Here is a 71,249-nt window from a genome sequence, read left to right as displayed (position 1 = left end):
GTGGAGAGGACATCGAGTTTGGTTGCGCTTGGGTGTTGCGCTCTGAAAATATTTGTGAGTTTGTAGATCGAATAGTTTAAATGATGTATTATAATGCCATCCAGGCCTGCCAAAATACTTTTTTGTCAAATAAAATCTTGATATTTAGTCGACTTGAACAACTTGTTTACTAGGATTCATGCCATGTTGCTCTGGATAAGAGCATCTTCTAAATGGCTAAATTGTATATTGACTCCAGTTTTCCTATTTAGTGCAGCAGATTCCTGACGAAGTTCACTTTGTGATACGAGCATGAAATTTAGCACAAATACTCTGTAAGGGCCACTCAAAAATCCAACATAAAAGTAGATCAACCTAACTGTACTATCACATTTACTGTAGTTGTCAAATGGTCAGATATGATAAATTGTGAAATGGGACGTTCTGCATAACGACTACTTTTACTTTTGGTATTTTGATGCCAATACTTTTGTACTTTTACTCAAGTAATTTTGTATTACTTGTAACAGAGTCTTTTTTTGCATTGCAGCATTGATACCTTTACCTAAGTAAAAACATTTCAGTACTTTTTACACCACTGTTTTCAGGCACGGGGAAGACCACCACCCTGGTGCAGTACGCCGAACAAAGGCCACACCTGAAGTTCCTCTACGTGGCCTTCAACGTGTCGGTGGCCAAAGAGGCACAGCGTCGTTTCCCCAGCAACGTGACCTGCAGGACCGTCCACTCCATGGCCTTCGCTGCTGTGGGCCACATGTCAGTCCCCACTTCCATCCCTTTGCTCATTGTATCTTTAGCTAAAGTCAGTGTTTTCATATCAATGTGTGCAGGTGGTGTTGTTCATGCGTTTATTAATCCTCAGAATTCGCGTGCAGATTTTATTGTATTTGTGTAGTACTTAGAACAATAATATTGAGTGCCTATATTATTTAGGTTTCTCATTTAATAGTCTGCTGTAAACCAGGCCTGCTTTTTCACAGTTAATGCTTTTGCAAAGCAGTTAGTGTGGAATTTTCAGTACCAACCATTGACATACATATTACATACATAACCCATTTCAGTATCAGGCTAATTGCACATTAATGTAATCCAGCTGGCAGCTGAGAAAATGAGACACACAGGGGTATTTTCCATTCAAAAAAATCACACATCATGTGAAGTGAGTGGTGCTATTTGTGAGTTAATTTCACCAAGCGTCCCGCTAGCCAATCACCATGGGACCCTGGGTGTAAACAAACTCTGAGCCGTATCTATGCCAGATGTAGGCCATGCTTCAGTTTACTTAAGTGCCCAGAAATCTTTGGGGACATGGACAAAGGCAGATGTTAGCGCTTAGCTCGTTCCAAGTCCAGCGGATGAAATGTTGTTCAGAATCTTTATTGTCACATCACAGGTAGAAGTAAAAAAGTGTGTGAAATTGTTTTTTGTGCATAGTTCCATATCGCATATAGTTTCCATAGAAAAAAGAAAGGGAAGAGGGGGGTTTAATCAACAAAACAGTATCTAGGTAGACACACCGCTTTTTGGACTGTTCCTGGAGTGCGGGCAGCTCGCCTCCCATTATGCGCTCTGCCCATCGCACCACTCGCTGTAGGTTTATCTTTTCTAACGCAGTATATTTTCCACACCAGGCCTTAAACCAACCTTCAACTTGTTTTCCTGCACCTAGTCATGTTGTCTCTGCTTCCCTACAACAGATACAAGAAGAAGTTGGGCTGGAACCTGAAGCCATTGACTATAAACTATGTCCTGCCTAAAGGCCGTGGTGGATTCATAAATGCCAAGGTTGTTACGGAGACTCTGAACGCTTACATGGCCTCAACAGACAGGCGTATCAACACCAGCCATGTCCCTGCCACCTGCAAAAACAACAAGGGAGTCACAGTACACCTGGACAACGAGGCGATGAGGGTGATTACACAGATGCACACATTGCAAGAACATCCACAAATATATACATTACTCCCACACAGTGATGCACATCACAGGACAATGAGGACATATTTCGTCTGTTTGTTTGTGAACTAAAATGTAGACAGATTTTAGCCCAGTCTTTATTTTGTAGTTCTACATTTCCGTCTCCTCTTTATTCCTCAATGAAATTGTCAACGGCTGTGGGCGCTGGTCGGGGCACTGGGGCACCACGGCCACTGTGGCTGTTTGAGCGTGTCATTTTTCGAGGGGCACACGGGCATGGCCGTCGTTGCCGCCGTGAAATTCCTGCCCTGCTCCCACAAACACACCACTACATAGCAGCACATTCCAAAACACTTGCAGAGTCAAAAGTGTGACATACCAGTGGTAAACAACACTGGTGTCCTGCTTGTGCACTTGTGAGCACACCCAGGTAATTGTGAATTTCTGTGAAATTGCAGGGCTATGTGAATGATGCTCAGATGATCTGGGACAAAATGCAAGATCCTAAAGAAATGCGTGAACAGGCATATAAAATGCCTCATGACGGTAAGTCAGCAATACAGGCAGTGTTAATCGCTAGCGGGGGAAAATGAAAGAAAGGTTTGAAGGTTTCAACGGGACTGTCTTTTTTTTTATCAGGTTATCTGAAGTTGTGGCAGCTGCGAAATCCGTGTGTCTCGGATTATATGTCCGTTGATGTCATTTTCATAGACGAGGCACAGGACTGCACTCCAGGTATGCTGTAGTATCACATATCCTTGGTACATTACATCGCTATTACGCTTTCTTCTCTCTTTTCTGCCTCCCATGTTTGTTGCCTCCCTCGCTTCCTACACCCCCCTCTTTTCATCCCTTCCATCTTTCTTGTTTAATTTCCTTCCCAGCCACCATGGACATCTTGCTGCCTTCGCGGTGTGGGAAGATTCTGGTTGGAGATCCCCACCAGCAGATCTACAGCTTCAGGGGGGCGGTCAACGCACTGCACATGGTGGAACACACTCACCTCTTCTACCTGACACAGGTGAACACACACACACACACACACACACACACACACACACACACACACACACACACACACACACACACACACACACACCACAAAACATTCTCATACCTCATGTTGAACAAAAAGTGCAGCTGCAATGGCCCTTTCACCCAGACTTGCATAAACCGTTGTTGAATTAAGGTGAAAACTAAAGTGAAACTGCCCTATATTTACTCTTATTTCTTTTGCTAATTCCTCTTTCCAGAGTTTTAGGTTTGGTGCTGAAATCGCCTACGTAAGCGCCACCATTCTCAGAGTGTGCAAGGGAATCAAAAAGAAGATTCTAGTGGGAGGAAACCAGCCAGGTATATTTTTAGTTTTTGTGTTAATCAACAAATTAATGTTATTGAAAACAACAAAGCATTTGATCTATTTTCTGTGCGTGTGTGTTCCTCTCTGTGTGTTACCCGTCCACCCACAGGTCGGTTTTGTGACGAGAGCACGTATCCATTTGCTGCGATGAATGGATCAGGAGGCGTGTCTGTGCGGGGGAAGACGGCAATCTTGTCCCGTACTAACATCAGCGTGTTCAGTGAAGCCGTGAAGCTCACCGACGCCAACCTCAGCTGCAAGATTCACTTTGTTGGAGTAAGAATCGTGATCCATCCACATGAACACACACTGACTTAATGTTGATATCCCATATCAGTAGTATAACATTTAGTCCACACATATTTAAATTGTACATACCGTACATTATCAGCATTCCAAGTCAAACACATGTTTGGGTCACAAACAAAGCTAGAAACTATTGAAAACTACTTGCTGGACTGACAGGGAATTTGCTGTGCACTTTCAGTTCACTCTTCAGAGGATGAACCATACAGATTTTGGTGATCTCATTGCCCATTTTCCTCTATTTCCACTTGCACACAAGACCGTTTCAAAATCTAATCATGGCGGGTCGTCATGGAACTTGCATTCATGCTCTGGAAGATGAACCTGACTTGTACATTAATTTATTGGAAAAAGCAATACATAATACTATTTCTATACACAAGATACTACTAATGTGAATCCGGGTACAGAGAAGAGATACTGGTACAGACAATGAGAAGTATCTCAGATAACACTGAGTTTGTGACTTTAAGGAGCATGTTTTTGACCTGGGTGAAATGTAAAACTTGACGTTTTTACTTTGATCTCTGGATATGGATAAGAGTGTCTGTCAGCTAATGTGCTAATTGTAATTTCTTATCTTCCAGGGAAGCAAGAGTTGGAGTACCAGCCTGGAAAAGATTCTGGACATATGGAAGCTAATGTCAGGCTGTGAAAACCCTAGATGTGAGGCACACTCACTTGCATTATTCTTTGCTCTATCTTTATCACCAAATGATGTTTTGTGCATTTTTGTGGAATTAATGTTAGCCTTTTCTTTATTCCCTTCCTTCTTCTAAAGCCATAAAAGACCCCTTCATCAAAAACTTCCTCAAACCAAAATTGGGGGGGTTCCACGGCCTGAAGAAATATGCTGAACAGACAGAAGACCGCGAGTTGGAGGCCAAAGTGACCGTGGTGGAAAAGTACGGCAAACGCATCCCGGAACTGGTGGAACGCTTCAATAGGTGTTCCGTGAGTGAAATGGACAACGCAGGTATGCATGCGTGTGTGCCCATTAAGCATACACATAATCACACATTGTGTACACAGCACACTCTTCTTAACCCATTAACTCTTATTGTGCCGATCCCGAACAAGTTCGGCTTTATTTCAATCCAATACAATTTTTTTATTATTATTTTACTTACCCTGAGCTGCTTGTAGAGCCGTGGGTGGTCCTGGCTCGTCCTACGCTTTCCAGCGAGCCATTTTACATGGTCCGACGATATATTCCATTAAAAATGGTTTAAAATACATTTTTGAGCCCCCCAATGTTCACCGAATGTTCGGCGCCGCCGGCGGTACGACGTCCAGTGTGCCGATCCCGAATTAATGCGGCTTTTTTAATGAAATGAATAAAATGATCCGAGGCCTACTGAAGCCCCAGCCTAAATTTTCCATCCAGTGACCGAGATCCGGCCGCCCCCCCGGCCGGCCGTAAACGAGTAACGCTGCCGCGAATCGCTGCCGAATCCAATGCAAACCCACATCTTTGAAGGTCATTTTCTCTGGATTGTGTTTTTAGGGAGGCGGCGCGAGGTTTATTTACGGCGAAATCGCCGAAAAATGATCTTTTAAATGAGAAAAAGCTAATAGCTATTTTGTAGCCATTTTCATCCGGGACCTTTTCATGACGTGCACGAACGTGAGCACGCGCGTCACTGCAACGTGAGTCCCCGGATGCTAATGCGCTCGCCTATGGGAGATACCCTGGCATTCTTTGGCGCCCTCTAGGGGCTGGCACTGGAAGGGTTAAGACCTGAAAAGTACCTAAAAATGTCTTCTAAATCCTAATGGTTTTCTGAAAAACACATGTGTCTTTATCTGTGGTGCTTTTAATGTCACGGAACCCTAGACCCCTAGAATGATATGTCACGGACCCCTAGAATTATATGTACTAGCCCTTACCCGTTCAAAGATATGAGCTCCAAAATGATGTGCAGTGTGTGGGTTATGGGATGTGCACTGTGCACACAGTATATGAGGGATGGAAAGTAACTTTAACTGGTGCTTGCATGATGTAGGAGCATCAATGTAAGAAACCCGTTTCGTTTAATGGCTACAGAGATACTGTTCAGTTAATATGAATGACAGCGCTCACGCTCTGAGCTGCAATGGACTTGGGATGGATTTATGAAAATAGTTACCTGTACCACTTTTGGGATATAATGACATCAGATTAAGGTAAGGAAAAAGCTATTCCGGAATTCTCCTAATTTTTTTTCCCCATTATTATTATAATTTTTGTTGTTGTTGTAGACTTCATCCTGGGAACAGTCCACAAGTCCAAAGGTCTGGAGTTTGACACTGTGATCGTCACTGATGACTTCGCCAAGGTTCCCTGTGCCCGACACAACCTTCCACAATTCCGCGGCCTCTCATGGAGTGTGTATTATAATGTCCATTTGTGTGTGTGTGTGTGTGTGTGTCGTGTGTGTGTGTGTGTGTGTGTGTGTGTGTGTGTGTGTGTGTGTGTGTGTGTGTGTGTGTGTGTGTGTGTGTGTGTGTGTGTGTGTGTGTGTGTGTGTGTGTGTGTGTGTGTGTGTGTGTGTGTGTGTGTACTTTTTGTCTGTGTTTTTTGTCAGTTTCTATGTGTGCATAATTCAGAAACCTCATCATAAGACATGTAATGCAGAAGTCATACATAAATTAATTGAGAGATATGAATCAAGTACTGTGCAACCAGGATCTGATCTTAGCAGTTTGTTTCAGATTAGCTAATGACTATTATGCATTTGGTCATCTCCTTCCTTGTCATGGTGTCCAGATTTGTTCCATAGCAATATGAGTTGCATTTGTGCCTGCTGTCATGATTTGTCCTTTAATTTGTGGGATTTTAATAAATATCCATTTGTGATTTTTTTCCTACTCTTTCCTCACCCACACAGTTTGTTTCCCATCTTTATATTTTATCCTGTGATACTAAGCTTCAGTTCACACAGTGTTTTGTCTTCTTAACACTTCAAATGACGTTTGTACAATCTAGTAAAAACTATGCATTTTCCTGTCCCTCAACTCCGTCAAATTTAACCTGTTTGTTCTGTTTGATCCTCCATAGGTATGTTTCCAGTAGATGAGTGGAACCTACTGTATGTGGCAGTGACCCGTGCCAAGACTAACCTGATTGTCAGCAAGAGTGTCAGTCATATCCTCACTCAGGCTGGGGTAAGCGTCCAACTCAGACCCCAACCACATCCTATCTTTAAAGGTTTTTCATGGCTTCAACTCTACTCTTGTTGTCTGTTAAATGTCAAGGTCTCCACTTAACTTTGACAGTGTACAAATGGAACCAAATGGACCCGTATAGGTCAATTTAGACCCCCCTAAAGGAACCCACAGAATCCCTGGAATCCACTTTGAGAATCATTGAATCAAACCATTCCAATCACACCTACAACAGAAATGAGCACAAGCTCTTTCCCCACTTTCAAATCGATACTGTGCCATCTACCTGACCTGCCATTGCCTTCCTTGTTTTCTCCAGGACTACTGCCTCAAGTCAGAAATGATCAACTCCGTGATGCAAGAGGGCCAGCCTCCACACTGCTCTGTCCGAGAATGTCAAAACTTCATCATGGCCGATTCTGCTTTTGCCATGTGCAGACGGCCGATGAGATATGTAAGCACGCATACACATGCACACAGACTCACGCCTTCAGTTTCTCATATAGGTAGGGTGGGAGGTATTGTTTGTTTTTGTATCTGATGCAGGTCTTATGAAAAACAAACTACAAAATCAGCCCAAGGTTTCAAGCCCCTTGTAAAATGATAGTTTAAAACTGGTGCCGGTGCCTGAACCGATAATTGAATACCAACTAGTCCATACCTGGGAACGTGGACAGACTGCTCACCCAAACTATAGGCAGACTTTGAAAGCACAACACTGACTAAAACCTTCTACAATGTTGAAGAGGAGCGCTGCTCGTTTGATCCTGGCTTTGTCTGACAATCCAGTCATTTACTATGAGAAGTCCTCCTGTTTATGCTGTTATAGCTAGGCTATTTGTGCTAACAAGGCAGATGACGCAACAACAGTACAACATAATATCCAAAGCTCTCCAACGCTCATAAAGCTGTCTGTGCTGCTGTTCTGTCTGGCGTTGTGTCCCCAAAGCTAGGTCCACCTAGCGGGTAATCGGACCACGGCCGTAGCTAAAGATTCGTGACAGCAGAGCCCATAGCCTGTGGCAAAAATTCAATTAAACTGCTTAAATTTGGGGAATGTGAAAAATTGGCTTTGCTTCAACATTATGTTCGTATGTGCAAATTCAGACCATTAACCCATGCATTGAGGAGGAAGTTGGATGCAGACAGACAGGATGACTGACGGACAGATGTTTCCTCTTCTTTTTTCTTTCTCTTTAGGTTAGGATAGTAGGATTATAGTAGGTTAAAAGTGACAAAACCACAGCATAATGCATTTCCCAAGATTGTAAGATTTGCAATCAACGTTACATTACACAACTGATTACATTACATTGACAACTGATTTTGTTTTAATAAAGTAGTTTGTTTTTTGTAAAGTGAATTTTAGTACCTTTTTTAAAAGGTCTATTGTTAGAGAAGGCTTTGCTTGTTACCTCCCAAATGGGTACAACACATGGATCCCCATATATGGAGATCACAACACCGACCTCAGTAAGCCCTGGATGGCCATATATGGAGACTACTGATCTCCCCACGTCTGACATCACAGACTCAAGATTGGATATGGCTGACTTTTCATCATGACATCACCAAGACTCACTCAACCAATGCAGGTATAAAAGAAGTACCCCATGGGTAGCTTCAGATTCAACCATCGTAACCCAGAATCTCAACCGCAGAGTCAACATGGACCCACGGAAAGTGTACGAGTTGAAGGCCTTCGTACAACTGTGTGATTCCAATCCTGCTATATTGCACCTGCCCGAGCTGGGATTCGTCAGGATATGGTTGGAGGGAATGGGTGCCAGAATTCCACCAGGACCTTCCAAAACTGGCGGTTCATGCAAGGGTGGATGCCCATGTGGTCCTTCTCCCACCTTTACTCGAGGAGCTCCTGAGCCTCTTGTTCTCTCTGAGAGTGAAGAGAGTGATATAGAGATCGACGACGAGGGGGTGATTGAACCAGATACAGATGAACCGCAGGAGATGGGAGACTTTGAAAATCTGGAGGCGACAGAGGAGATGATGGACCAGGCCAATGAGAAGAAGATGGAGGCCATTAACGCTTTAGGAGAGGGTGATCTTCAGAAAGCCCTAGACCTTTTCACTGATGCTATCAAGCTGAACCCTTGTGTAGCCATTCTCTATGCCAAGAGGGCAAGTGTCTACATCCGGATGCAGAAACCTAATGCAGCTAAGAGGGACTGTGATAGAGCAATCGTCATTAACCCAGACTCTGCACAGCCTTACAAATGGCGGGGGAAAGCTCACAAGCTCCTCGGTAACTGGGAGGAGGCAGCCAAGGACTTGGCTACAGCATGTAAGCTGGACTATGACAATGATGCCAGCGCTTTGTTGAAGGAAGTCCAACCTAAGGCTAACAAAATCATCGAGCACAGACGCAAGTATGAGCGCAAGAAGGACAAGAAGGAGAGGATAAAGAAAGCCACGGAAGAACATGTGCGGGCACAGAGGGAGGAAGAGGCTAGACAAGCTGCTGGTGTAGGAGCTGGATCAGCTGGTGGAGCTGGCGGCTTCCCAGGGTTCCCAGGTGGTGCTGCCTTCCCAGGTGGCTTGTCAGGTGGCATGCCTGGTGGCATGCCTGGAATTGGGGATTTCCTGAAGGACCCTGAAATTGTTAATGCTATAAAGGACCCAGAAGTGAATGCCGCTTTCCAGGATATGGCCCGGAACCCAGCCAACATTGCCAAGTACCAGGGCAACCCCAAGATCATGGCCCTCATCGCCAAGCTGGAGAGTGCCAGGTTTAGAGGAGCCCCACCAAAACCCTAGAGTGGACGATGAGTAGGAGGAGGAAGAAAGGGTACAGGGGAATGGATAAATGTGGGGAGAAGAAGGACACAGGAAAGGATTCATGTGGAGAGAAGGAGAAGAGTATGGAGTTCAAGTTTGTTAAGTTTAGCGTAAAGGATAACTGTGAGAAGAGGGTGATGTATGAGGTTAATGGATGTTTGTTTAGTGATGCTATTTGGCAAGCCACATTGCTTTTTAACAGTTATTCCACCGTAGCGTGTATGGGTGAAATGGGGAGAGGGTGGATGGCTTAATGGGCATGAATAATAATAATATAATAATGGAGCTAAAGAAAGGTATGCTGTAAGCTTTTATACTATTCAAGGGAGGAAAGGTGGGGCAGGAGCAACGTTTAAATGATCTGTTTGTGACCTGAATTTGCTAACAGAGAACACTTGTGTTGAGCCACCAGCTCAAACATTTTATAGCCATTTCTAAACTGGCAATATGTCATCCATCTATATCTGGATCTGAGAATTTACTATGTACAGTGGCTAGCACTTGTTTTTTTCCTTAGGCTGATTTTGTTTTTTGTATTTTTTTCCCCTCTCACCTTCGCTGCAAGATAACATGTTCCTTTGTCTATCTTCCAAATGCAAGAAAATGTTACTGTTCTTTTGAAAAATGACAATTCACATCAATAAAAAAAAAATAAAAAAGAGAAACACTACATTAAAGGTAAAAAAAAAGTATGAACGTCACACTCATGATTCAGATCTGCCTGAGTTAGACGACAATGTTAAAGTCTTGTTTTTTCCCTCCAGTCGGACAATGTGGACACCGGGGGCCCACTGTGTGAGAGGTGCGTGTGGCAACGCATCGGTCCAACTGCATTCTTGCAGACAGAGAAGATATTCGAGCTTCAAGAGACACAAGAGATTGCGGTGCTGCCGCAATGCTATGTCAGGATCTATTGAGATGCACACATGTGTCCCTGGCGTCCCAGTTTGTACCTAAACATTACGTGTATATCATTGTTGTCGGGTGGAAACCTTGTATGTCCAAAACCATTATTTTGTATTTGTCATTCTAAGAATGATCTAAAATTGTGAAAATAGCTGATCTACAAGAGTTGCTATTTTCACTAATTGTGTTCGACAGTCTTGTGTGATGAAGCAGGGCTTTACTTTATGGAAAAACGTACACATTTGGAACTTGGAGATACAAGGTTTCTGCCCGACAGTGACGATATGTCTTTTAAAGGTATAATGTGTAACATTTCTACTGTTGCTAGCATAAAATAACCTGGAATTATGTGCAGGAAAATATTGAATGAATGTTTATCGTTTTGTTTCTATTCACGTCATGGCTTTTGAATGAATGTTTATCATTGTTTTGTTTCTATTCTCGTCATGGCTTTTTCTATTATGTTTTTTAAGATAATTTCTTTTAAAAGATTTCATTTTGGTATTTTTATGCTTTTATTTCATTGTATGTAGAGAGATGGTAAATAGCAGAGACTTGCAAGACCAGACTTGGGATTTTCGAACCCAGGTCATTTTTGGGGTGGGAGGGCTTGGTGAGTGTCTCTTAACATGATTGAATTTAGTTTTCATGTAAACAGTCACAGACTGAATTGTGCCTTTTATGGTAAACTTACATTGAGTAAATTGATATTCAAATACATTTTCAACATATCCTGCAGATCTTTCCAGGTTTCTCTATGGTAATGACACAGTAGATATTTTACCTTTTACTGCTTTTGCTAAATGTCATCGTTGGTTGTCAGTAATTTCTTAAGACTCGATCAGCACACGAGTACTAACTGGAGTGAAGTGACAACCTTCCTTTTGGAAGAAAGGCTTTTTTTATGTGAAAAATATTCTGAATGACGACAACTGCTGTATGCAATACATCCGTGTTTATAAGTGAACATTCTTCCACTCAATTTGTACAATTATTACCTGTGGTGAACCCACAGGTGGTGTCTTTGTTCACAGCAATGCCAATTGCTCCAATGGAGTATGTCAGTCCTTTGTTTTTTGTTGTTTTTTAACTAAAACAGAGTGAAAGCAGTCTTGTTTCATTTCATTTTTTCTCCTGTTAAAAAGAGATCCAGGCAATCAAATATATCTTAACATACATTTCAATCCACTGACCGGTGTGCATTTATCCACTTAAACCCTATATTCCTAGCTGGCCAGGGATTAAGGACTCATACAAGTAGCCAAATGGCTTTTGATCGAATGATTGCTTTATTAGTCAAAAACGTAAACGGCACAGAAAGACTAATGGGGGACTTGTTTCCTTTGTGGGCTACTAGGAAAATATGCAGCTTGGACACGCAAGTAGACAAAATGCATCCCATATGGCCAGATCCCCAGCAGGTTTCACTTATGGCTGTTGGTGTACAACAGCCCACATAAGCTGCTGCTACATGCATCTTTTACATTATGAAACCAACTTTTATGGAGATCTGTACATAATGAGTGGCTAGAGTAGAAATTTACTCCAAATACCTTGTAGAACATGAGCCAAGTTCTAAGAAAAGCATGTTCAGACGTAGGTTAGCCACCTAACCATTTTCTTAAAGAGGTGGTGCCATAGTTTTGTACCTATTCTTATTTTTCGAAGATAATTCTTTGAAGTAAAACTGGAATAATAGATGGGTGGGGAAACAAATGGTTACACCCCGCCACTCCGACATGTCTCCTTTCCGACATGTCTCCATTCCGACACTAACCCTATCTCTAACCCTTACCCTAAACTTAACCCCTATGGAAGTGTCGCCACTCCGACAATAAGAAGTCAATTTCGGAATGGAGAGCGACACCAGAAATGAATACATGCTTCTTTAGGTGTACTGCTTGATGCACTTAATGGCCTATTGTGCACAGGCATGTATGTACAGTTTAAATGCTTGCTTGTATGACCAAAATGTGGATCAATGGCAAGAGAAGTGACTCAGAGAGAGAGAGTTTGTTTTTGCATCGCACACTGCTCAACTGGCTAGTAGGTAGGTAGGTACTTTATTGATCCCCGAGGGGAAGTGTTTTAATAGGAACAGTGACTAAGTGAAATCTGCATTTCAATCTATGGGAAAGACATCATTGTAACGAGTTGACTGAGTTTATTTAGCAGTAGTAGTTAATAAGTTAAAATACAACAACAGATATATACAGTAAGCATATTAAATCAGGTTATTGCAAGAAAGTAACATGACATATTTCCAATGGCTGTAGTGTTGTCTGGCAGGGATATAAATTGAACACAGACTACACATAAAATATAGAATTACATTATAAAAATACTTGCATTGCATTCTGATACTTTACACAGGGGCCAATTTTTCCTCATGTTTCTGACAACTACTCACAGTATAAACACATTTAATTTCCTTTAGGATTTTATACCATTATTCCCTATCTGAGTAAAGAAATGTACAGGTACCTTGTTCTTAAATTGGACGGTTACATGCACCACAATCAGTCTACTAAAAACACTCAGCATTATTGACAGCTTTACTCAGCTGTTTACAATACCGACCAACACTGATTTGATTGATTACATGGACTTCGTTCTCACTTGTGAGAGACTCACATTCATATTAGGGTGGCAGTGGTGCAGGAGGTAGAAAGGCAGTGTGGCACTGGTTCCACCCTCGGCTCCTCTAGGCTGGATTTCTCTTGATTTAGTTTGCCACATAACTAACTCATGACCCTAAATCAATGCCTGTGTGCACCTTTTAAACTAATGTATGGATTAAATATGGAAAGCGTGGTCTACTCTAGTCTAGACCTACCCACCTCACTGTGGTAAAAGCCAGTAGCCTAATTTTATGGAACACCTTTTTAAATTCACATATGAAGCTGTCTCTTACTTCTCACTTGACAAGTAGCTCTATGAATTCATGACTTGCCCTTGGTGTCGGCGCCGGCTACACGGAGCTGGATATTTCTGAAGCTAGAATTTTTTATGTGGATATATGAAAAACATATTTCATATATCCCGGTTTTTCAGATATCCACATAGAAAAATATCTAGGTCCACACGACAAAGATATCTAGCTCTAACAAGCACACACACACAGTAAAGTCTTCAGAGATATCCGGGTTCCCTGTCTACATGGATCCAGTGAATCGGATATTTTTCAATCTCTCCACTTATTTATCCGGTTTCAAAAATATCCAGCTTCGCAGCCGAAATATCCAGCTTCATGTGGCTGCAAGCCCCAAACGCATAAAAAATGTCTAGCTTCAGAAATATCCAGCTCTGTGTAGCCGGCGCCTTAGGTTCTGAGTATGAAACCTGAAAACAAATTGTAAGTTAATACGTTTGAGATGTCTGTCTCTTTCCTCTCTCACACTTGCAGGTGATTTGAACTGCTATTTTCCCATGTTGAGATTCTTGACATGCTCCATTTCCTCCTCAAGTTGCCTGTTCCCAACCATTGCTGTGTAGCAGCTGTAATTGATCATCCTTCATGTCTAAGAACAGTTCCCATGGTAATGACTCGTGTATGCTGGGGTCAGATGGTGTCGCTGGGGTCAGATGGTGCATTCTGCGGAATGGGATTCATGGGCAGCTGTTCATCTGCTGTCTGTGGGTCATTATTATGTGACCTCCTTCGGAAGGAATGGAGACATACAGGCATATTTCAACATTTTAACCAGAATACAGTATGCCCCACTCTATACAAGTAGTGATTGATCACTTTTTGGTTAACCATCTTTCAACTGTGCAAGCTTACCTTTTATACAAGAAGATTACCAGGCCAGTCCCCAAGGCAAATATCAGTATTCCTACAACACTCACACCTGGCATTCACAAGAACACGTTCACGCACAGGCACACATGCACGCACACATGCACGCGCGCACACACACACACACACACACACACACACACACACACACACACACACACACACACACACACACACACACACACACACAGAGTAACAGAGAGTCAGACAAAAGCTCTCAGTTAAAAAAGGACAACAAGACTTCAGTGGGAGTCTCTGTATGCAGACCTGCAAACTAATGAGAGGTGGAAAAGGTGACAAGTTCTGAAATCAAACCCCTGTTGGGGGATCCGGGGCATGGCTTGACCATCTTACACTGGCAAATGTATAGCAACCTATCAGAGTAAAATAGTTAACATTTTAGTGACATCGCTATACTGCAATTCAATCTATAAACACCGCCCGCTATGGACAATCATTCTTGGGTAACTTTAGCCTGAGCAAATACAGTGTCAGGTTCCAGGGTACAGATTCAGATAACAGGTAATAAAAGGGTACAATCCGCAATTGGCTCATAGAATTGCCACAGAAATTAACAAAGATATATTATAGATTGGACAATCCAATGCCAGGATCACGGTAAGGACAATCTCAAAGTAAAGCTAGATAAAAGTGCAGGTTGCAGTCATTCTCTCCTCACTCGCACCCTTTAAGAACTCTTTGGTGTACATGTGAGAGACCTGATTGAAGCTAAGGTCTTGAGTTTGCAGATATGTTACTTGGCTGTTGAAATATGCAAGCATGTGTTTGGAAAGGGGAAAAGCAGTTGATGGGGATCCTTGGAATGTAATACAATCAGCAAACAGAGCACACAGTATTATGCTTTTGCAATTCAAAACAATACGCCGGAATACAGTTACAGTGAAGATCAGTGCAAGAGATCAGAATACAGCAGTGAAATGTATATAGATGTCTATTTGAGCAGCTTGTCAGACATAAATCAATTACATTGTCTGACAATCTTTGCATCCTGAGAAAGCAGAAGAGTGAAGTAGAACTTTGGGCAATAGACAGGGAAAACCTCACCTGTGATTACAGTGGCTGTGCTTTGTGGATCTGAGATGCTATCAACAGAGGACTCTTTCTCTGCTGCTGATGTTGAGGTGCTGATGCTGCTGGTAGTTCTACATGTTGGATCTGCACTTTTGGTCTCTCTTGTGGGCTCTACTTTTACAATATCAAAAAGAAAGACAATTGTTTTCCCCCTTGTCCTTTGCGATTAGCAAATTCATCATTGGTAAACATTTTCACCGATGATGGGATGTTGTGTACCATACCCCAATCAGCCTGATTGGGGCTCTATAATCAAACATATTAATTTAGATATTTTAAATTACCAATTTACACAAATCTGAAGCGAAATCCATCTATCCCCTCAGATTCAGATTCAGATTCAGATTCCTTTATTTACCATTGTGTATCACACATAGGAATTTGCTTTGGTAACATACCAGTGTGCATTCAATATTTTTTCACAGATAACATGAAAAACAACAAACACAAAACAACACCGTGCAGAAATAAATAATAAATAATATAAATAAAGTGCAGTAGTGTTCAATAGTGCAACATATTGCTGATGTCCCTAAGGGGCAAGGGAAAAAGGGAAACCAGCGTCATCCAGCAGCCTGGCAGCTGAGGGGAAAAAACTGTTTTTGTGGCGCTCTGTCTTGGCCCCTAGGTGCCGCATCCTTCTCCCAGAGGGGAGCAGGGTGAGGAGGCCTACTACCAAATTAAAACTGACTGGATTTTCCGCCAATTACATTTAAACATGTCTCCTCTAAAACCCTAGGTCCAATTGCTGTGAGATTTTCTGTAGATCATTATTGGAGTAAGCAAAAACTATTTTTAAGATATTGATCAACAGACTTCAAAAGGGGCGAGGCTCAGGACATCAACAGATGTTTCATAAACACTGTTGAACCATGTGTGAAATTATCTTAAAATATTATTTTCAAGATAATTGCCTTTTTTAAGTTTGATAGAGGAGATTGACAGGAAACAGGGGAGAGAGATGTTGAGAGACATTCAGTAAAGATCGTCGGAGTGGGACTCGAACCCGCAACACACTGTCAGGCACAGGCTAATTGTCCAATAGAGAGCTCCATCATTTCCCAACACGAGGCATGGGCCTGGTGCAAATTTGGCCATAAATCAATCAAAGTCTTCCAAAAATCAACAAACTAGGTTGCGATGTTTAATTAAACGGAATTGAGTTGAATCATGTCATGTCCCCAAACTATTTTCGAAATTATAACGAAAAAAAGGCACAGCACGGGCACCGTTTTGAGTCATAAATGATGCCAAAAACAGCAAAAAAAACGTTATGGTAGGGTGCTGTATTTATGGGACATACCCTGTGTCTGAACTTGCACTGTGGAAAGGGGTGTAGAAGTGGTGGATATTATTCTGTCTTCTTCTGCAGACTGTGGCACTGACAAATGTGGATTCTGAGTTGTCTGGTAGGTGGGAGGGACTGCCAGGGGCAAGAGAAGAAGAGGCTAGATTATGTGAATGGCTGCTCACTGCTCCTTGTTATAGGATGGGTAAATGCAGAGGAAACATTTCATGTATGTGCATATGCATACATGTACTGTATATTATACAGGTATATACTGTATACATATCCAGTGACAAAAAAAACACCCCAAGACTGACATATGTCTTCAAAATGTACTTCTGTGTTTTACACTAGTTTTTTACACTCTCTTGCTAGCCTGTCAAACTGAATAATTTGAGAGCTAACAAGCTGCTGGGTTTCTGACTTCCTGACACAAAGGCAGGACTTGTGGGGATTGATTATGGAGCAGCTGTAGCTGATTGTGTTGCTACAGTAGATGAACAAAATTATTGAAAGAAGTATAAGTATAAATGATCATTTTGGATCTCAATACCTCAATTTACTGTAAGTTAACACAGTGAGTGTGTGTGTGAGTGTGTGTGTGTGTGTGTGTGTGTGTGTGTGTGTGTGTGTGTGTGTGTGTGTGTGTGTGTGTGTGTGTGTGCGTGCGTGCGTGCGTGCGTGCGTGCGTGCGTGCGTGTGACCCCTGTTACTGAGCAAACACTCCATTGGTCATTATGAAGCGAGGTTTCTCCAATGTGGTGCAGCAACATGTTACCATTATGTTTACCAATAATAGAATATAACCTTCTCACATGATTTGAAAAGAAAAGGTGAACTGACCTACTGAGGTCAATTCACCTAGAGCAGTGATTCACAAACTTCTCAGGTCAAGACCTAAAAGAGAGATTAGACAATTGCCCGGGACCCAAACTAGTGAAAATAGCAGTGCTTCACGCCACGTTGCGAGCTTGTAGAGTGGCTAGTTTCACTATCTTAATTATTATACATTTTGTTTATGGAATTTCTTACTTTTGTTTGTTTGTTTGTTTGTTTTATGTATAAAACTCATTGCGCTAGAGGCACACTCACCTCAAGGCTATTTTCTCATTTAACAATGAGCTGTAAAACAGAACGAACAACCAGAAAAGAAGCAGTTACCAATCACATTTGTGTGAACTACTGGGAATGTTTGCCAAATGGTACTGTACTTCTACATTGCATGTAGTTAAAGTATGTTTCCTTTCAGTGCTGTAGTTGCATAATTATGTTTAACATTATTGATTAAATGGTAAAGACTATGGAGTTGGGTGCAGAAGCTTTGACTTTTTTGACTTGCAGTAGTTTGAATATGTGGTAAAAACCAAAACGATTTAAATTTACAGTTGGAATTCTTTCTTTCTTTCTTTCTGTATCATTAGCTAATAGTTTAGCCTGCTGTAATTTCAACATAACTGTTGCTGAAGCGATTTTACTTTCACTGTATGAAATCACCTTATCCAGTAATAGATGATAATACATAATTGTAAGGTTAATTGCGATAATCATTTGCAAGTAAATACAGTTACAACTCACTGTAAGTGGTGTTCATGAAGACTTCTTGTGAAGTTTCAGTTGATTCCTCTGCACACACAGAATCAAAACATAATGATTTTTATGTACATTCCTACATCAACCCCTTTCTCATGAACATGTTATCTCAGGAAGGCCTTGAAGATTTCACCTTGGCTCAAGGATGAAATGATTAGATTTATATAGAAGCATGAAATATGTGCTTTTGGAACATAAGCATGTTAAGACTTGCGGAACATAAGCATGTTCCACAAGGACTTTAGTTTGCTGGGTAGGAAAGGCAGTACTCAAGCTGCTGGGTGGCTTTAGTAGAGGCCATTGTTTCAGAATAACCTGATGACACACAGGAGTAAAGAATAGAACAACCATGAAGACATTATTATGAATCATGCCCACACACACACACACACACACACACACACACACACACACACACACACACACACACACACACACACACACATACGTGTACGTACCCTGCGTTGTTGTTACAGGTGCTGGTAGTTTTGGGTCACCTGGAATGAAATAATTATGAGAATGTTAAAGTTTATTTGTCATCTATCTGGTAGTTACTCATGGTCAATGAATGGGGCTGAATCTTACCATTTTTAAACAACTACAAAATACAGACTTGTAGTGTATGTGCTTAGGCCAGTGGTTCTCAAACTTTTTTGTCTCAGGTCACTCCTGTAAATATTATAATAACTTTATACTTGACGTTTCCTCACTTGAACCCCAGCATCCCAATTCTGTGGGGAACATTCACAAAACATATGCGATCTAGAAGCTCACAACGCATTTCGGTGTAGATCGAAAGCGATCTACACCAAAGTACAGGGTCTAACTGAAGTGATATTGATCAGTTCCAAATTGAATCTAAGTATTCTGTAGTACCCCTGGACTTGCGTTACGGCACCCCACCGGCACCACTTTGAGAACTCCTGGCCTAGACAACTGTTCCATCGGCAAAACTATCAGTTTCCTAAATTAATACATGTTGTACAAGGATTCATTTTCTCCTTCACATCTCTACAGAAATGTTGCTTCAGGGCTGTAGAGTTGACTATACAGTATACTGTACAGTAGGCCTACAGTAAGTCACATCTCTCATTCTGGTGGTCAAAGGCCATTAAGTCATCCTTTAATGCAACTGCACACAAAAATGTGGGTCTTACGTATACATTCGAGGCTGGCGCTGGTCCACTCATATTGATCGTTCTCCATCTTTTCACACTTGATGAGGTTGGAGGTGCCTGCCTTCCTTGTGTAACCATCGATGCACTTGTATCTGTACTTGCTATGTTCACAACAATATGATGCTCCCGGAGTTTCAGTGAATTCCATGCTTGGAGGGTGTGAGCAGAGACATGTGCAGCTGTCTGCAAACAAAGGATACAACAGATTTATTTTGCTTATATACTGTACCTGCCAACTCTCCTGCATTTTGCAATCCTGTAAACTTTGGAAGCCAATGTTGTCAAATAGGATGGAATATGAAATATCTGACAGATCTATCTTGGTCAGTGATCACATGACTATAGAGATACTGTGTACCAATTTGGGTGATTTTTGGATCAAATCTGAAGGAGTAATAGGGTATCAAAAATATAGTTTTACATAAGTCGGCCTCCTGGTGGCGCTATAAAAGGCAGATGTGAAAAATCTGGGCAAAGGTTTTTCCTTGGCCTCTAGGGAGTGCACATACGTTTCTCGTGGAGTTATAGATAAAAACACGAATCAGCCTATTATAACTCCACCAGCTAACTCTGCCTATTGGGAATCTGCGTGCATAACTCGTGGAGTTATAGATAAAAACACGAATCAGCCTATTATAACTCCACCAGCTAACTCTGCCTATTGGGAATCTGCGTGCAAAATTTCACGGAAATCGCACATGTTTATGATTTGGGGCATTTTGTTCAAAGCGGAGCACTCCTGCAAACTTTGAAAGCCAATCAGGATGGAATATGAAAAATATGAAAAACCTGTTTCGTTTAATGACTATTAGAGATACTGTGTACCGATTTTCGTGAGTTGTGGACAAAATCTGTACGAGTACGGTCCAAAAATGTGCTTTGTACAAATCCGCCTCTTGGTGTACAGGCCCAAGAATTGGGAGGAGAGGTTCTGCTCTGACTGGTACCCATGGATTGTGCATGCACAGTTTCGCAGCCACGGTGCCAGAGATTATCTGTTCACAGACGGAAGGACAGCCTTTTGGCCTGGTGGAGACAAGGACTGGGTGCAAAACATACTCTCCCCATGCCTTTTGGTCTGGCAGAGACAATCAGACACAAATAAGATACACGTGTGAGTCTTCAGATTTTTAAATTGATGTAAAAGAAGAAAAAAAGGGGAGTAGATAGATAGGCCTAATGATGTGATGACAGGCAGAGCAGAGAAATACCATAAGTCGCCAGAAAGAAACTCGCCTGGGCTGATGGTTTATGCCTTTTGATTGATTGATTGGGGTTGGTTGATTAAGGTATTTATTGGAGGTTTTGAATTGGAAAAGGTATAGTTTCATGACAGTACACAGTTCACTGGTAGGCCTACAATGTCAACTAAAAGGAAACTCGGGTAAGGCAAGGCTTATTTGTTAATTTCCATTGAGATCCTAATATCCGTATAGGCTATCTCTGTAAACTATGCCTAAACAGTTAGGCTAAACCTAACCTTATTCCTAACCTTAACCTCAGTAAAACGGTGCCAAAACCTAACCCCATTCCTAATCTTAACCTCAGAAAGATATGCTTGAACCCTAACCTTATTCTCAGTAAAACAAATACAAGAATACAAATCTCGGCGAGTTTCTTTCTGGCGACTTTACCGGTTACCGAACAGAGCTCTCTGGGTTTAGGTTTAGGCACTTTAGGGTGTAATGTACACCGTAGCCTATAGTCGTGTAGCCGATACGTGACACAGTGGTACGCTGACGCAAAAACTTTTAGACATTCTGACAGATCAGAACATTAATTTCCTACGATGATCACGATTTACCAATGAAGAATATTTGAGCCCACTAACCTGCTCCATTCGACTTAATTGCAGCTCCAAATAGAAGAATCACATTTATAGTACACCAATACATTCGGCCCAGATCCATCTGAGAACTCTTTTCCAATTGTTTCCATTTGTGTACTCCATTTAAACCGAGGTTTAGTTTAATATGTGTGGTGTGACTGTGATATATCTACTCTACGACGTTTCTGTAGGCTACTTTCACTTTCACTGTAGCTGATCCTACTGCAAAAATATGTGGGGGAGGAGACATGTCTGGAGCGGCATTGTTGCTTAATTAAACAAATAAAAGTTTCTGCATGCAGAATAGGCCTACCAATATCTCAGAAAATATGTAGGCCTAGGTCTGCAATCTAATAACTACATTTACTACATCAATAGCATTCGTAAAGAGATTGCAGTTACATCAACAGTTTTAATTTGGGATTATAGAAAAAACGTATAGGCCTACTGGAATTATTTATTTTGTATTTACCTCGTGCCACGCAAAGCGTTAAAGGCATTATTATGTAAATCTCCTCCACTCTCCAAATTTAACTTGTGACATAATACCTTAACACTTCACAAGAGGGCGCCATATGGCTGATCTTGTGAGTTCTTTTACCTTTTAGATTGCTTGCTTTCACCTTTAGTAGGGGGAATTAAGTGAAAAATCGTTATGCGGCGGATAAAAGCATGACATTTGATACAGATGTCCCTTGGGTCATCCAAAAACATCCTAGAAGGGGTGCCCAAAAAAAATCTCAAACAGGAAGTGAGTTATGGACAAAAGTCAAAATGGCCGCTTAAACTGTGTCCCGTTGACCAAGCCCCCAGAACCACGGTAGAGCATTGAAGCAGCCATTAGCCTAGTGGTTAAACCTGGAACTGCAGTTAAACCGAGTTAAACGCTACTGCGCGTGCGTATGCTAACTGCTAAGGCTAATGTTTACCCTACTGCGCCTGCTCAGTGCTAAGTCTGGCCAACCAATCAGCGTGCAATATATAGATGCTTCCGGCAGTCTTCCGGGTGCTTCAAATGCCACTGAGCAACTTACATTGAAATGATAGCTGGGGGCGGGGCTGGTCCGCTCTCTATTATTGCGACCGAAGGTCGCATTTACCCTGAAAAACCCTGTCGCTTGAGTGACCTTCCTTCCTTCCTTCCTTCCGTAACCTCTGTGATGTCAGTGTGATGTCAGCGAGTTGTGACATCACTTCCTGTACGGGGTGGCTACACAAGACTAAGAAAGACAAAAAAAAAGAGAAGGATACACAAGACTAAGAAAGACAAAAAAAGAGAAGAATAAAAAGAAAAAAAGGAGGAGGAGGATAAAGATACCAAAAGGAGAGAGAAGAAAGGGTGGATGAGGTACAATGTGCAGTCGGCAGTCTCAGAAAAGAAAATGTAAATAGGAGGTGGCAACGGGCGTCAGATAAAGTTATTAGGCCTGCATCCGACTTTAAGTCGACGCACAGGATTCCAGAAGTGTAGCGCTTATTCGCTCTTGTATCAAACCGGTGCTCGAAACGTTCTTAGAATTTAACATATTTTCTAAAGTAAATATGGGGGCGGCTGTGTTAAGAACGTTTCGTTGTCAAGCTCAACGTTGGGCTTTTGGACCTGGACATGGAGAAATGGAGAAAACCTGTTTGGCCTAAACATGGAGATGTGGAGAACACTATATATGGAGATAGTCCAGTCCATCATGTCATATGGGACTACCGTCATAGACAGTAGCAATTGTTAGGCCGGAGTCAATGGCTGTCTGTCTGACTGTCTGTAAAAGAAGTGATGTCACATGACATACTTTTTATGCCCATATATGAGTCATTCTGTACCACATCTCCATGTTTAGGCAAACTCCACACAGAAAGGCCCTAGGCATGTTCTCCCTGTGTCTCCTAGGGTTGATACCCTCACAAAAACATGAACAAACTCCCCCCAGAATGACAATAACTAGAATCGTCAGAGAAACGCTGTGGTTGGTCAGATGGTCAAGAATTGGCGCGACCTAGGGCGAGGTCGCATGTCACCCTGAGGTCGCATATCACCCTCAGGTGTCTTACTAGTATATACTCTATGCCGTTGACGCAAAAGACACCAAAGGAATCTCCAAAAAGCATAACATTTGGCACACATGTCCCTTGGGACATCCTAAAACATCCTAGAAGGGGTGCCCAAAAAAATCTTAAAGAGGAAGTGAGTTATGGACAAAAGTCAAAATGGCTGCTTAAAGTGTTAGTTCACCTATTTTTGACATAAAGCTGTGTGAAATACTAATAATTAAAACAGTGGTTAAAAATGTATTAATTGTATTAATTGATTACCAGAGTCCCGTGGTCAGAGTTCTGGTCAGTTTCTAAAGAATATTAAGTAGTTCCAATGGGGTGGGGGCCATTTGGCGTGGCCCAATCATTGAAAATAGATTAATCCACAAAACTAGCGTCACTTGTATTGTTAGCATATTTCTACCATATAGAGCGAGGTTTCGTTCTGATTAGCTGACTGCAAAGCACCTTGTTTTGGGGAAATACGTTGCAGCGGCGTAGTGATACTGGACACAAAAAATAGTACCATGTGACAGAGCGGTCAAAGTTGAACGAAAGTTGGTCTATTTGGTAGAAATAGGTCAACAATACAAATGTCGCTAGTTTTGTGGATTCATCTATTTTTAATGATTGGGCCATGAGCCCCTGCCAAATCACCGGAACTACTTTATATTCATCTAAAACTGACCAGAACTCTGACCACGGGACTCTGGTAATGAATTAATACATTTGTAACCACTATTTTAAAGCTATACTGTGTAAGTTGCTCAACTGGTGGTCTGTAGCAGTATAGCAAACCGCGGTCGCGTTTGCTTTTTTCGTCCGTTTTTCGCTCGCGGACCGGGCCGTCAGACCACCGCGTCCGCCTCGCCTCGCCGAGACGCTTTCAATGAGGTCTCCCGTGTCCTTCTACGAGCAGCGGTTGGGGAGTTACATGCTAGACTCCTCCAGTGTAAACACTGCAGTGTACTTCCTGAAGGCGTGTTTCCTAAACCCACCAGAGAGCCCGGCAGTGTATGTTCTGCGCTGTGATTGGCCGGCAGTGTATAACCCTCGCTGTGATTGGCCGGTAGTGTGATGACGCAATTTTTCCGCGAAAACCGGTCCCGGGCAGGGATCATAGAAAACATATAAAGAGAAGGCTTTAGAAGCTGAAAATAACGGAGTGGGGGTTCTAAAACTTTAGCGATTAACAGCTAGGACCATTTTAAGATTTGTTTTATAAAAAAAGTTACATGGTATAACTTTAATGGCAAGTATTTCACACAGCTTTATGTCAAAAATATGTGAACTAACACTTTAAACCGTTGACCGTTGACTTAAAGGCAACAAAAATCTCCAAAAAACATAGAATTTGGCACACATGTCCCTATAGGGCCATCCAACATCCTAGAAGGGGTGCCCCAAAACACTTAAACAGGAAGTGAATTATTGTGTACAGTGTTGGCGATTGACTCAAAAAGCCTATAGAATCTCATAGATGCAGACACTTTGGCACATGTGTCCTTTGGGTCATTGCGACCGTAGGTCGCAGTTACTTGCACTCCTATACTATCCAAACCTCCACCGGCTGTCAGTCCGTCCTTCCGTCCGTCAGTCAGTCAGTCAGTCAGTCTGTCACACGTCACACATCACACTTTTGCCCTGCTCATATCTCCGCAACCGTTGCCCCGATCCATGCCAAATTTTGCACACACACTCCTTACCTGCCAAACTACAACCTCCAGGGACCCCCAGGTGTAAAGAATGACCAAATGTGCAAAAATGACCAAATGACCACCCCAACGGGGCTGCTCACGGGGAATTCCCGGGGACCACCGACTCCTTCGGCTCCAGAACGGATGCAAAAGTGGTGACGCCCCCAGTGGAGGACCCCCTCCACTGCAGCTCACATAAGATGCCGTAACTCGGGCTAGGAGCGTCCGGGAGAGCCGGAGCCGGGGCCGGTACCTATTCGTCCGCCAAGGCGGCGCGGAGACCCCACCCCTCATTTCTCACATGGCCCTCTTCTAGCGCCACCATGAGGCCGATTCTTGCAAAACACATTTTTGGACACTGCTCCTACAATTATTGCCCTAAAATCACGCAAATCGGTACACAGTATGTCTACACTCATCTCATCAACATGGATCTGTCCCATATAGCGCCACCTGCAGGCCGATTTTTTAAAACACATTTTTGGACACTGCTCCTACAGATTTTGCCCTAAAATCACGCAAATCGCACAGTATCTCTACAGTCATGTAATCAAAACGCATCTGTCCCATCTAACACCACCATCAGGAAGATTTTGGAAAAAACTAATTTTTGCCCTATTTGTGGAGATAAGCGACCAACGGTCGCTTATCTCCCGATTAGGGAGTCTTACTGGTCCTAAGACATCCTAGAAGGGGTGCCCAAATATGTTTTAAACAGGAAGAGGGTTTTTGTCTACACTAGTGTTGTCAAAAATATCGATTTATCGAAAAGTATCGATTTTGAATATAGTATCGATTTTCAATATGACTTTTCCATAGTTTCAATAATATCGATAATATCGATAATATCGATAATATCGATATTATCGATAATATCGATAATATTGATCAGTTTTTACCTCTCTCGTTGGTTTACACGAACATTAATTTTATGTGTGTCCTTCCTACTGGCTTATTCCTAGTTATTTTAAAGGCCTATTTGTACTTACAATGTGAAAAAATCAAAGGCAGGCCTTTAAAAAGTGCACTACCATCTACCTCAAGAAGTTCTGTATTTTTCTTTAAATAAAAATAATCATTTTTGCACTGAAATCGCTTTGGTTGCGTGGTATTGAAAATGGTATCGAGTACCGAAATGTTTCAAAATATCGTATCGAAGTTAGAAATCCAGTATCGTGACAAGCCTAGTCTACACACACACACACACACACACACACACACACACACACACACACACACACACACACACACACACACACACACACCGAAAATAGGGCACAGTGTCAGACTAAAGCGTGAGCTGAGTCTGAAATCAGGCTATATTTTTCCAGGAGATGGAGCTTTCAGCTTTCTAGACCAAATGTCAGATTGGTAAACTGCTCGATTTGAATGTTGTAGCAGTACAGCCTGTGTGGGAGGAATGGAACACACACACACACACACACACACACACACACACACACACTCACACGCACACACACACCGCAAATAGGGCACAGTGTCAGACTAAAGCGTGAGCTGAGTCTGAAATCAGGCTATATTTTTCCAGGAGATGGAGCTTTCAGGTTTCTAGACCAAATGCCAGATTGGTAAACTGCTCGATTTGAATGTTGTAGCAGTACAGCGACTTTAAGCTTATGATGGCTACGGCACACGGCAGATGAAAACAGTATTACTTTAGTCAATCGCCAATATACAGTAGGCGGCCATTTTCAACAGTTCTTGTTTAACTCTTTGAGTGCCAGCGCCCTCTAGGGGCCAAAGAATGCCAGCGCATCTCTCATAGGCGAGCGCTTTAGCTTCCAGGACTTCAGCTTCCAGGACCTGACGTGCTCACGTTCATGCACGGCATGGAAATGTCCCGGATGAAGATGCTAACAGAATGGCTATTCCCATTTTGTCATCTAAAAGATCATTTTTGGGCGATTTCGCCGTAAATAAACCTCGCGCCGCTTCCCTAAAACACAAAAAAGAGATATAAGCCTTTAAAGATGCGGTCTTTCATTGGATTAGGCGGAGATTGGCGATTGCGTTCGCAAATTACGGCCGGCCGGGACGTTGTTAGCTTTCGGCTAGTAGCTACAAAAATCAAGCCAGGCTTCAGAAGGCCTCTTATCATTTTATTCATTTAATTAAATAAAGCCGAACTACTTCGGGATCGGCACACACGTGTACTCATTGGAAGCGGCGCCGAACATCGGGTGAACATTGGGGAGCTCAAAAATGTATTTTAAACCATTTTTAATGGAATATATCGTCGGACAGAGTAGAATGGCTAGCTGGCTAGCGGCTAGCGAGCCAGGACCACCCACGACTCTACAAGCAGCTCGGGGTAAGTGAATTAATAAAAAAAAGATTGTATTGGATTGAAATAAAGCCGAACTAGTTCGGGATCGGCACCAGATGAGTTAAGATTTCTTTGGGCACCTCTTCTAGGATGTCTTAGGATGACCCAAGTGACATGTGTGCCCAAATCTTATGCTTTTTGGAGATTCTTTTGATGTATTTTGAGCCAACAGTCAACAGTTTAGGCGGCCATTTTGAATTTTGTCCATAACTCACTTCCTGTTTAAAAAATTTTTGGGCACCCCTTCTAGGATGTTTTAGGATGACCCAAGGGACATCTGTACCAAATTTGGTGCTTTTATCCGCCACGTAACGATTTGGCCATTTTCTGAGGTTAATTCCCCCTACTAATCTCTGCATCTGTCTGTGTCCCTTTATGCTCATTATCCTAAAGGAGTTCGCTATAAACAAGGTTGTCAGTAATGCCTTTGTCATTATCCACAATGAAAACTTTACAACCTCTGGAGAAGGCTGTGTAGAGTGTAGGCCATGAGCGAACACGGTTTAGGCAAGTAGATGCCAACTCGTTCATTCTCTTGGCCCTGATCCTTATTGATGGTAACAGAGAAAGCTAAACGGATAGGGAATCCAAAAATTAATGAAGGTGAAGGGATGCTCACCTCTGTCATAGTGAGGTATTCTTGGTAGGAAGATTGTTTTACTCCTCTTTGTGCCTACTACAATCTCACACTCAATGCATTACCACCATTCTGGTGCCATTCTTGAGAGTGCGGCCAGGTCCTGCTTGCAGGTTTCTAAGCAGCACGAGGTCGTCCAGGTCCAAATATGGGGCTTGTGAGGTCAGACTTAATGAGATGTGTGTCGGGTATCTCCATATATGGTTTTCAACATTCAATACGTAATGGTAACCTGTCAACTGCCTTTAATGCAAACCCCATTATACCTGTTGTCATAGGATCCGTTTGACCATCTGTTTGCCTGTGTCCATTTATGCCCATATATGGAGATATCTGTATCTGTCTGTCTGCGTCCATTTTATGCCCATATGGAGATCTCTGCAGACACAGTGCCGGTTCCGGAAAACACTGATGTCACACATTAGCTCTGCATAAGGAGATTTTGAACCTTTCACGCCGGTTCTGTAAAACCGTGCATCGGGTCAGGTCGAGGCCGGGAACTACACTCCCTGCTGCGGCGGGGAACGCGCGTGCCGAAGTCTGTGTAATGCAAACCCCATTATACCTGTTGTCATAGGCGTAGGCAAAGATCTGAGCTATCTGCGTGCGGAATTCGGAGTCTGTAGAACCAACCATGTGCTGTCAGGGCTCTTTTGTGCGATTGGCCCAATTCAGCCTCGGCTTCAATTAGTAGTCAGGATAATAGCTATCTGCACAATCAGAGAGTACACGATCAGCTCCTTGATGGTGTTGATCTGACCTCATCCCTCTTCCCAGGGACATGAATCTATAATCCGCTAAAGAGAGATTCTCTTTATATGAATATAAATAATCTCTTTTTGCATCTTGGAACTTGCTCCAACCCCTCATGTTCTGTTACATTCCTTCACAATGTGCACATTTTGTTGTGGAGTATGAGTACACATCATAATTGCATGCCACACATTTTATATTTTTTTCAATAGAAAAATATCACAAATTAAATTCTTGATACATTTAGAACTCTAGTTTTATACAAAGTCTCTTATAGTATAGTCCCAGTTTACTGTTAGTTGAGCTCAGTGATGAATAAACCCTAACTGGCTAGTGTCAGTGCCATGCAGTGGTGGAAAAAGTACTCTTGGGCGCTACTCCTGGGCACTACTCTCCCTCTGCCAACCTCCCCAAGCTGAGCTCACGCTTAGTAAAGTTTTCAAATCATTTTAGTGGAGTAAAAGTACAATATTTGCCTCTGAGATGTAATGGAGTAGAAATAAAAGTACTGAAAATGTAAAACACTCCAGTAAAGTAAAAAATACCTCAAAATTGTACTTAAGTACAGTACTTGAGTAAATGTTCTTAGTTAATTTACACACCATGTCATCACTGTACCTCCCCATTTATTTTTGTACATCTTGTGTTTTTATGGTCACCAGCTGTCAGGATGTTGAGATGTTAAGTTAGTGAGAAACAGGATGTTCTGTGGTAAAGTGTTCTGAGAAGGTTGTGATCTCCTAGAGGTCGATAAAGATCATCACAAAAGTAGCAACCGCAGCACTCGAGACTGCAGCTTTTATCAAACTTTATCCTCCTTACTTTTAGGCTCCTTTTCTTAGTCCTATGTGTGTTCTTGCCATGTCGTTGCCTCTTTTTTGTTTTCTTCTTCATTTTAAAATGATTCTCCCAATTAAGTTGTGCCAATGGATCTTTATCAAAAGCACCACCCACCTTAGTTACTCATGCTATGGCCTTCAAACTGCACAGGTCTCAAGGTCTGTAAACAAGAGCTAATTCCCCAGCAAGATGTCTTTAGGGAGCGCTCATTTTGGTTCATTATATACAGTAGATGTACATGTAGGTGAAATTTGCCAGCTGCATTTACCCATCCTAACAACTAGGAGCAGTGGGAGCTTGGGGAGCAATTAGGGATTAAGAGTCTTGCTCAGGGACACACCTAGTATCATACCTGGGACAATCAGGGGCTCTGGCTCCCCAGACGGGCTCACTAACCACTTAGGCAGGGGCCAATTCTGAAAACGATGGTTTAGTGATGAAAAGTGATGAGCCATCACTTTTCATCAGTTTCATCAGTTTTGTGAGCGTTTTCTGGGGCCATTTATAGCCCAAGGAATGTTTTTTGTGCAAAACAAATGCTTGCAATGGATTCAGCATCATGACAAACCCCTAGTTAGACCCCTCACATCCTACTTAAATACCCAGAAAAAATATGTTTTCTGGGTATTTTCCTCCTGTATAGAAAGTCGATGGGAGACCGACTCTAGCGGCTGATAACATCAATTAAGCTGAGTCTCAGAAAGGGTTATCATACCAAAATGGAAACTAGAGACATGTAGGAAGTCAAAAATGTAAAAAATGTACGGTCACCTTGGGTGGTACCAATTTGTGAAGATATCAGAATTGGCCCCTGGCCTAACTCAGCTATGGCCTCACCCTGGAAAGCTCCTGTGTTGAGGGTTAAGGGAAGAGGACGTCATGGAACCCATCCTTACCACCTGATGTCGGTTCCTCAGGAAGTCCAAGATCAGATTACCTAGAAAGGGCTTGAGATTTTTAGTTTAGTGTTTGGTGAGTTTGATGTCAGGTATGGCAGAAGCAATATCTTGAATGCAGAGCTATATCCTCAGGTATCTATCTATCTATCTATCTAGGTCGTCCTCAGACGAGCCCTCCATCGTTGTTTCCAGTCATCTCGGTTCTCCATACATCTGGCCAGCTCATTGGTGTTCTGTGTCCCTACGTCTTCCTTGAGTACGTCCACGTATGTTTTTGTGGGACGTCCTCGCGACCGGTGCCCATGTGTTGGCTCCCACAGTACCAATTTGCTGGCTGGAAGCTCCTGGTGTCTTTGGCAGTGTCCTGCTAGTCTCATTCTTCTGGTGGCAATTTTCTCGCTTAACTTTGGTATTCCCTCATACAGGCTCCTGTTGGTAACATGTGCACTCCTGTTGATGTTGAGTACTGCACGCAACATTCTAGTGTAGCACCCGTCTAGAGACTTCTGCAGGGTTGGCTTCAGGGTCCAGCATTCACTGCCATAGAGGAGAACAGACTCCACCGTTGCAAAGAAGAAGCTAAGTTTGATTTGGCGGGGGAGGTTAGAGTTCCATACACTGTTCATGCCGTTCAGGGCCCTCCACGCGAGTGCCTTCCTTACTTTAAGGTCTTTCTCAGTTGAGTCGACCCATGCGCCCAGGTACTTGAAGTCCTTGACTTCCTTCAACACAGCTCCTTCTGTTGTTGTCAGAGGTGAGTGATCAGGTAGGTTATAGGTGATAACCTCAGTTTTCTTAGCATTTAGCCTGAGACCAACTTTGGCACACTCTATCTCCACCCTGTTCAGGAGTTCTTGTGCTTGTTCCATGCTGTCGGAGAGCAGGCTGATGTCGTCCGCATAGTCCAGGTCTGTCAGAACTACTGCGGGATGCCGCCTTGACCTCCTTGGTGTTAGCGTGAAGCCAAGCTCTTGTTCTCGTCCCCCTATGGCTTTCCTGAGCGCATAATCTAGAACTATGATGAAGAGGTAGGGGGCTAGGGTGTCTCCTTGCATTACACCAGCTCGGATGTCAAACACCTCACTGCTGCCATCCGGGGTCACCACTTTGGCCCTTGTTTTTGCGTACATGGTCTCGATAGCCCGGAGAATGTTGGGAGGGACATTGTAGGCCTCAAGGATCTTCACCATCTTGCTTCTGTGGATAGAATCAAAAGCTTTTTTTGAAGTCAATGAAGCACAGTACCGCTGCTAGGTTGTCCTTTTTCACCTCCTCTATTAATCTCCTTAATCCTCAGGTAGGGATTTTTGTTTTCCAAGTAAGTGGACAACCGCATGGAGTGTTGTGGCTATTGTGTTGTCAATGTTATACCGGTATGCATATCGATGATTGTCCAGGCTTGGCATTAGACGTATGGATTTGTTTGAATTTCAATTATTTTTTACATCTCGTAACATTCACTCATACTGTAGCTGTGAGGGCCACAGGGTGCCAATCGTTAAGGCTATATATCTGACTTAAAACAGGTCGATATACTGTACACCTGTGGAAAGAGGGGTTGAATATGTCTTCATATACAACAGCACACACCACATTGGAATTCTGTCTGGTCTCACTGATTTTCTAATATCAATGTGCTTTTAATTCTTTTCAGTGTTGGCCATTGGTGTCTGCATTTGTTTTACCTCAAAGTGGGCATAACAGTTTTTCAGCTCCTCTGGGAGAGATGCATCAATGTTAGCTCCACTTCTTATTTTATCTTTATAATTATAAAGATTAATTTAGGTAGCACGATCAGAGCCACCCAAAATCCAATTCCACTGCTGCTTAGTGCTTACCGTGGCAACGTTTCTGGCACTCTTTTGAGATGCACATACTCACAAATATGAACTCATGCTGTGTGCGTCCCAGTTTGAACTTTACCGGTATCTGTGATTGTTGGTTGTTATGTAAAGTAGAGGGTGGCAGTGGCTCACGGGTAGAGTGGCCGGATGAGAACCGCGAGGTTCCCAGTTCGATCCCAGGCTCCCCCAGAGTTAGTGTCGAAGTGTGCAAGACGCTGAACCCCTAATTGCTCTCGATGTGCAGGTTGGAGCCTTGCATGGTTTCCTCCGCCATCGGTGTGTAAATGGATGAATGTAATGCACAATTTATGTAAAGTGCTTTGGATAAAAGCACCATATAAATGCACCTTTTATCATTAAAGTAGTTTCTTAAGCAAACTTTTATACATTGATCAGCAACTGAGTTCTAAACTGCTGACGATCTTCCTTTGGAAGAGGTGTTTTTTGGGGTCAATCTTGCAAATGTTATCTGACAAGTCAAATACCAAACCACAACAGCTGCATATACATATGTAAACAAAATTCATACAGTACTTTTATTACCTGTCTTTAATGTGCAGAGCAGAGGGCCAATTCCTCTTCCTTCATGGCATAACTCATACACGCCAGAGTTATGCCTGGGACAGACAGACAGACAGACAGACAGACAGACAGACAGACAGACAGACAGACAGACAGAATTAATTCTTGAATTAATATACAGTATATTATAGTCTATATACTGTATAGCCTAGTAACTAAGCACAGACTGCCCTTCGGGTAAGGCCTACTCGGGTCATGCATGTCAGGAATGACGCAAATCGGAAGTACTTGCCCCACCTGTCGTGCGGTGCAATACCGCTGTAATCTGATGATTCACATATTCTGTGCATTTAGATGTTAGAGTACCATTACTGTTGTAACTCCACAACTCATTAGGACCTACATTAACCACATCCATTTCTTCAGCTACTCACAAAAAGGGGCTACTGTAAATGCTAATTGTAGACTGGAATGCAACACGGAGGTAACAATATCGTTGATGGAGTCCTAGTTTTCCCTTTTGACTGTGTCCTGCTCACTTTATTTTGTTTTATTTTGTATAACCTGTTTGAGGTCCAACATCTAATGTTAATGCACTTCAGCCCTGCCTACGGAACTCGGCTGTGGCTCGTTCCTGCAACAAGGCCGGCGTGCCAATAACCACGATAATGCACACCCTCTCGTGTAATATTACTTAATTAACTAGGGGATTTTCTACAGCTCTAGCTGTAGAAAATAACTGATCTTTTAAAGGGTGTATTATTGACCACTTGCAAGTTGCCAGTAACACACTGACAACCAGGATTCGAAACCTTCTCTGTGCCACCCACATCAGCATGGTACTTTCCAGAACATGAAATGAGAGATAAATTCTAAAAATAGCATGTTCAGTGGTTTATAGCCACTTCCTTTCAAATACTATTTCCTGTTGTTCATACAGATTATCACAGTAAAATAATTGCCTTAGTTGAAATGTGCCCATGTAATAGGGTGTTTCTGCTCACTCATACATAAGTTACAAAACAGTATATCAGGCTGGATTAAGAAATGTAAAAAAAGAAAAACACCCAATCACTCAAAAATGCATAATCAACATAATATTTATGTTCTTATTTAAGAACATGTGTCCATGAACAATTGGTCTTATAAAGGGTTATGTGTATTTTAGTTCTTATAACTACCAGTAAGACTCCCTAAATCGGGAGACACAAAGTTTAGAAGGCAATGGTAGCCAATCAGGAGGGAATATGGGAAATCCGTGTTGATGACATGACTTTAGAGACTGTGTACCACTTCACGTGATTTTAGGGCAAAATATGTAGGAACAGTGTCCAAAAATGTGTTTTGCAAGAATCAACCTCATGGTGGCGCTAATAGAGGGCCATGTGAGAAATGAGGGGTGGAGGTTGTTTGGCAGCCAAGGTGTGTGTGCAAATGTGTTTGGCATGGATAGGAGCAATGGAGGTGGTGATATGAGTAGGGCAAAAGTGTGACGTGACGTGTGACGGACAGACTGACAGACAGACTGACAGCCACTGGAGGTTTTGATAGTATGATGATGTTTGATGATAGTAACTGCGACCTGACGGTCGCAATTATCATACAAGGTTATAAGCTGATTATAATGCATTATAGACATGGGATGCATAGCAAGTGTTACCGGCACGGTGGCACAGTTGGTAGCCCACTGAGCATACGCCTAAAAGTGAACGTTTTTTTAGATGTCTAAGCTTAGACCAGACGTTGATTAGACGTCTAATAGACGTCTATATATAGACGGTCTATATAGACCGTGGACCACCACCCTGACTAATAATCAACCAGGGTACCACTGTTGTGTTGGGTGGGGATATGGGCAAAAACAAATGTTTTTTCTTTTTTTTTTACTTTGTTTATTTGATTTTCAATTGAAGCATTTAAGGCAGTGAAGTGGTACAATAATAAGAGTAGCAGCTTCTTTTGTACAAACATCAAATATACAACAGTGGTACAAGGATTGCAATTTTCGGCTAAAACAAATGTTAGACCAATTTTAGACGTGTGCTCAGTGGGCTACCAACTGCCCCCACTTTCCTGGTTAGTACATGTTGAGATGCGAGCATTGATTAATTGATTGAAGACTTTATTAGAAGTTTGCATAGGAAAAGGTACAGTTTCATGACAGTACAGTTCACTGGTACAAGGTCAACTAAAAGGAGATCCAAGAAAGCCTTTCGGCTTGTTTACATATAGGAAACCTTTATGTCTATCACAAGTTTCGAGTATAGCAGCCACCTGTAAGTGACTTTTCAGACCGCTTTAAAGGAAGTTAGAGATTTACACTCCCTTAAGGCTTTCGGCAAGGCGTTCCACATGTTAGTGGTATAGCAGGTGCAGTAGATTAGAGTTTATCATGATTGATTATTTGTGACGTTATAGAGTAGATCATGTATTCATTGATTATATTAATATCTAGGTGACGTCTGTATGATGATACTAATACTTGATAGTTAGGAGTCGAGAAGTCTTCAGTAGGCCTCAGTAACTATTGTTTTGGTAAAGCCTATCTTGTTATGGTACAGCTCGTTCCAGAGGCCTTGAAGCCACAGTATAACTCTAGTGTTTGACCATTCTTCTTGGCAGAACTCTTTTACCACTGTCCAGAGTGTTAATTGTATTTCTGTCCATGATATCATGTTATATATAAACTTGACCACACACACCACCTAATATAATTGTCTTGTCTCCTCATTCTCTCATGATTATTGATTGATCTGAATTCCACCACACAGGAGAACGAATTTGAACCATTTTAGAGACAAATCTGGGTTGAAAGTGATCTGTCAGGTACATGGGTATCTTAGTGGTGTTGTGTATCTTGTACACCAGGCCCATTGCAAGATGCTGTACTCTGTCAGCTACCGTGAGCCACCCCATGCTTAAATAGTGATAAGCGGTAAGGTGAGCCCTAGAAGGAAGGCCAAGCAGGACCCTAATCAGTTTATTTTGGGCATAAAAGATCATACAATTAACATCATATGTACTTGATCTAAAGTGATTCCATGGCACACATACTGTTCCTAACTGTATATGTTCCCTAGGGTCAATGCAATGTACAGTAGACACGGATAGTAACAATATGATCTTGAGGTTTGTGCAGGGTCTGAAAGGTTCCTGGGTCAGTCCTAAGGGCAAAGTGTTCATTAATGCTACAGAGCCTTTGAGCATGGCATGTAACCCAACTAAGGACATATTACGCATTAGATATAATACCTCTACAAAGCATCTCAACACATACAGAGTTTAGGAATTGCAGGAATAAGACATTGTGTGTGCGTGCTTTTGTGTGTGTATGCATGCATGCATGTTAGTAGCTGGGGTGAGATGGAGCATTTTGGTTGGGACACATTGGCTTCTGTTCTTCCGATATTGTCCGTGGGTCATTCTTCTGTAGCCTCCTTAGGAAGAAAGGGGCACATACAGGCAATACTATTACAACACATTAACAATAATACATACATTGTAGGACTTACAGATCAGGTAGTGATTGTTCGCTATATAATATATGATTAACCAATGTCAAACGTACCTTTTATGGAAGCGAATCCCCAGGCCAACCATCAAGGCAAATAATACCAGTATTCCTACAGCAACTCCAACGGCTGACAAGACAGCATGCGTGCGCACTAGGTGGCCTATAAGACCACATAAGTGACATACACAAATGAACACACACACACACACACACACACACACAAGTAGGTAGGTCACATAAGTGACATACACAAATGAACACACACACACACACACACACACACACACACACACACACACACGCACACACACACACACACACACACACACACACACACACACACACACACACACACACACACACACACACACGACTGTGTTAAAGACTGTGATAATAAAACTGACTTATCGACTATTAGCTATTTCTGTGTTTTATCAATGCTGCTTGAGGCTGCTGCAGATACAGTAAAGTCCGGATCAGAGTCTACGGTGGAGACCTATCCACCGCAAATTTGAGGTGGAAAGCTTTCCACCTCAAGTCAGAAAATAAGTGCAGGCCATCATAGTCACGGCCCACAGTGAAGTCCTTTACCCCGTCTAGACCGGTTCAGGTCGACCAATCAGTGAACGGGGTGTAGAGCCTGTCTGTCTGATAGTAAAAACAGAGAGATGTGTTGGGACTCACGGTGGAAAGCTCTCCACCGTGAGGAATGATGTAACGTTGTAGTTTCATGACTCAAAAAGACTCGAAAAGACTACACCGCGGTGTAAAGCCTTCCACCGCGGACCCGACTATGATCCGGGCTTTAGTTCACAATAGGACTTCAGTGGGAGTCTCAAACTGCAGAGGAATTATCTGCATATACCGGTACCGGTAACTAGCAGGAAAGAAAACAAAAGACAGCAGTAATTCTTACAGAACATTTAATCAGGCTTCTGAGCATCCAGGATTATCAACAAATCAACGCAAGATAAGTGACTAAACCGTTTAAGACTTATTTTATACTTTGTTGTACAGCAGTGTTGGAAGGATATCCTATCTACCAGCTCACAACACATCTTGTAGATCTGCTATTTTCACTATTTCATGTATTAGATTATTTTTTACAATAGATTAAAGTGATCCACTTCCAACTGTGTTTTAATTAATCAATTCCCATTGCACTTATTTATCCTGTATCCTGTATGAGTATGAGTTTGGCTTACTAAAGAGCTGGAGTTACACTGAGACCTATGTTACTGAACGAACACTCTCTATACAGCAATGTTGTTATTAGAATATAAACCTATTCCACACTTATTTTAACAAAGACATAGACCTATCGGTAACACTTTACTTGATGGGGCAAATTCATGAACATAATGACGCTCAATTAACGATAAATATATGATGAACTCATGCATTAATTCTTTATGAATTTATCATGATGAATCATTGATTCCATTGTGATTCTACAGTTCCACTTCTATTCCCAGGATGAGTGCTCTATAGGCATATGGGAGCGTGTCGCTGTTACTACATGTCATCTTTTCGACACCCTAACCCTAACCTCCATGGAGTGAGTCGCTAACCCACCGGTCGAAATGATGGTCGTTCGAAAGAGCGCGATTTTCCCCAGGCATATAAGAGTAGCGAGGAGGGTCTCTGGTGGTCGTTCCTCACTACTCCTACCCGCCTAAGAGCACTCATCCTGGGCACAGAAGTGGGGCTGAGGAATAATAACTTACATGATAATGGAAGTCAATGGGGATGAAACCAAGCCCAAATGTGTACTCATATGTCAGGTAGATATTTCATAGAGTAGACAACTAATGTCATAGATGATGACTGATGTCACAGGCTGACCATTATGAAGTCTGAGATTTGCATTGCAGCCACGTCGTTTCCATGTGGACTCAAAAGATCAACATGATTCAATTTGTATTCAGTCAACCTCACCTGTGATTACGGTGGCTGTGCTTTGTGGATCTGAGCCGCTATCAACAGTGGACTCTTTCTCTGCTGCTGATGTTGAGGTGCTGACACTGGTTGGTATTATTCCCTCCTTTTCTGTAGGCTGTGATGTTGAGAAATGTGGCTTCTGGGTTGGCTTCTTGTATTTGGCTGTCAGGGCCAAAAGAAGAATATAAATAAAGTGACACAATGACTCCAAACAAGATAAGTCCAAACAAGAGAAACAAGAGACAATGCATGTTAATTTTCAGTACGAAAATAAAAGCATCTCAAGATTTGGTAGACACATTCGCCAAGGTAGTGGTGGAAGTTATGTAGCAGAAAAGATCAAAGTTCCGAAATGCCACAGAAATGACTAAAACCAATCACGGGAAAGACAATCTCATGGTAAAGTCAGATAAGCGCAATTGTAGTCATTCTCTCCTCACTCACACCCTTTAAGAACTATCATACATGTGATGTGAGAGACCTGGTTGAAGCTAAAAAAATATGATTGAGATTGACAGCGAAAGGTCTCGAGTTTTATGTAATACAACCAGCCTACTGATCACCACCCAGTATTATGTTTTGGGGAACAATTCCAGACAATACACTGCAATACAACTACTCACAGGCAGAAAAAAATAATAAATAAACAAAACAAAAAAAGATCAGCATAGTGTAAGGGTAATGTAAGAGATCAGAATACAGTAATGAAATGTATAGATGTCCGTTTGTATTTTACCTTTAATGTCCGACATAAAGATAAATTACATTTGGCGACAATTCTGCATTCTGATATAGCATAAGAGTGAAGTACAACTTGGTGTAATGGAGGTAATCAGTCAAACTCACTATCAACAACAGGACTCAAAATTATGGCGTAAATTAACAAGATTTGCCTTCAGGGTTAAAATCGTTTTAGAACTAAAACCATGGGGCTAAACCTTTGATTCAGCTATGGACAGACAGGCTATTTATGCATCTCCATTATAATATTTCTTGGGTGTTACATACGTTTACATTTGAGATTCAGATTGGTGCTGTCCCATTGATCCTTTCCACACTTGATGAGGTAGGAGGTGCCTGCCGCCCTTGTGTAACCATCAATACACTTGTACCAGTAATTGCTGTCACTTTGACAACAATTAGTTGCTTCTGGAGGTTCAGCGAATTCCACCTGTGGTAACTGTGAGCACTTACACTTGCAGTTGTCTGCAAACAAAGGAAAGCCTAGATGTCAGGATATAACAGATTATTACAACAACCAAGTAATATCTTATTTGTACAAAAACATACCGGTATATATAATTCAATTTAATCCAGTAAGTAGCCTATAAAATCACATAAATGACATACACAAATGAACACATGTATGTATGTATGTATGTATATATATATATATATATATGTATGTATTTATGTGGGCCTATGTATTAAAGGAGCTATAGTCAACTTTTTCATTGTAGGGCTGACATCCTAGTCTACAGACTAGGATGTAAACAGTATATGAACATTATCATATACTGGTACCGGTAACTAGCATGAAAGAAAACAAAAGACAGCAGTAATTCTTACAGAACATTTAATCAGGCTTCTGAGCACCCAGGATTATCAATAAATCAACGCAAGATAAGTGACTAAACCGTTTAAGACTTATTTTATATTTTGTCGTACAGCAGTGTTGGAAGGATATCCTATCTACCAGCTCACAACACATCTTGTAGATCTGCTATTTTCACTATTTCATGTATTAGATTATTTTTACAATAGATTAAAGTGATCCACTTCCAACTGTGTTTTAATTAATCAATTCCCATTGCACTTATTTATCCTGTATCCTGTATGAGTATGAGTTTGGCTTACTAAAGAGCTGGAGTTACACTGAGACCTATGTTACTGAACGAACACTCTCTATACAGCAATGCTGCTATTAGAATATAAACCTATTCCACACTTATTTTAACAAAGACATAGACCTATCGGTAACACTTTACTTGATGGGGCAAATTCATGAACATAATGACGCTCAATTAACGATAAATATATGATGAACTCATGCATTAATTCTTTATGAATTTATCACGATGAATCATTGATTCCATTGTGATTCTACAGTTCCACTTCTATTCCCAGGATGAGCGCTCTATAGGCATATGGGAGCGTGTCGCTGTTACTACATGTCATCTTTTCGACACCCGACTCTAACCCTCACCCTAACCCTAACCTCCATGGAGTGAGTCGCTAACCCACCGGTCGAAATGATGGTCGTTCGAAAGAGCGCGATTTTCCCCAGGCATATAAGAGTAGCGAGGAGGGTCTCTGGTGGTCGTTCCTCACTACTCCTACCCGCCTAAGAGCACTCATCCTGGGCACAGAAGTGGAGCTGAGGAATAACTTACATGATAATGGAAGTCAATGGGGATGAAACCAAGCCCAAATGTGTACTCATACGTCAGGTAGATATTTCATAGAGTAGACAACTAATGTCATAGATGATGACTGATGTCACAGGCTGACCATTATGAAGTCTGAGATTTGCATTGCAGCCACGTCGTTTCCATGTGGACTCAACCTCACCTGTGATTACGGTGGCTGTGCTTTGTGGATCTGAGCCGCTATCAACAGTGGACTCTTTCTCTGCTGCTGATGTTGAGGTGCTGACACTGGTTGGTATTATTCCCTCCTTTTCTGTAGGCTGTGATGTTGAGAAATGTGGCTTCTGGGTTGGCTTCTTGTATTTGGCTGTCAGGGCCAAAAGAAGAATATAAATAAAGTGACACAATGACTCCAAACAAGATAGGTCCAAACAAGAGAAACAAGAGACAATGCATGTTCATTTTCAGTACGAAAATAAAAGCATCTCAAGATTTGGTAGACACATTCGCCAAGGTAGTGGTGGAAGTTATGTAGCAGAAAAGATCAGAGTTCCGAAATGCCACAGAAATGACTAAAACCAATCACGGGAAAGACAATCTCATGGTAAAGTCAGATAAGCGCAATTGCAGTATTCTCTCCTCACTCACACCCTTTAAGAACTATTTGGATATACATGTGATGTGAGAGACCTGGTTGAAGCTAAAAAGATATGATTGAGATTGACAGCGAAAGGTCTCGAGTTTTATGTAATACAACCAGCCTACTGATCACCACCCAGTATTATGTTTTGGGGAACAATTCCAGACAATACACTGCAATACAACTACTCACAGACAGAAAAAAATAATAAATAAACAAAACAAAAAAAGATCAGCATAGTGTAAGGGTAATATAAGAGATCAGAATACAGTAATGAAATGTATAGATGTCTGTTTGTATTTTACCTTTAATGTCCGACATAAAGATAAATTACATTTGGCGACAATTCTGCATTCTGATATAGCATAAGAGTGAAGTACAACTTGGTGTAATGGAGGTAATCAGTCAAACTCACTATCAACAACAGGACTCAAAATGATGCCGTAAATTAACAAGATTTGCCTTCAGGGTTAAAATCGTTTTAGAACTAAAACCATGGGGCTAAACCTTTGATTCAGCTATGGACAGACAGGCTATTTATGCATCTCCATTATAATATTTCTTGGGTGTTACATACGTTTACATTTGAGATTGGTTCTTTCCCATTGGTCCGACTCCTTTCCACACTTGATGAGGTGGGAGGTGCCTGCCTCCCTATTGTAACCATCAATACACTTGTACCAGTATTTGTTTTCACTTTGACAACAATTAGTTGCTTCTGGAGGTTCAGCGAATTCCACCTGTGGTAACTGTGAGCACTTACACGTGCATTTGTCTGCAAACAAAGGATAGCCTAGATGTCAGGATATAACAGATTATTACAACAACCAAGTAATGCCTTATTTGTACAAAAACATATAAATAATTCAGTTTAATCCAGAAAGTAGCCTATAAGATTGGGACCTAAAGACTAAATTGAATAGGTCTACTGCCTGCTGGCCCATCTGCACTGGATCTCTAAATGAGTAAATGAGTGATGTAAATGTACAGTGTTGATTGTTGATGTACAGACTGAGTGAGTGATTGAGTGAATATAAAAACATATATGGGTCATTCCTGCAATTCGGTGCCATTTCAGCTAGAAAATTAAAAATACATCTTTTTTGTTTTTTTGCAGGATTTAAAAGGTTTAAATGTCTGGGTTTTCTGAGTTGGCTTCTTGTATTCGGCTGTCAGGGCCAAAAGAAGAATATAAACTAGAAGCAGTGCTCTTCCGAGCACAGGTCTCCACCTGGCCACACAAATCGGCCTGTTATAGCGCCACCATGAGGCTGATTTAAAAAATGTGGGGCAGAGGTTCTGAATTAGCATCCAGGGAGTGTGTGTGCTCAGTTTGGCAGCGATCGGGCCAACGGCGCCGGAGATTAGCTGGTAACAACCAGGCCACACAAATGGCCTGTTATAGCGCCACCATGAGGCTGATTTGAAAAATGTGGGGCAGAGGTTCTAGATTGGCATCCAGGGAGTGTGTGTGCTCAGTTTGGCAGCGATCGGGCCAACGGTGACTGAGATTAGCTGCTCACAAACTGCGAGGACGCACGGACGCACGCACGCACGCACGGACGGACGGACGGACGGACGGACGCACGGACGGACGGACGGACCGACGGAGGGGAAAACATACTCTCCCTCAGCCTTCGGCTGGTGGAGACAATAAAGTGACACAATGACTCCAAACAAGATGTCCAAAAATGACAAGAGAAACAATGCATGTTAATTTTTCAGTACGAAAATAAAAGCGTCTCAAGATTTGGTAGACACAGGATTTAATTATATATTTTTTTGTCTGTAGGGCATGTTCAGCTGTCAAAAAAATATATCTGTCCAGCTTAATTGATCATTTCCTAGAATTGTAACTGGAACATAATGCTAAAGATGGCAATTACTCCTCTGAGTAAGACAGAGAAGATGTTTTTATATATTTATCAACCACATTTTCATAATTGTGATTTTGATCGATTTCCTCTATAGTTAAGCGTAACAGGGTGCGTTACCACAAAGTCGGTGGCCCCAGGGCAATAAAAGGACCGTTTGGTTCAGATTCTCGCAAATTCGGCACAAATTTGGCACAGATGTTGTCCATAACATACTTAATCATTTTAAGATGGGTGCCAAGATGGGCACCCCATGGTACTGCCATAATTGAGCAATGCAATTGGTGTCCCATTAACTTTACATTACAGGGAAAAAAAAGCAAAAAAAAGAATCTGCTTTAAGTAGGCCTAGCATATAACTGGTCAAACTAGGGGGTTTTCATGATTCCGAATCCATTGCAAACATCCGTTTTGCATAAAAAAACATTCATTGGGCTAAAACGGACACCACGAAAGTGTTAAAAGACTCATCACTAAACCATAGTCTTGTAGGACAGTTTTTTAGCCCAAGGAATGTTTTTTGTGCAAAACGGATGCTTGCAATGGATTCAGAATCATGAAAACCCCCTAGTTTGACCAGTTATATGCTACTTAAAGCAGATTTTTTTTTTGTAATGTAAAGTTAATGGGACACCAATTGCATTGCTCAATTATGGCAGTACCATGGGGTGCCCATCTTGGCACCCATCTTAAAATGATTAAGTATGTTATGGACAACATCTGTGCCAAATTTGGCGAATTTGCGAGAATCTGAACCAAAATATCCCTGGGGCCCACGACTAAGTGGATTTGCATCAGTGTTACAGGGGGAGACAGAGTCAACTGAGGGACAAGATTTGAAACATAAAAATACATTATTCACTCTTAATGACATTTGGTGAGAAGAATTGATTAGAATATGCAATCATAAAGTCAAAATGTTATTTTGTTTGAATTGATTGACTTATATTCGTAACTGAAGTAGCCGAGTAGCCTAGCCTATGATTTGGGACAGGTTGAGGACTTGGCGTTTTAGCTTACTTCTACTCAAACCAAAGTGATTATTTTATATTTAATTCAGCCTGAGCACTTTTTTTTTCCTATGGTGGAGAACCTTTAACAGTCTAAGATAATTAAGCTTTTGGAATTAGTATTTTTGCTACAAGATATGCTGTATGTGTCATGGAAACACACTTGGCAATGAATACTAGGAATTACCCATACATTCCTCTATACGAATACAGGAAAGGTCGACCTAAAACAAACTCTAGACTACGTTTGTACTAACCTGCTGGAGATGATGTCACTGCAGCTCCATGTCGAAAAACTGCAAATATACACCAAATCACCCAGCGCATATCCATATTTTAAAAGGTTTGTTCTTTTAACCGAGTTGGTTAAGTTACACTCAGCCTAGCTCTCTGTCCACCAGTGAGCATTTTAATTGAGGTCTAAGCCTTTTTAATATGCAATTGGGGAGGAGATTAGAATTGTATTTATAATTGGAGGAGGAGTCATAGCCTGTGTGTGAAATGTTTATGATATTTCTGATTTGAATGCATTAAAATAAATATTCACAAAGAGATCCTCAATTTAGGATAGATATCCCGCTTTAGCCTAAACCAGATTAGGCTATCTTCTTTACCTGGCTGTACGTCATCTCATCTGGATCAATCAATCAATCAATCAGTCACATCTCATGCCAGCCGCCACCCTATAATTGAATTATTGCGACCTCTGGTGGACCACAGAGTGAATTGAATTGATATTCTAAAAATGGTCATCCAACCGCCAGGTGGCGACAAAGTACAGAACATTGTTTTATATTGTTGAGTTGACGGTCGGTCGCTGTGTCGTTGTGTGAGACTAGTGAAATGTGCTACATGCTTCTGTCTCTTTGCAGAATTTGGAGGTTAATTTAGTTCGTGTGTCCCAGGATATATCCCAAACTAGTGAGTTGAAACGTAACCCGTTTAGCGTAACAGCGTCTAATATATCTCGTAATGTTGCTATTTCTTTTGGTATCTTTCTTTCTGTATTGTCTAGCTTGGTGAATAACATTAGCTAGCCAACTAGCTAGCTCACCATCCAGCAGCACTGTCCATGTCTTGCTCTTTAAACTTTAACCTGCTTATGAAGATAATAACGAATATAAATAAGTGCAATGCAAACGAGACAGCTCTTCTGCTAAACGCCTCCCTGTGCTGTCAACTGAACAAGTGTTTTTTTTTAGTTGAGGAGGATACCAACCATTTATGTCACTATATTCAATTAAAACATTGGTTTTCAACCAGTGGTCCGGCCGGGGACCACCAGTGGTCCTTGTCTGAGGGGGTTCCAGGCGGTCTCCAGCTAAATGATGGAGAGTTGATAAGCAAATGGACCCACTGATTGAGTGTAAAATGACAATTTAAAATGACGATTTTACACTCTAAATTATTGGTAAACATCTGCATTAGGCCTACTCATTTAGACAATGGTGATCAACGTTTGCCTGTCATTTCCAACCAACATCGATACAGCATGGATGGAATTATGAATTATGGGCGAGGGGATCTTATACCACGATAACAAAATATTCTAGGTTTTGGGTCTGAGAGGCAAATCAAATGGTGGTCCGTGGCTCAAATGGCGAATAAATAATGATCCTTGACATTAAAAAGGTTGAAAACCCAGCACTGATTTGTCACTTATATTAAACAGAAAATGACGGTAATTTGTGCCCCTGCAGCAAAGCTTGGACAAAAATGTCTCTGTACGACGACCAGCCACTGGCTGCCAGTGACACCAAGGTCGAGGGCTGGTCCAAGAACTTCAAGCTGCTCCAGTCCCAGCTCAAAGTCAAAAAGGCAGCTCTGACTCAGGCGAAGGTGAGTTAAGGCAGGAACACACTGCAAGACATTGAGACGGTCGGGGAGTCATCAGATTGTTAACGTATTTCACACTACACAAGTGTCTTTCTTGAAATCGGCTGTCATAATATCGTTGTGGTTTTCTGAGAAGGGATCACACATCGCACGACATTTCACAGGACTCATAGCCGAGTTGTAGACGAGACAAGAGCGACCCCGTTGGGTGTTTTTGGTCAATGAAAGGGGGTGATGTTGGGAGCACAGATATAAAAAGCTAGATACCTCATCTGCCACTGCAGTTCATTGGCGTGACTGGTAAGACAGGACTGGTGGAAGTGCGTAACTGGATCCTTGGAAGGCACTCTGCCCCCTGCAGTGGGAAAGAGGGAGTCCCGTATCTGATTGGCCTACCGAGCATCCCATTCTGTGACGCACAAGGAAGCGTCCTTCAGAATTCTGGAAGCTTGCTGTCCTCTTTTACCAACGCCCCAGGACAGAGGAGGCCTTTATATGTCTATGGTTGGGAGAATGGACATTAGCAGCATCATGCTCAGGGATTGGTTGTTGAGAGGGATGTTTTGGTGTGTGCGCTCACTCAGTGCGCTGCTGGAAGTTAATAAAGTTGGAACGATAAACTGAGGATAACATCTCTGCCAGAGGTCAACCTGTCGATCCTCCTTTTGTTGTGTCCATGTGTTATTTTGGTGTGCATTTTTTGTTTTCTGCAAGGCTTTCTTTGGAAACATGCTGCATCGTCTTCTCCCCCCTGTTTGTTTTGGCTTTTTTCTTTTTTAAACGTAAATTTTATTTTGTCCCATGCACATACATTCACAGGGTCAACATTTTACATCATATTACAGTCCATATCATTTCTCTGTGGTGGTTTGTTTTGGTTTTGATGCACAAAACAACACATGGACCCAAGAAAAGGAGGATCGGCTGGTACTGTTCTCTCACTGGTTGAAAGTTGAAACGAATGCTTCTTTCAGTGCTTCTTACAGCCCAGACGGCAATAGAGCCAAATATCTAACCTGCCAGAGTGCCAGATATTAGAAACGCTTGTGAAGCTCTCGCAGAGCGCCGGAATCAGGCAATGATCTTGTCGCAGAGGCTTTCACACACAACAAGCAAAGCCTCGGTGAGCAAAGCCAGATCTTGAGTCAGATCGGGGGGTTTGTCAGCGGCCGCCCCCAAAAAAGGTCGGCGACAGCATAATCGGAGCAAATATCTTGCAATGTGACTGTACGAGCACTTACGTATATAACTAAGTGGACCTGTTGGTTGTGCTGATTTAAAATTGTACACTCAGCTAAAAACGGATACAGTAACACTGATGATTTTACGATGAATGGTTGTACGACATTGTAATGCCCTAGCGTGTAATTCATATATTTGTGTATGTGTGTGGTGTATGTTAATTGTGTGCAGACTCAGCGGATGAAGCAGACCCATGTTCTGGCTCCTGTCATCGATTTGAAGAGAGGCGGTTCTGGTGATGATAGGCAGATCTCTGACACGCCCCCACACATTGCTACAGGACTCAAGGTAACTTAACGTCTGTCGTCTCACTGTCTTTATATCGGAATCTCTCTGCCTTACAGTCTGTCCTGTGTGTGTGTGTGTGTGTGTGTGTGTGTGTGTGTGTAAAGCTATTTCTTCTAACGCAGTTGAGCTCAGGAGGAGCGCTTGTTTTGGTTCACTTGGATTGTGGGTCGGAGGTCCCCAAATTATTTTGGGGGGTCCCCAGATGATTAACTTAATGTGCAACGTTGCTTTCTCACAAACCAGCGTAAACAAACCACATAAAGTTTAAGTGTATAGAGGGTATCTGTACATTTCTAAAGTGACAATTTAAGGACTTTTTAAATACCTCTAAAATGACAAATTAAACGTTGGCCAAATTATCAAATATTAGAGGCCGAAATCGGTCTCGCAACGCAAGGCGTTGTGAGCTATTTTCACAATAGAACCATGTTATATAAAATGTAAATCCTCAACTCTTAGTGCTCGTCAGGGTGGGGGGGGGGGGGGGGGGTCCCCAGTTTTATTATTTTGGGGGTCGCGGCCTGAAAAGGTTGAGAACCACTGTCCTAACACACTGGACGTGTCGTGCACATTCACGCGTCTTCCTGCATGTGTGCGTGTTCATCAGGATGCAGTGCCTGGTGGGTTCTCATCTGGAGATGCGCTGATCCCCCTGGCAGACGAGTACGACCCCATGTTCCCCAACGACTACGAGAAGGTGGTGAAGAGGCACCGAGAGGAGCGGCAGAAGCAGAGGGAGCAGGAGCGACAGAAGGAGATAGACGAGAGAGAGAAGTATGATCAGGGGTGTCGCACCAAATTCTGGGCCTACAAGAATCCACTCACATTTTGTGCTTTAACTATTGAAAACAGCAGATGTACAAGCTCACAGCGTGGCACCGAGTGCCGCACTGCATGCTGGTAGATCTGCTATTTTTTTTAAAACCTGTGTTTCTATGTCAGTGGTGCTCAAACTATTTCAAGTGAAGGACTACCAAAATTATATGTATTTGGCCAAGGACCCCCATCTCAAAATGTTTAGTTCCAGGGACCCCCCAGAAGCAAAATTTGAGTTACAAATGTTCGCTTAAAAAATGCATATATTCAAAGATTTGCACACATTTTCACAACTTTTCAAAAATAGCAGATCTACAAGCTCGCAGCGCTGCACTCGGTGCCGCCCTGTGAGCTTGTATATCTGCTATTTTTCAATAGCTAAAGTATAAAATAATTCCAGGCCCCCCCTCACCTTGGGCCCTAGTAACTCACTTTCCTCCCCTTGTGACGCCCCTGAGTTAGCCTGGCTTAGCCCAACTCTATACTAATGCAGCTAAATAACTGCAGTATAGATCTGCAGTATACATCCCCACCTTGTTTTAACATGGTTGGATTGTGTCTAGCTGAGCTAGGCTACCCCTGAGTATGAGCTCCTATCACTGAAGGACAGCAGATGCTCAGACAGGTGCGAGTGCTAGCCGTTTTGAACGTGTGTGCGTGTATGTTGCAGGAAGAGGAAGGACCGGCATGAAAGCGGAGCACCTAGTGGATTCTCTCGCTTCCCGGCGGCCGAGGGAGACTCGGATGACGAAGAGGACTACGAGAAGGAGAAGAGGAAAAGAAGTGAGTGGCCCATCACTGAGATCGCTGCTTTGTCTCGCCTGTTCATGGTTCAGTGTTGTCTGGAGAAATCAAAAGTACTCAAGCCTAGAAATGATTAGTAACATTCAGACACTCACAAAACAAATCGTCCATGTGTTTAGTACACCTCCTTCCCACCCTTATGTGTGAAGCTGAATGACAAAGTAACTGAAACTGTTTTTTTCTCCAGAAGCCCTTGAACATAGCATGAAAGACGGTCAATGATTATTTTGCTTATGATATGCTTACATTTCATATAAAAAACCATATACACTCTTATAATTATACCCAGTAAAAAAACTGAAAAACATATATTTTTTCAACTATATTATGTGGAAAATATCATATTGATTTTTTAAATATAATAATTGATTAGTACAATTAACTGTTGTAACTCTAGCTAGAGCTTTTCTAACTTTTTCAGAAAATGGTAGGCTGAGAATGTATTTTTGTCTCTGTTGTCTCAGGTATGGGTGGGGCAGCCATTGCCCCTCCTTCATCGCTGGTGGAGAGCCGTGAGTTTGTTTGTTATTTTATTGTGGGGGTATATACATTATACATAGAAACGTGGGTGGCTCTGACACATTCAACAGGAATTGTAATAGGAAGACAATGCACAAAAACACACAGGGTTAAAATAAGGCATTCCGTTAGTTTAGCATTGGCATTCTGTGCTCTTGCCATTGGAGCACAAAAGCTACTGATAGGTTACTGGTACTGGATGGAGCGTTAATGCCTGCCTGAATGGAATTAATCCTGAATGGTTTTTATCAGCATAGGCGCCGATTAACATTTCTGCCAGTGGGTGCTGAAAGCAGTTGAATGCCACACCCCAACATAAACCTGCAATAACCATAGCCAACACATGACTTGTTGAAAAAGTTGCCAAATGCAGGCATTTCAGCACCATAGGGAAAGAACAGCAACCGACAAACAAGCACATACATGTAAATACACACAACATATTTACAGGGATTGGAGATCAAAGGTTTAACTCATTCTCTGCCTTTTCAAATTGGCTGCCAAGTACCGGGCTGCCAAAACATGTAATTTTTACTGCACGGATCCATGCACGCCCTTGCCTAGATCATGCACCATGTGTGTGCACGCTGTTCACAGCTTTCAAACAAAAAAGTCCGCTCGGAAATCCGTTCAGGCATTCATGAGATAGAAGCCATTATGTTTTCTTCAAATGTAAACAAACATTGCTGCCATGTTTGAAAGATGTGGTTGGTATGGGGGTTAAACATACAATTTCACGATTGCGATCATGCCTACCACATTTTTGGAGGTCCAAAAATTATTTTTGAAAAAAAAAAAGAAAAAAAGGCTGAAACTCGGGCCCTAGCGGCCTCTAACAACGGTAATAACTCGGGAGGGGGCTGCAAATGAGCTAACTATAAATACACACTATTAGCCATGTAACACCTATGGAATAGGTGCCTATGCCTCTCAGCCTGCCATATGATCCTCTGTTTGTACATAGTCACTAGAAGGGAGCCCTAAAACTATGATATTGCTTGGTGTCGTTACAGCATGAACCATATCAGACGTCTTCATGTCTCATATGTATCATGATCCTACTGTATGTAAGAATCATCATTTTTTCAATCATGGTAGAGAAAAAAGCTGCCAGGCCTTCTTTACACCTTGCTCTACAGTTTGTCCAGCAGGTAGCAGTGTTGTCAAAACCACCGCTGATGATTTAGCATCACAAGTCATAGGATAGTAGAGTGTGTGTAATTGACACATTTTCTCTCCTCCTCCTTGAATTCAGCCTCTTCATCATACTCCTATGACGATGAAGGGCGCCCTGCTCGAGGCTCAAAGGCAGCCATTCCACCGCCAATGTACGAGGATTCAGAACGGCCTCGCTCTCCGCCTGGTCCCACCAACTCCTTCCTGGCTAACATGGGGTGAGTGGACAAACATGAGCAAACACTGAACATTCATGTCAATTGACCTTATTGAAGGTGCTTCCTTTTTTCCATCGCACCTATTTATATCAAATAAAAATCCCGGCTTTCCTGCATTTCTGGCATTGTTATCAGCATGTATCGTTAAAACCACATCCCTGATAATAAAAAAAAATGTGTCTTGTTCAAGGTTTCAGGATTGTTGGCATCATGCCACGCATTGTGACATCCAGCGTTGTGACATCCAGTGTTTTTGAAACCATTGCTCTCCCTCCATTCTCCTGCAGAGGGACCGTGGCCCACAAGATCATGCAGAAGTACGGGTTCAGAGAAGGCCAGGGCCTGGGCAAGCATGAACAGGGTCTCAGCACCGCACTGTCGGTGGAGAAGACCAGCAAGAGAGGCGGCAAGATCATCATAGGAGACGCAGCGGAGAAACGTAATGAGCCCAGTGTTTCCCCCACCATTTCCCCCCCCTGAAAGTCGAGTTGATTTGATTTTATATAGCACCCAAAACAGAAAGTCATCTAAAGGCACTTCATATAGAGCAGCAGGTCTGTCTTTCACCGCGATTAAAATAACACTAATAGTATTATTATCCTTCTGAGAACCCCAACAGCAGCAGTTTGCCATAGTGTCATTCACAATGAAGTGGCATATTGATGTTTCTATTCGTCTGCATACTATTCATCGTGTGTGTGTGTGTGTGTGTGTGTGTGTGTGTGTGTGTGTGTGTGTGTGTGTGTGTGTGTGTGTGTGTGTGTGTGTGTGTGTGTGTGTGTGTGTGTGTGTGTGTGTGTGTGTGTGTGTGTGTGTGTGTGTGTGTGTGTGTGTGTGTGTGTGTGTGTGTGTGTGTGTGTGTGTGTGTGTGTGTGTGTGTGTGTGTGTGTGTGTAAACAGCGGGATCCAGCCAGTCAGCGGCTGCTGAGACTTCAGGAGCGGGTTCCTCAGGTTGGCCTCCACTTCCATACACATCTGCTATTACTCTGTTTGTCCCATCCAGTGTGTGTTGGGGGGGGGGGGTAATTTTCTCATCAGCATTCAGTTCCACTTGGAACTGTTTTATTTCACAGTTTAATGTTGGTAGTGCCACTTTGTGAATGCCCCTCCTGTCCTCTGACAAAAAGAGTGTTTTAAACGACAACCATCAACAATTTACTCATGACACACTGTGATAAATGTTGATTTAGTTAAGGCTACTTATTGCTGTAGTGTACTGCTAACCCAACTAATCTCACAGCCCAGTTCTCTCGTCCAGCTAACCAGTAGCCATTAATTATTCTGGCCGGTGTGTGTGTGTGTGTCTGTGTCGGGGAGTGAATGTCTGTGTTGTGCATGCATGCATCGCAGATTCGCATGCATACAGCGCTAGTCAGGTCCGCGGACTACTGGTTGAGAAACAATGCTGGTCTGTTCGAGTGCACGCGTCATAGCAGTGCGCGCTGACTGGATGTGTTTTGTTTACATGCCTTGTGTGCATGCATGCTTGACACGAAAGCTCGCTTGTTAATGGCAGCGTCGCCTCGTGTGCAGTGATTTTGTCAAGATTGACAATAAAACAACACAAAATACACTACTCGTCCACATTTTTGATACACTAGCCTGGGGTGCCAGCCTGAGCGATCCCACTACTTTCCATGGACTTTGTCACTCCACTTCTAGTCTCTAGAGAACAGACTCCATGCTAACGACGCAAGGAAGAGCAATTATTTATTATAATTATTATTAGGGCTTTGATGCAAGTTCTGATGGGTGCAGCTGCAAGTTGTGTTGCTTAAAGTATTGCGCCGTTGTGCTCTCCTCTCAGCTGCTGCTGAGCGGGAAAAAAAGTGAAAAAAGGCGATCGATGCATTGATTTTTGGCCTCAGCGCGTCGATTCGCAAATAATGCGTCGAATAACATCCCTCCTGTGCACTGTGGCGTGAACTCTCTTGACCTTCCTGTCACCTTGACCTTCCTGTCACCTTTGTATGTACAATCAGCGGACTCTAAGAAGTCGGAGGCCAACCCCCTCACAGAGATCCTGAAGTGTCCCACCAAGGTTGTGTTGCTACGGGTAAGTCTAGACATGCTAAAAAATAAAATTAAACATTCTATATGACAATGATTCCCATCCCAACACAGATTCCTAGTCAAAGAAAGATGTTGGGCAACCAGTGTGATTACGACCATCATGTCGCAGTTAGTATGAAAATGTCAAGCTCATGTCCGCGAGTCACACCGCGTCGCTGATTAGCTCACTCACTTGCATGGTTCTGTGCCGCATCGCTGATTTCCTGTGGCTTTCACAGACAGCTCAGCTGTTTAACCGAACAGTGTCTGTCTGTGTGTGTGTTGGGGGAAATTGCTTTGCGACCTGACGGTTGCTTCTCGTCCATAGGGCGTGTTACTTATATCTATATGCAAACGTGTCTCCTTGCTTGAAATGCTAATATTACGGATGCCACTGTGCCCACTGAACCAAAAACATATTCTTATGCTGTGTGTATGTGTGTGTGTGTGTGTTTTAGAACATGGTTGGTCGAGGTGAAGTGGACGAAGACTTGGAAGGGGAGACCAAGGAGGAATGTGAAAAATATGGCAAAGTGACCAAATGTGTCATCTTTGAGGTGAGAGCATCCCAGTTCGTTCTCCTGAAAGTGGAACTGGACATAGTCTGGCAGTTCCATATAATTCAAATGTTATGACACAATCATGTGCTTAGTTTCAGTGTCCATGTTTACACGTATACTTTGGTGACCAGATGTCCCAGTTTGTTGGGAGTCCCTGCAAATGTCTGTAAAACAACAAAATGTCTGGGTTTTCAAAATGCACTGTCAACTTGTTCCAGTTTTCACCACAATTAAAACATGCCTAATCCCCTCTGCAGATTGCTCTCGTGACAGATGATGAAGCTGTGAGAATATTTCTGGAGTTTGAGAGAGTCGAGTCGGCCATCAAAGGTCAGTATTTTCTATCCGCTTACCCACAGACCAGGGTATAAACGTATACCTGTTACTGTATAATGTAACTTAAGTTCACATTAACCAATAAGACCCCTCTTAGTCTTAAAGCTACGATCCTGGTCTTATTTTAATTATTCTACAGTCTGTATGGTAGAATATGTGAATGCAATCTAACTAGCACCTCTTTAGTGGTTGGAGGTGGTCTCCCTCCCTGCTCCTCCACTGAGGAATGTAGACCCTGGTGTCAGGTAGGACACCAGCTGGTTGACAATGTCAAAAAGGTTATTTGAAGCAGAGAGCTGGACTGGATACGAGTCGTGTTGCCATCTGGCGGCCATAGCTGAAAGGTTATAGAGCCGAAGGTCCCAGAGACACTTAACCCCTAACTGCTCCCGAGCACCGTACCTCTGTCTGTGCTCACAGCTCCTAGTAGCTATAGGATGAGGAGCAGAGGACAAATTTCATGTATGTGCAAATATACAGTGACGAAAAACACCCCAAGGAGCGGGGACCAAATTATTATCTTTATTATAGACATCATTGTAATCATCTCGCTTTGTCAGGAGAGACTTGGGGTGAATTATGCAACATTGTGCCATTGTATAAGCGATCTGTTAATGTGGGTTAAAGTGGGTCCCATTCTAAATGGGTTGGCCCAAATCAGAAATAACATGAAACTTGTCTCCCCAATGTATTACATCATGCCTGGTCTTACTACGCACTTTCATCCCCTATAGTGCAAAGCAACCACACTCCTTATATCACAAAACTCCTGAAAAGGAGGACACTATCAACCCTTCTAGCACAAGAACAAATTAACAGTGTACAAGGCTTTGTCCACACACTATTATATTTTCATTATTATATCCATAAATAATTCCAAAACAGCAGAGGCAAACACAGCTGTTTTACAGGACATTCCTGCCTGTAAGTCACAAGAGCTTACAATCAGCGATGCTCAGTTAATAAATACATGGGAACATACTGTACATACAGAATTATAGTTTAGGACATCTATCTCCACTTCAAAGGCACACTGGAGCTTGTGTCCAGTTAAGACACAAACATCCCAGGAAAGGTTACTTGAAATATGTTGAAGTGGTATATCACTGACCACCCTTGAAATTGGAATGGTTGGCCTCGCACACTGCTTTTTTGCATGCACACGCACACATTTTGCAGAGCAACGTTATGTGAGTTTGTAGATACAGTAGGCTATTTTCAACGCAACTAAGTATAAATCCGGCTTTAATGTTGAGATCTCTCTCTCTCTCTCTCTGGATCCTAGCTGTGGTAGATCTGAACGGGAGGTATTTCGGCGGCCGTATTGTCAAGGCCTGCTTCTACAATCTGGACAAGTTCCGGGTACTGGACCTTGGTGAACAGGTGTGAGGATTCCTGTTTGGTTCACCTCACACTCATTGTCACACCACACACACACACACACACACACACACACACACACACACACACACACACACACACACACACGCATAATGTATGTAGCCATACTACGTGTCCTTTTGTAAATAGCCCCACCCATTTTATATGAAATGAACAACAGCACCTAGTGAAGTCTACATTTGTCTTGTTCTGCTGTTCATACACACAAACGTGCTTATGTCATTGTCAACACAAACCAAGGGTATGCACTACCTTTTACGATCATACATCCTTGATGGATGTATGATCTATAGGTCTACAAATGTATGTATTTTTCCCTTGTAAAAAATAAATACATCTTTTGCTCTCATTTCTGAGTTGATTCATGAAATGCTCTGTCATCGTTGCTCTGGGAAACCTAGTTTCTGTCTGATGTAACAGCAGACTCCACATTGGACTACAGTGCCCCTGAGGCTCCTCCTGGGCCAGTGAACACAAGCTTCAGACTCATTCAAACATTATGTAAAAGGGTGAAGGGGCCGCTTGAGGTCCAAAAGAAAATCGAATAACTAATCCCACCAGAGCAGGTTTAATTCAGTTATGTCGTAGCATGGGACAGCGCATGGGGCACAGAGTAAGAACCCAGCTCCATTCCAACTGGTCAGAGAGAAATTCAATGTTAAAGAGAGGCCATAGACTTTTAAGAAAATGTGCTTTGGCTTTGTGTGTATGTACAGATTAATCTAAAAAATAATGAATATCGTGTAAAAGTAGATTTTCTTGAAACAGATTTTTTTAAACATTCATATGTTATAGATACATTGCACATGCAGTGAGTTAAGCCCTTTGCACACAGGCGCGTTCATCCGCACGGATAAAACGGACAAGTTCATTTTTTAAAAAGAAAACAATGATTCTCTACGACCTCATGCACACCGGATCCGAATTAGCCGTGCGACGAGTGGCTGCGGCCGTGTGTTTTTTTCTCGATCGAACCCAGTTCGATTCGTGCGTCTTGTCGCATGCGGTAAAAAACTCATCACTCCTTTTATGACTCCTTTTGGGATCCGCAGCGCTGATTCCGCACAGCATTGCACAACAAATCCAAAGCGTTTTATTCACGCAGCAAACGAAAAAGAAGAAAAAAAACGCAACTGTCTGTGCAAAGGGCTTTATTCAAACCTTTTTTTTACGATTTTATGCAATTTTTATGGCATACAGCTCATGAATATCAAAAGTCCATATTTCAAAATATTACAATATTACATGAGACCACTTAAAACAAGGATTTATAATCTAGAAATGTCAACCTTTTGAATTCAGAGTTTCTTCAAGTCCAGTGGGAGGTTTCCGCAGTAGGTTACGATTTGGGGTGCTAGAGAATCTGCAATGCCTTTTTACACAATATTCTAATTGTTTTAGATTGATCTGTATGTCCGTCCGTCCGTCCGTATGTCCGTCCCGCAAAGCTGGACATTGGCCAAGCTTCGCAGGACGTTTAATGAAATTAACTCATTAAAGCCAACACTCACTTAAGACTGGGTGTGATTTATTTATTCTTTCGTTTTTAAGTGCTGAAGGCAAATTGTTTTAATTTATTTCTATTAAGTTTTGCTGATATCCAGCTAAAGAAATTGTGAGAAAAAAAGATGGCGGCCACTGCTATGTTTAAAAACATCATTTTAAGTAAACAAGGTAGAAATTTAGCTTTTTAAGGTTTTCAGAAAATGGATAATTCAATGCCATTATTCTGATTTGAGATCAAATATGAGGAAACTGCTTGAAACTCATGTATATGGTGAATATTTTCCTTACCGGGGCCCGTTTATTTTGTTAATTTGTTTATTTCAATTTCTCAACCACTGTCAAATGCCTCAGGAGTCTTAAGTCTCCTAGGGGCTTGGCTGGTAGCCCCGCTAGGCCCCTACACTCCTTCACCACCTCTGACTAGGCACCTAGCAGACACAGACAGGTTCTAACAGGTCTGCACTTATCTCCATTATTTCATTCAGCGCCCATTAATACCCCTGAGAAAACATGAATGTCGTGAATTAACACAATTTGTCTTCTGGGTTCAGATTTGTGGAAATCTGACCTAGTCTATCAAGAGAGTCTGAGTCTGAGGATCAAAGTAAAAGGTGAGAAACTGTCCCCAAGATTGATGGGAGATGTTTAGCCTAGCTCAGCTAGAACATCCACCCATGTTAAAACAAGGAGGGAATGATACTGCAGTTAGTTACTGTATATAGGCATTAGTATATAGGCTGGCTATGCCAGGCTAGGAGATGTCAATAGGACTGGGTTTCACTTAGCCTCGTGAACCAGGCTAAGTGAAACCCACAACCAATCTACATTTTCATTTGAATTGTAGATTTCCGGAGGAGGCTGGTTCACGAGGCTATAGGTTTCACTCTCACGGTTTGTGTTTGTGCCAGTGGGGTCGTTGTTGTCAACAGGGCCCAGTTATGTCTAGATTGATATTTCTATGCATTTGATGCATAACCTTGCTTATTGTATTGATGTATTACCTTGCTTATTGTAAGTAGCTCTGGATTAAAAGCGTCTGCTAAATGCCTAAATTGTAGGAACCCAGTCATAATGGTGTGAGGCAGAGAGCACGCTGTGGGAGTGTAAGCAGAGTGGGAGAGTGCATGCTCTGCCCATGCTTAGAAACTGAGCCATGGGATTGGGTCCAGTTAGTAGGGCAGTAGTTCTCCTAACCTAAATACCAGTGTGTGCGATGTGAGCTAAGGCCAAGAGGTATCTGGGGCTTGGCCTTACAGCTTAAAAGTGGACCTAGGGTCAGTGTGGGATGGGTGCATGTGTAGCTGTGGGGTCTTCTATCTGACAACAGATGTTACTGACTTGGATAGCAGCCTACTATGTCATGTTCAGTGATCTGAGCTGTGGACAGTGCTGCGAGTAACCATGCACCACAAACATTTTATTCATGCCGCTCTGCAAAAATACATTGTTGTGAACCTACTATAGGCATAGGCAAGGTATAATACTGTTCTATTATGAATTAATTTTAATGTACTCGCTCATTTACGTGGGAGTATACTTGGGTCTTTAGGATAGGCTAATGACATTTTTTTTTCTTTTTTATATCTTTGGACTTTTTGCCTACTCATTGTGAATCACACATTCCCTCAGGAGTCGAATAAAACATGGTGCTTGCATAAAAGTCATAATTTATAAAAACCCAATGTGAACGGCTAGCTTGCTCCGTTTAAGCACAGCAATTAATTCCAGGCAAATGTCAAAACATTGTGCTGCTATGTGTACAGAAAAAAAGCTTTTAAATTCTTGTTTTACATTTTTATGTACACCATTCAATGTCATTAAAATGCACGACCTCATGTTGAAAATTACTTTAGATCAGTGATTCTCAACCTTTTTAGGCAGTGACCCCCCCACTGGGGACCCCCCCCCCCCACCCTGACAAGCCCTTGGAATTGTAGGAGTTGAGGCATTACATTTAGTTTGACTCGGTTCCACATCCACAGTTAAATATTGTGAAAATCTTAGATCTACGAGATCTAAAGCCTTAGATTAGCTATTCTTGTTATATTATTTGACAATTTGGCCAATGTTTGTCCAGTTTGTATAGTAGGCCTATAGTTTGTTGATAGGACGCAATAATTATGCTTTTAGGTCTTAAAAGTAATGAATTTGCCACTTCACTGTCATTCTGGGCTACTGCTTTAGGTGAGGTGCGTGCGTGCGTGTGTGTGTTTGTTTGTTTTAACCAAATATGCAAGTAGGAGGAGGTGGTGTAGCCTACGTGGTGTGTGAATTGAATTGTGTGTCTATCTGTCCTACGTGCGTCTTCCACCGTCTCCGTCGACTCTGCTGTTCTGTGTGATGACGACGTGACGTGATTGTCAACATAGGTTGACAAGGTGACCTGGGTATTTGCATATCCCACGTTGATCGGAATTCTATCCCCATCTGTTACTGACAGTCTGTCTGTGACCTCGCCCTTCATCCAGAAAAGGGAAGGTGGAATTTTCGTTGGAATCCTCTTGACCCACCACTGCGCGCATCACTGCTTTAAGACAGTTAGCCTACAATATATTGTGAAATAGCTGGGTTATTTTATTTGCTTATTTCAGAGTGTCCACTGACACTTTATAATTTGACTAAGTTGAGAAATGGTGGTCTTCGTGATTGTAGGCCAGGTGAGGTGAAAAATGACATAAAATATAGAAAAGTATACGTGTTTAAAATTAAAAAAGATTGGTTAGGCTACCAATGCCATCTTTAAAAATAGACAAATAACACCTGAGTTGCCTACAAGAAGTAGGCCAATGAGTTTTAGGTCCATTTGGTTCATTTGTAGGCTACACTCAGAGTTAAATTAACACTGATTTCACAATATAAATTGGCCGTCCCAGAGATAGAAATGCCATTAAATGTATGCCACCTGTATGTCAAAGAAAATGTTGAGATCACTGCTAGAGCTATAAAAAATCTTATCTTATTAGGCTAGGGTCCCTGGCATATCTTTTCAAATGCGGGTCCTCGGGCTAATAAGTCAATTTGGGGGTCCTTGACATGAAAACGTGTGAGAACCAGCTGGTCATCATAGGGCCAGGTGTTAAGCGACGTGCGTGCGTGTGAAGTCATTAAAATACCCCCCTATCCAAACAGTATCACCAATACAATACACAGTCCCTGACTGTAGCTCTCTGTGTTGATGTGCCATTCTGCACGTGCACTAGCGGTTACCGTTTGGCAATATCCTCGCTTTTTTGTGCATTTATTGTAGCAGCCAGAGCCAGCCATATAGGCATTTATTCCCCCGCCCTTATAGGCATGATGTGTATTTCACTTATTAACCGATCAGCTTTAAGGCAAATGGGCCAATCTCTGTCGCTTGATTGTACAATAGTCATGTTGATTAATACTACTAGTCATGAAACAATAACCATACATAGCCTATTCAAGATAAAATAACCATACAAGATACAACCTTATAAATAGGTCTACATCTTTTAACGATGCTCCTGTCGGCCACGGGGTGGAGCCAGTGAGGTGATGGGGCCGGGGGCTGGGCTGAACAGCTGCAGCGTCATCGATGTCACGTTGTTTCCTGCTCGCACACACGAGACTTAAATAGCAGATCTGGGACACAGCCCGGTAGATTACTGTACCGACTCAGGTTATCTTGCATCAGAAGAGCGCACTTGACTGTCTATCCTAGAATAAGTCGACCATCGGAGAAGCTTTGTTGTAGGATGAGCGCATATTGACCCGCGGTGAACCAAGGAGTTCGAGTTCTGATTTCTTTCTTTTTTTTTAAACACCGGCCGGCAAATCGATCGCACTTCCTCTGATCACTCATCATCACACCGGATCCCTCCTCCATCTCTGTGGAATGCCAAGAGAACTCACCCAGAGCCGGATCCAAAAGATATGGATTCCGTCGAAAGATGACAAGCCCACGGTACCCACGAGATGTAAGTTACAATTCATTCATCCTCAGACAGCAGCACAATCCGTTCCATTACTAATTTACTATTTTGAAATTGAGTGATTTTGTTTGCATTGAGTTCTGATTTACAGAAATCCAAAATGGTTTATCATACCTACGCGGTGTACAGGCCTTATTTAGTTTTAAAGTGTAACGCGGCTTAAATGTAATACATTCATTGAATTTGTGACTGATCGTGCATTGAAATGTTCCCATCTGACAATCATCTCCATACATTAATTAAATCCATCCATCCATCCATCCATTAATTGAATACATACATCTATCCATTAATTAAATACATACATTCATTCATTAATTAATTAAAATAAATACATTCTACAACGTATTGATTTATATCAGTTTATTTTACAGACAAGCTAGTTTCCCACCCGGCACCCGGCACATTAACATGCACGGCGCATGGTTTAGGAGGACCATTCAAACACTATAGCGTGAGTGTGACGTGTGATGCGGTTGCTATAGTTACGGCCCCGTCGCTTCTCGCTCGCCCAGTCGCCCCCTCCCCTGATTTCCGACATTCAGAGAATGTGTGTCGAGCGATCGGCACGCGCAGGGGGGGGGGGGGGGGGGGTCGGCTCCGTCATAGAATGTATATGTGAGAAGGTGTGTAAACGTATGACAGGGTTCCCACGATCATGAAATTCCTGGAAATATTTTGAAATTAGAAAAATATTTTTCCAGTACTGGAAAAGTTTTGGAATTGATCATGGGTCCTGGAAGGTCCTGGAAAAAATAGCTATGCATTGAAACATTTGTCAAATATTAGAGGCAGAAATTGTGAAAATAGCAGATCTACATGCTCGTTGCGACTTGCGAGGCGTGAGCATGTAGATAGATCTGCTATTTTCACAACAGAACAGTGTTATACAAAATTCCTCAACTCCTCAACTCTTAGTGCTCGTCAGGGTGCTGGGTCCCCAGTTAAAACATGATTATTTCGGGGGTCACAGCCTGAAAAGGTTGAGAACCACTGGCATACACTACCTGTCTTTGGGCATTGCTAATAGGAGTAAGCCACCTGTTATTGAGCTGAATTATTGTTATATAGTCCTGGAAATTGGGTTAAATATTCTGGAAAAGTTTTGGAAATGAATTGGTAAAAAATGTGTGGGAACCCTGGTCATAGAATGTATAACGTGAGAAGGTGTGTAAACGTATGATGAGCTCTGGGGAGGGGGAGGGAGGGTGTGTGGGGGCTGTGGGCACATTATTCCACAAAAGCGCATCTCTCTCTGATAGGACCGCCGGGTGGTGTGGTCCTGTGAGAGGGAGATGGTGGTTGGTCACCGCCCTCAGTGAGTGCATGTGCAGGGAGCAAGTTGGATGCTGGTGGGTCTAGAGATGAACATAGTCATCAGTATCCCTATCCCCCCCCTACTGGCCTGAATAGCAGCCAGGGTGGTATTCACTGAAATGAATGAGTCTGATCTCTTATGGCTCCCAAACTGTGGGTCGGGACCCATTTGTGAGTCGCGGACACATTTCTATGGGTCCCTTAATTTTTGGTTCCTACTTTTTGTTTTTAATTATTATTTCAAAGCATTTAGAAAAAGCATTCCTCAAAAAGCTAAGAGTTTCATGAATAAAAAATAAAAAAATGCAATGATTCTTCTAAGTTATCTCATTAATAAATAAAAGAAACATCTAAGAGATTAGAAATCAAATGTTTAAGAAGTAGTGAAAATAGCCGACCTACAAGCTCACATGTGGCCCGAAGTGTGTTTGAGTCCAGGGCAAACGTCTAATTTCTCTTTTGGGTCTTGAGCTAAAATGTTTTGGAACCACTGTATTACAGGTCCTATGCACTGCAGGATGCCTTTGTGGGGACCTCAGTAACCGTTAATAATAGGAATATAATACTGCCTTTGGCTACACTATTCGCTACACATTCCCACTCGACTGCATTGTGTGCCTGTTGTTGAAACATTTGTGGGGCCAACAATTCTGGCCAATAAAAGTATTAGCAATATCTGATGTATTTCAGTCATCTTCTGTGGCAATCTTCCAGTGAACGGTCTTTGGCAATCTTGCAGAACGGCAGTAGTACCAGTTTTGATTGTCAGTAGGTAGATTCAAGCAGGATGGATGCATAGATGGGATTTTATTTAGCATTTAATTAGCCCTCAACTCCCATGGCCCACACCACTGTATGCATTAATACATGGTGGTAGCTGTACAGATGACATCTGTGCAGCTACCACCATGAATAAGGATGAACTCTTCTTTAACAACAAACCGATTGTTTGTGTGGGTTAAGGTAGTCAAGGAAAGACCTTTGAGGAGAAGTGTTCTATCAGATCCTGCTTTTAGATGGAGGGGAGAAGGGTGTTTTGTCTAATAGCTTGATGCGTTGTGTTGGCCCTGGTGTTATGGAAAATGGATTAGAGAAGGGTTGTGGAACATGGTTAATGAGAGTTGTCAGAGAAGCATTAAGCACTGTAATCCTAAGGGTTTACTCAGGTCACCTAAGTTGTGTGTTTGTACACGTAACATATCCCATTCATAAAAAGATGTCTCCAATGCCACATTTAACAGTTTCACCACATTAAATGACCCAGACATATTTTTATATATAATAATATAAATCTCTATAGCTACCCATTGCTTAAACTTTAATTCATACAAACATCCTTAATATTATTTATTTTCAGTGACACATTGCGGTTGTACCAAAACGTATAAAATTAGTTTCAAACATTCATGATCCTTAGGGTGAAAAGGCGAATTGTTTTTCCACATTCACACGTGACCTACTACGGTAGCACTACATACAGTATGTGATGCAATACTGTGGTTTCGTGTGTATGTGTGTTCATGCCAAGACCCACTGAAGTATGCACCTCACGCAGCACGTAAAAGTGGGTCAAACCGGCAGTGATGTGGAATTGATGGCTGTGTCTGGCCTCAGCGAAAGGGCACGTGCATGTTCGGCACATGGTACAGGGCTGGTGGTGGGCGGGGAAGGGGTGGGGGTGGGGGATGCACCGAGAGTCGCAGAGTAGTAGAGTAGACAGAGAAACGAGTGCAACAAATTCACACAGCCGGCAGCGATACTTGTCTCCCCAATGCCTTATAGCAGGGGTACTAAACCTTAGGCACGGGTGCAAAACATTGGCAAAGGAGAGTGTGATTGCTGGCTCAGTGGCATAATAAAGGATTTTTCTTTTGAAATACAATGTAAAAAGCCAGATCCCCTTGCATCTGTATACAAGTTGCATCCTGCACATAGTTACAACATTTATTCAAACTCTGAACTCTGACTGGGGAGGGAGTCTGGGAGATACTGTAGGTGGGGTTATTGCTCTAATGATCATTACAACGTCGTGATGTGAAATAAAATGTTTCAAAAGAAGAAAGAAACTCAAGGTTGTTAAGTATGGGGACTGCCCGTAAGTCCAACATCTCATCACTCCGACTACGTGGCTACGCATGCGGTTAGGGTAATTACATTTAATGTTGATGCGGCACACTGACTAGCTAGAAAAGAAAAACGTGACACTTCACGTTAAAAAGGTTGCCGACTCCTGACGTACAGTATCTGTGTAGCGCTCTGAGTTTAGCAGTCTCCCATTGCACTGCAGCAAGGAGTGGCGTCTAGTGACTGATGATATCTAATTACTGTATAATAACTAGACCAGGTCAACCTGGTTGTGCCAGACCCCCTGTCTGTCATCATCATTTATGACATCATGCCTTTTGTAGGCATGTCATCATCATGTCATCATCATATATACCCTTTATATAGAAAACCCGGACAGACCGACATTTGCTTATGTAGACCTACCCATTTCATGGGTCTGGCAATAACTCTCTCTCTTTCTCTTTTTCTTTCTCTGCAGCTGGTGGGGGGCCCCACCTGGCTAACTCCCCCACTGTCATAGTGATGGTGGGTCTGCCAGCTCGAGGCAAGACGTACATGTCCAAGAAACTCACCCGTTACCTCAACTGGATTGGTATGCCCACTAAAGGTACGTCTACAAAGCACCCTTCAGTACCTTTTTATGCAGAGGGCAACTATTTGTTTAGCTTTTCTCTTCTGTTCCCCGTTTCTGCCATTGGAACGTTTGGTTTATACTTTGTTTGTTGTCCTTGCCGCAGTCTTCAATGTTGGAGAATATCGCAGGGAGGCAGTGAACTACAGCTCCTATGACTTCTTCAAACCCGACAATGAGAGCGCTGTGAAAATCAGACAGTAAGTGAAACTGCGAATCCCTTACTCGCCTCGCACGCATACACTCTCAAACATCACCCAATGACATGCAAATCTGACATTCACTGCCACAGGTTCAAATATGTGTTTGCTTGTCTTTCTGTAGTCAGTGTGCCTTAGCAGCGTTGAGTGATGTCAAGTCCTACTTAACCGAGGAGGGAGGCCAGGTTGCGGTAAGTTTCATCCTAGACTTTCTCTTCCCTAACATTGAGTGATAGATGAATGCTCTTGCAAACGTTCCCCCTTTTGAAATGGTTCTAGTCAGTGTCTATTTAAGTTTGTCTCATGCAATCTCTTGTTGACTCGCAGGTGTTTGACGCCACCAACACCACAAGGGAAAGACGAGGGATGATCCTCCAGTTTGGCAGCGAGAACGCCTTCAAGGTAAGCGTTTCCATGGTTACCTGTGCAGGGAGGCGTGACGCCTTGTGCACACTCCATGGCTGAGTCAGAGGCACGATGTGACTCATCACACGTTTCTCTCCCTTTGGTTACAGATCTTCTTCATAGAGTCTGTGTGTGACGATCCCAGTGTCATTGCTTCTAATATCATGGTGAGTCACAAATCTAATTTTAACCAATTTTGCCCATCCACAGGGTGAAACAAAAATGTTAATAACTATCTATAGCGTCACTGTGCAACAGGATCAGTGTGTTTTGTTTTTTGACGTTCCACTTCCTCGCCATATAGGAAGTAAAGGTCTCATGTCCAGACTACCTGGACACTAACAAAACGGACGCCATGTTGGACTTCCAGAAAAGGATTGAATGTTACAAAGCTGCATACCAACCTCTAGACCCTGATGAGTATGACAGGTAAAAACACGCACACGTCATATCATGCACAGAACCGCTGATATTATTTCCCCTCAAGTGTTTGGCTAGAAGCTATACCAAATCTTGTCTTTATTTAGGGATCTGTCCTTCATCAAAGTGATTGATGTGGGCCGGCAGTTTCTGGTCAACCGGATACAGGATCACGTCCAGAGTAAGATCGTGTACTACTTGATGAACATCCACGTCCAGCCCCGCACCATCTACCTGTGTCGACACGGAGAGAGCCTGGACAACCTGAAGGGACGCCTGGGCGGAGATTCGGGCCTCTCGCCTCAGGGCAGAAAGGTATTTACACTACGACAGTAAAGCATGTAACTGATTTGAGGGACGCCCCTTTGCACCAGTGCACAGTTTTAAATTCAGAAAGAAATTCAGGCGACAACGCCAATGCACACAGAAACACACAGCACAGAGGTATGCACATCACACAGGCCAGGCCACTGAACACGTGTCCTCTCCTGTCCGTAGTTTGCGTCTGCCCTGGCCCGGTTCGTGGAGGAGCAGAACCTGAAAGATCTGAAGGTTTGGACCAGCCAGCTCTGTCGCAGCATCCAGACCGCTGAAGCCCTGGATGTACCCTATGAACAGTGGAAGGCCCTAAATGAGATAGATGCGGTGAGTGTTTAAACACACGTGCACACATACAGTCAGACACACACACACACTCACTCCACAAACTCTAGCATGACAAGCTCTTATGTGTGTTTCATTTGTTGCTTCAGGGCGTGTGTGAAGAAATGACATATGACGAGGTGAAGGATAAATACTCGGAGGAATTCGCTCTGAGAGACCAAGACAAATACTACTACCGCTACCCTGCTGGGGAGGTACCGTACATGCCCTTTTATATCTTTCCAGAGACATCTGCCAATGGGATGCTGATTTGAAAAAAAAAAAAAAAAAGGTTTAATGGAACGTTAACCCCCCCTCTTCTTTCTGCCTGATGTTAGTCCTATCAGGACCTGGTCCAACGTGTCGAGCCAGTGATTATGGCGCTGGAGAGGCAGGAGAACGTTCTGGTCGTCTGTCACCAGGCGGTCATGCGATGCCTTCTGGCGTACTTCCTGGACAAGAGTGCAGGTAAGGCTGTAGCACCAACTCCCATAAGCCCCTGCATGGGGTCTCTTCCATCCTACAGCTGTCGTCCTCGGATGCTGACCGTGACATACACTTAATGTCCGTAATGTTGTTCTAGATGAGATGCCCTACCTGAGGTGTCCCCTCCACACGGTGCTGAAACTCACCCCCGTCGCCTATGGGTGTAAAGTGGAGTCGATATCGCTCAACGTGGAGGCAGTGAACACGCACAGAGAGAGGCCTGAGGTACGTTTCGCTGTCTGTAGGCCCCTCTTACCGTGCCTGATTTCAGATCACAAGTCCAGTTTGATGAATGGGGTATTCAATTCAATCTTCCTCTCTCTCTCTCTCTCCTTGTCCCCAGGATGTGAAGAGGGGTCCTGGCACTTTGATCAGGAGGAACAGCGTTACTCCTCTGACCAGCCCAGGGCCCAACATCAAGAAGCCCCGCATCGACGAGCTGGATGAGCCACCCATCCAGGAGATCTCCGGCACCATGTCCCTCTGCAGCGCCTCACACCTCCCCCTCACCCTGTCCGGACAGGTGGGTCCCCACTACACACACACACACACATAGGCACATCTAACCTACTCTAATCAACCATTCGCTTTCTGTTTGCTGACTTCTTTGCTTTAAACTGCATGCATGTTCACTTGCTTCCTGCCTAGCATTCACTTTTCTTTTCTTGCACCGTCTTTTCTTCCGCCCATTTCTCACCACCCTGCAGCACTGGCTGAGCAAAGTGTGCCTGTAAGTACTCACTTAGATATCTCTGTCTCCCCCTTCCTGTGTTGCCGAGTTTCGATCGGCTTCGGTGTGACATTTGTTTTGCTCTGTCTGTTTCAGTGATGATAAAAGTCACCTAATATGCTGTATTATATTTTGGGAGAAATTATAATCAGGCAAGTCTTGTTCTTGAGAGAAATAAAAGAAAACAAATGAATAACTGCCAGGGAAGTCACGTGCTTCCCACTTCCCAGTCCACATTCCTCCCCTCCTACGTTGGAATTCCTCTCGTCTTTCGTCATAGCATCGCAAGAGTGTTGCTATCTGTGTGTCGCCACGGCAACTCATATTCATTGTCCTGTCCTGTCCTTGTCTCTCTTTGTTTCTCTGGCTTTCTGTCTCTGAGGTGTGTCATCCTCCACTATCTGAAAGTGGGGTCTCTCGTAGCAAGGTAAAACAAGAAAGAAATAGAAAGACAGAGAAAAAAGCAAGTTATCATGTCTAAGCTTATAGCTCAGCAGATAGATATAGATGTATATCGTTGTTGTCGGGTGAAAACCTTGTATATCCAAAACCGTTGGTTTTGCATTTATCATTTTAAAAATGATTTAAACTAGTGAAAACAGCCGATCTACAAGCACACAACGCCTTGCACCGCGAGGCGTTGTGTGCTTGTAGATCTGCTGTTTTCACTACTTTTGTGCGACGGCCTTGTATGATGAAGCAGGGCTTTACTTTGCAAAAGAACGTACACTTTTGAAACTTGGAGATGCGAGTTTTCCACCCGACAACGACGATATGGTGCCAGTGGCTCAGGAGGTAGACTGGCCATCTGGTTTAAGATACCTGCTTCCATCCCCGGCTCCTCCTGTCTTTGTTTCCCTGAGAGACTGAACCACTAACTGCTCCCTGTGCACCTCCTGATATATAAATATAACCCATAAAAAATATCTTTTATGGGTTTTTTCTTTCTTTCTTTTTGTTGCCTGACAAGGCAGATTCACTAGGTGTACATGTGTACATGTAGAGCACTTGTTCTGTTGGGTGGTGAAAGTTACCCTCAGCTTCTTTCATAATCACAGATTATTTCACACACAAACATATTGACTTACTAACCCATAATGATCCATGATGATGATGGCTTTACACTTAGCGGCTTATATTTACCAGCAGACCAGCACACAGGCCGCAGAATAAAAGAACATGATGTAACTTCTGGTGTGCAGATGATTTAAGCAAAGGCATGCATCATTAATATTCCCAGATCTTGACACTTTTTCTGTACTTCCAGAACTTGATAAGGAGAACAACTGACCGCCATGATGTCCTACAGCCCTGCCAATGAAATTGTACTGGTGGATCAGCTGACCCAAGAGATCGGGAATTGGATTCAAAGACAAAATCTTCAAAAAAAGAAAGAAAAGTGACCACTCAAGAACCTTCCTTACTAGCATTCCATTCTCCATTCTCACGAGACAGTGAATAGGATTATGGAATCCTGTTTTGGTTAACTGTCTCTGTATTGGTCAGAGATGGTTTGGTCTGGTTTGAATGACTGTCCAGCATACAGACCTTTTAAATGGAGTCAGAATAAGACCAAAAGGATGGAGCTTAATGGTTGCACTACGAATTAAAAAGATAAACACTTGGTTTACAATGTAAACTCCTATGTATTTCTCTGGAAGCATCGACTCCTGACAAGAACCCTTTCAATTCTTTGTACATTTTGTTTTCTAACCGTTTCCTTCCTTCTAATGATTGCCACAATGCTATTCAGTGCTGTCATACTTATTTTATTGCATAAGCATACGCAAAGCAAATAAGCATTTTGCACAGCGCGAAGAACGAGATTTGAGCTTTTTCAGTTGTGTGAGTACTTATGTGTTTGTGAGTCGAGATGCTATGTCTCTCTCTCTGTCGTATTCTGGCTAGGGCAAAGGAGATTATTTTGCCTTAGAGTGCCTATAACGCTTGTGCTGCAAGCCCCATGCTGCTTATTTTTCAGATTCAAATGTACAGTATTTGTTGTTTTAACTTACATTTTCTTGTATATCTGCTGCACACATATTTTTGTTAGAACACAGCATTCTCCTCATCAGTAATATCCTTTGTAAATGTTAAATACTGTGTGAAGGAGGATAGGCCCAAGGCTGGCATATCAACTTTATTTTAATGCATTTGTGCATTTTCAGAAGATTTATTTTGTACTGCCATGTTACTGAGAGCAGGAGCTGTAAAAGGAAACTACAATAATACTTTTGTTATTTGATACTTGAATTTTTGTTTTTGTAAGAATTGTTTTACTATACTATTTATTTATATTTATGTAGATTTGATGGCTCAGAGTGAGAGGTACCATGTTTTAACGTGAGGATTTTGCTTGAAGAACATGTGTATATTTTGAATCTACTGAGCCAATAAAACCTACTTGAAATATTTAAATAATACATGTTGTACTGTTTACTCTTGACTGGGACAGATCTGTCATTAAGGAAACCCTAAAATACCTGTGGTCTTCAGTTTATTCACTGTTTATTTAATCAAACCGGTCAAGGTGAAGTCGGGTAAAGAAATAATTTACAAGGACGGGCTGGCAAGCCTCTTGAAGATCGGTGTGTCATTGCTTGACAGCATATCTATTTAAGGAGCTAAGCTGTAACAAGGTGTTCTCACAGAGGATTTTCACCTACTGGTCATTACATCTGTGTGCTGAGTGAGTCACAAGTCACGTGCCTCACATATTTAAGACTTGGGGCCATTGATTGATTTACTGTTGGGAGTTCTGACCTGGAGCTGTAAACGGTAGTTATTGATTCATTTCCTGTTTAATCCAGGATATTACTAGGAACAAAGCAGTGTTGAACTTATGACGTTATGTACGGTGTGACTGTGACACAGACGTTACTGTATGTGATTGTGAGGGGTGTGTTTATGCTTTTGATGTCTGGCAGTTGTGGATGACAAACTGTTAAACTGATTAAATTCAGTTTAAGCCTCACTCAGCTGGTGGTCTCTTGGATGGTCATAAGTGCTTGGGGGGGAGCAGTTAGGGGTCATGCGTCTTGCTCCGGAACACTTAGACATTACTGGTTGGGCTGGGAGGCGAACTAGTACGTTTCTGATTACCAAACGGCCTCTCTACACATGGTTTCTCGGAGACCCATAGACTAGAGACCATGTTCTGGATTAGTGTTCTATTGGTCTAGTGTTCTATTAGTTTAGATCGGTCACCATGTTGGTGTTATAATTTGTATGGTCTGATTCGCAGCAGTCAACAGACGTAATATCTCAGATTCAGGGTTTATGACTGGTGTCTACTCTAGACTGATGTAATCAAATATGCAGGGAGACAGTGGTCCATATTGTCTCTTTTTAGTGATCAGAGTCACTCTTAACTCAAGGTTCAAGGTTTATTTTATGTGTATTTAATTTACAGACTTTATTGTTACATCTTGTGTTTAGGTACATAAGAGTAAAACCTATTATTATTATTCTTTCACCTTTTTCTTTTTTGCTTCCTTCAGACAATGCAGCAGCATAGAATAG

At 42.4% G+C, this 71,249-nt stretch overlaps 5 protein-coding genes across 7 annotated transcripts in view; 4 read left to right on the top strand and 1 right to left on the bottom strand.

Annotated features, from left to right (window-relative positions):
• fbxo18 (F-box DNA helicase 1) overlaps positions 1-11,535 on the top strand; it is a 21,525-nt gene extending 9,990 nt beyond the window's left edge. The window contains exons 10-22 of the mRNA XM_080754008.1: positions 588-756; positions 1,698-1,911; positions 2,376-2,463; positions 2,557-2,652; positions 2,802-2,938; positions 3,171-3,270; positions 3,387-3,553; positions 4,171-4,249; positions 4,365-4,559; positions 5,825-5,950; positions 6,624-6,730; positions 7,050-7,184; positions 10,291-11,535. Of these exons, the coding sequence (XP_080610134.1) occupies positions 588-756; positions 1,698-1,911; positions 2,376-2,463; positions 2,557-2,652; positions 2,802-2,938; positions 3,171-3,270; positions 3,387-3,553; positions 4,171-4,249; positions 4,365-4,559; positions 5,825-5,950; positions 6,624-6,730; positions 7,050-7,184; positions 10,291-10,443 (1,766 nt within the window). The 3' untranslated portion in view covers positions 10,444-11,535. The remainder of the gene's footprint in view (positions 1-587; positions 757-1,697; positions 1,912-2,375; positions 2,464-2,556; positions 2,653-2,801; positions 2,939-3,170; positions 3,271-3,386; positions 3,554-4,170; positions 4,250-4,364; positions 4,560-5,824; positions 5,951-6,623; positions 6,731-7,049; positions 7,185-10,290) is intronic.
• On the top strand, positions 7,990-9,505 carry LOC308308595 (putative protein FAM10A4; the record flags this gene model as incomplete). Its single annotated transcript, XM_080754018.1, has 1 exon — positions 7,990-9,505. Exon 1 carries the CDS (start codon positions 8,399-8,401, stop codon positions 9,503-9,505), a length of 1,107 nt encoding a protein of 368 aa, XP_080610144.1. The 5' UTR covers positions 7,990-8,398.
• Positions 11,536-12,597: 1,062 nt separating the features above from the next.
• Positions 12,598-21,316, bottom strand: il15ra (interleukin 15 receptor subunit alpha). 2 transcript variants are annotated; one of them, XM_080754021.1, is made up of 8 exons: positions 21,211-21,316; positions 19,359-19,562; positions 18,660-18,698; positions 18,187-18,234; positions 16,627-16,746; positions 15,297-15,434; positions 14,217-14,283; positions 12,598-14,091 (listed from the first exon to the last, which is right to left on the bottom strand). In XM_080754021.1, exons 1-8 carry the CDS (start codon positions 21,287-21,289, stop codon positions 13,995-13,997), a joined length of 792 nt encoding a protein of 263 aa, XP_080610147.1. In that variant the 5' UTR covers positions 21,290-21,316; the 3' UTR covers positions 12,598-13,994. The 2 variants fall into 2 exon arrangements, with proteins under 2 accessions (XP_080610147.1, XP_080610148.1); XM_080754022.1 differs by lacking the exon at positions 16,627-16,746.
• A 23,615-nt stretch (positions 21,317-44,931) lies between these two features.
• Positions 44,932-55,612, top strand: rbm17 (RNA binding motif protein 17). Of its 2 annotated transcripts, XM_080754015.1 has the most exons (13): positions 44,932-45,043; positions 45,823-45,961; positions 47,372-47,488; positions 48,096-48,262; positions 48,975-49,087; positions 49,573-49,620; positions 50,883-51,021; positions 51,309-51,460; positions 51,922-51,972; positions 53,004-53,077; positions 53,532-53,630; positions 53,891-53,963; positions 55,255-55,612. In XM_080754015.1, exons 2-13 carry the CDS (start codon positions 45,839-45,841, stop codon positions 55,356-55,358), a joined length of 1,260 nt encoding a protein of 419 aa, XP_080610141.1. In that variant the 5' UTR covers positions 44,932-45,043; positions 45,823-45,838; the 3' UTR covers positions 55,359-55,612. The 2 variants fall into 2 exon arrangements, with proteins under 2 accessions (XP_080610141.1, XP_080610142.1); XM_080754016.1 differs by lacking the exon at positions 49,573-49,620.
• Positions 55,613-60,720: 5,108 nt separating this feature from the next.
• On the top strand, positions 60,721-69,061 carry pfkfb3 (6-phosphofructo-2-kinase/fructose-2,6-biphosphatase 3). The gene is made up of 14 exons (XM_080754010.1): positions 60,721-60,814; positions 64,692-64,820; positions 64,951-65,044; positions 65,169-65,235; positions 65,372-65,446; positions 65,560-65,616; positions 65,754-65,878; positions 65,977-66,184; positions 66,368-66,514; positions 66,622-66,726; positions 66,850-66,979; positions 67,095-67,222; positions 67,341-67,520; positions 68,995-69,061. The coding sequence occupies exons 1-14, from the start codon at positions 60,733-60,735 to the stop codon at positions 69,046-69,048; spliced, it is 1,581 nt and encodes a 526-aa protein (XP_080610136.1). The 5' UTR covers positions 60,721-60,732; the 3' UTR covers positions 69,049-69,061.
• The last annotated feature ends 2,188 nt before the right edge of the window (positions 69,062-71,249 follow it).

Source organism: Nannobrachium achirus (assembly GCF_963921795.1).
Source record: "Nannobrachium achirus genome assembly, chromosome: 23".
In the NCBI taxonomy this organism is placed as follows: domain Eukaryota; kingdom Metazoa; phylum Chordata; class Actinopteri; order Myctophiformes; family Myctophidae; genus Nannobrachium; species Nannobrachium achirus.
This window is presented reverse-complemented; position numbering and strand designations above follow the sequence as displayed.

Excerpts from the sequence above, each read along its gene's own strand:
- il15ra (XM_080754021.1), bottom strand. The coding sequence starts at position 21,289 with ATGGATCTGGGCCGAATGTATTGGTGTACTATAAATGTGATTCTTCTA. Across the intron at positions 18,699-19,358 it reads CGCCAGCCTCGAATGTATAC|GTGACCCAAAACTACCAGCA; the intron begins GTAAGACCCACA and ends ATTTCATTCCAG. Across the intron at positions 14,284-15,296 it reads CACAGCCACTGTAATCACAG|GTGTGAGTGTTGTAGGAATA; the intron begins GTGAGGTTTTCC and ends TGTGAATGCCAG.
- rbm17 (XM_080754015.1), top strand. The coding sequence starts at position 45,839 with ATGTCTCTGTACGACGACCAGCCACTGGCTGCCAGTGACACCAAGGTC. Across the intron at positions 47,489-48,095 it reads ACATTGCTACAGGACTCAAG|GATGCAGTGCCTGGTGGGTT; the intron begins GTAACTTAACGT and ends CGTGTTCATCAG. Across the intron at positions 53,964-55,254 it reads AGTCGAGTCGGCCATCAAAG|CTGTGGTAGATCTGAACGGG; the intron begins GTCAGTATTTTC and ends TCTGGATCCTAG.
- pfkfb3 (XM_080754010.1), top strand. The coding sequence starts at position 60,733 with ATGCCAAGAGAACTCACCCAGAGCCGGATCCAAAAGATATGGATTCCG. Across the intron at positions 65,879-65,976 it reads GACCCTGATGAGTATGACAG|GGATCTGTCCTTCATCAAAG; the intron begins GTAAAAACACGC and ends GTCTTTATTTAG. Across the intron at positions 67,521-68,994 it reads CCCTCACCCTGTCCGGACAG|AACTTGATAAGGAGAACAAC; the intron begins GTGGGTCCCCAC and ends CTGTACTTCCAG.